The 72,089-nt window shown below is 35.5% G+C and overlaps 2 protein-coding genes and 1 non-coding gene across 3 annotated transcripts; all 3 read right to left on the bottom strand.

Annotated features, from left to right (window-relative positions):
- Positions 1-2,458: 2,458 nt before the first annotated feature.
- LOC130953279 (small nucleolar RNA R71) lies at positions 2,459-2,562 on the bottom strand. Its single transcript, XR_009075449.1, has one exon. It is a non-coding gene; the product is annotated as a small nucleolar RNA R71 (small nucleolar RNA).
- Positions 2,563-37,235: 34,673 nt separating this feature from the next.
- On the bottom strand, positions 37,236-48,647 carry LOC130948211 (putative lysine-specific demethylase JMJ16). Its single transcript, XM_057876924.1, has 13 exons — positions 48,406-48,647; positions 46,989-47,064; positions 46,535-46,900; positions 46,343-46,414; positions 45,900-45,977; positions 45,254-45,766; positions 44,923-45,147; positions 44,269-44,430; positions 43,638-44,006; positions 41,111-42,536; positions 40,923-41,026; positions 38,106-38,303; positions 37,236-37,839 (listed from the first exon to the last, which is right to left on the bottom strand). The coding sequence occupies exons 3-13, from the start codon at positions 46,859-46,861 to the stop codon at positions 37,534-37,536; spliced, it is 3,780 nt and encodes a 1,259-aa protein (XP_057732907.1). The 5' UTR covers positions 46,862-46,900; positions 46,989-47,064; positions 48,406-48,647; the 3' UTR covers positions 37,236-37,533.
- Positions 48,648-52,774: 4,127 nt separating this feature from the next.
- On the bottom strand, positions 52,775-53,404 carry LOC130949772 (uncharacterized). Its single transcript, XM_057878408.1, has one exon. The coding sequence runs from the start codon at positions 53,402-53,404 to the stop codon at positions 52,775-52,777; it is 630 nt and encodes a 209-aa protein (XP_057734391.1).
- Between the last annotated feature and the right edge of the window lie 18,685 nt (positions 53,405-72,089).

The following is a 72,089-nucleotide window of genomic DNA, read 5'->3' as shown; positions in this document are numbered from 1 at the left end:
CCATGGAAAGGAGTAAGAATGATTGGATGAGAGCAATGAGAAAGTAGAGTTTCAAGAGGAGCACAGCATCCCCATACGCCTATCTGAAATTCCCACTATTAATTTACATAAGTATTTCTATCCCTTTTTATTAATTATATTTGATTTTCTAAATTCCATAATTTTAATCTACCTAACTGAGATTTACAAGGTGACCATAGCTTGCTTCATACCAACAATCTCTGTGGGATCGACCCTTACTCACGTAAGGTTTATTACTTGGACGACCCAGTACACTTGCTGGTTAGTTGAACGGAGTTGTGAATTCAAATAGAGCCAATTATTAAATTTCATACAAGTACAAAGACAATAGATCACAATTTCGTCCACCAAGTTTTTGGCGCCGTTGCCGGGGATTGTTCGAGTATGGACAACTGACGGTTCATCTTGTTGCTCAGATTAGGTAATTTTCTTTTCAAAAAATCTTTTTCAAAATTTTTCTTTTTCATTTTTCTAAACTTTGTTTTCGAAAAAAAAAATTAATAAAAATCCAAAAAAATTATAAAATCATAAAAATCAAAAATATTTTGTGTTTCTTGTTTGAGTCTTGAGTCAATTTTTAAGTTTGGTGTCAATTGCATGCTTTAAAAATTTTTCTTACATTTTTCGAAAATCCCATGCATTCATAGTGTTCTTCATGATCTTCAAGTTGTTCTTGATAAGTCCTCTTGTTTGATCTTGATGTTTTCTTGTTTTGTTTTGTTTGTTGTTTTTCATATGCATTTTTTGTTTGTTAGAGTCCATGCATTAAAGAATCTAACATTGGTGTCTTGCATGTTTTTTTTTGCATCAAAAATTTTTTCAAAATCATGTTCTTGATGTTCATCATGATCTTCAAAGTGTTCTTGGTGTTCATCTTGACATTCATAGCATTCTTGCATGCATTCATTGTTTTGATCTAAAAATTCCATGCATTGAGTATTTTTGTTGTTTTTCTCTCTCATAATTAAAAATTCAAAAATCAAAAAATATCTTTTCCTTGTTTCCCTCCAAATTTTCAAAATTTTGGGTTGACTTGGTCAAAAATTTTTAAAAATTAGTTGTTTTTTACAAGTCAAGTCAAAATTTCAATTTTAAAAATCTTATCTTTTCAAAATCTTTTTCAAAAATCATATCTTTTTCATTTTTTTTTCTATTTTTTGAAAATTTCAAAAATCTTTTTCAAAATATTTTCAAAATCTTTTTCTTATCTTTATATCATATTTTCAAAAATATGCTAACAACTAATGTGATTGATTCAAAAATTTGAAGTTTGTTACTTTCTTGTTAAGAAAGGTTCAATCTTTAAATTCTAGAATCTTATCTTGTAGTTTCTTGTTAGTTAAGTCTTTTTAAAAAATTAAATCTTTTTTCAAATTATCTTTTTCTTAAAATTTTTATCTTATCTTTTTATCTTATCTTTTTCAAAAACTTTATCTTTTTCAAAATTTGATTTCAAAATATCTTATCTAAATTTCTTATCTTCTTATCTTTTTTAAAAAATTTGATTTCAAATCTTTTTCAATCAACTAACTAACTTTTTGTTTGTTTCTTATCTTTTTCAAAACCACCTAACTACTTTTCCCTCTCTAATTTTCGAAAATACCTCTCTCTTTTTCAAAAATTTTTTTTAATTAATTAATTGTTTTAATTTTAATTACATTTATCTTTAATTTTTGAAAATTACTAACTTCTTTTTCAAAATTATTTTCGAAAATTCTCCCTCTCTTTTCTTATTCTATTTAATTATTTAATTACTAACACTACTCTCCACCTCTCTTCATCCAAAAATCCGAATCCATTCTTCTTCATTCTTCTACCCCCTTCTTTTTCTACTAACATAAAGGAATCTCTATACTGTGACATAGAGGATTCCTCTTTCTTTTCTTGTTTTCTTCTCTTTCATATGAGCAGGAACAGGGAAAAAGGCACTCTTGTTGAAATAGATCCAGAACCTGAAAGGACTTTGAAGAGGAAATTAAGAGAAGCTAAATTACATTATTCTAAAGGTAACCTTTCAGAAACATTAGAACAAGAGAAGGAGATGGCAGCCAAAAATAATAATAATGCAAGGAGAATGCTTGGTGACTTCACAAAGCCAACATCCAAATTTGATGAAAGAAGCATCTCCATTCCTGCCATTGGAGCCAACAACTTTGAGCTGAAACCTCAGCTAGTTGCTTTAATGCAACAAAACTGCAAGTTTTATGGACTTCCATCTGAAGATCCTTATCAGTTTTTAACTGAGTTCTTGCAGATCTGTGAGACTGTAAAGACGAATGGAGTTGATCCTGAAGTCTACAGACTCATGCTTTTCCCTTTTGCTGTAAGAGACAAAGCTAGAATATGGTTGGATTCACAACCTAAGGATAGCCTGGACTCCTGGAATAAGCTGGTCACAGCCTTCTTGGATAAATTCTTTCCTCCTCAAAAGCTGAGCAAGTTGAGAGTGGATGTTCAAACCTTCAAACAAAAAGATGGTGAATCCCTCTATGAAGCTTGGGAAAGATACAAGCAGCTGACCAAAAGATGTCCATCTGACATGTTTTTAGAATGGACCATATTAGATATATTCTATTATGGTCTATCTGAATTTTCGAAAATGTCATTGGACCATTCTGCAGGTAGATCTATTCACCTGAAGAAAACGCCTGAAGAGGCTCAAGAACTCATTGACATGGTTGCAAACAGCCAATTCATGTACACTTCTGAGAGGAATTCCGTGAATAATGGGATACCTCAGAAGAAAGGAGTTCTTGAAATTGATGCTCTGAATGCCATATTGGCTCAGAACAAAGTGTTGACTCAACAGGTCAACATGATCTCTCAAAATCTGAATGGATGGCAACATGCATCCAACAGTACTAGAGAGGCAGCTTCTGAAGAAGCTTATGATCCTGAGAACCCTGCCATGGCAGAAGTTAATTACATGGGTGAACCTTATGGAAACACCTATAACTCATCATGGAGAAATCATCCAAATTTCTCATGGAAGGATCAACAAAAGCCTCAACAAGGCTTTAACAATGGTGGACGCAATAGGCTGAGCAATAGCAAGCCATATCCATCATCTTCTCAGCAACAGACAGAGAATTCTGAACAAAACACCTCTAATTTAGCCAATGTAGTCTCTGATCTGTCAAAGGCCACATTCAGTTTCATGAGTGAAACAAGATCCTCCATTAGAAATCTGGAGGCACAAGTGGGCCAGCTGAGTAAGAAAGTCATTGAAACTCCTCCCAGTATTCTCCCAAGCAATACAAAAGAGAATCCAAAAGGAGAGTGCAAGGCCATTGATATAATCAATGTGGCCGAATGCACAAGGGAGGAGGAGGACGAAAATCCTAGTGAGAAAGACCTCCTGGGACGTCCCTCAAACAAGAAGGAGTTTCCTATTAAGAATCCAAAGGAATCTGAGGCTCATATAGAGACCATAGAGATTCCATTAAATCTCCTTCTGCCATTCATGAGCTCTGAAGACTATTCTTCCTCTGAAGAGGATGAAGATGTGACTGGAGAGCAAGTTGCTCAATATTTAGGAGCTATCATGAAGCTGAATGCCAAGTTATTTGGTAATGAGACTTGGGAAAGTGAATCTCCCTTGCTCATTAATGAACTGGATACTTGGATTCAGAAAATTCTACCTCAAAAGAAACAAGATCCTGGCAAGTTCTTAATACCTTATACCATAGGCACCATGACCTTTGCAAAAGCTCTGTGTGATCTGGGGTCAGGGATAAATCTTATGCCACTCTCTGTAATGGAGAAGCTGGGGATCATTGAGGTACAACCTGCCTTGTTCTCATTACAATTGGCAGACAAGTCATTGAGACAAGCTTATGGAATAGTAGAGGACGTGTTAGTAAAGGTTGAAGGCCTTTACATCCCTGCTGATTTCATAATCTTAGACACTAGGAAGGAAGAGGATGATTGCATCATCCTTGGAAGACCCTTCCTAGCCACAGCAGGAGCTGTGATAGATGTCAACAGAGGTGAATTAGTCCTTCAATTGAGTGGGGACTACCTTGTGTTTAAGGCACATGGCCATCCCTCTGTGACAGAAGAGAGTAAGCATGAAGAGCTTCTCTCAGTTCAGAGTCAAGAAGAGCCCCCACAGTCAAACTCTAAGTTTGGTGTTGGGAGGCCACAACCAAACTCTAAGTTTGGTGTTAAGACCCCATATCCGAACTCTAAGTTTGGTGTTGGCAACTATACAACATTGACCTGATCACCTTATGGCTCCATGAGAGCCACTGTCAAGCTATTGACATTAAAGAAGCGCTTGTTGGGAGGCAACCCAATTTTATTTATCTAATTTTTATTTTATTCTATATTATTGTTATTTTGTGTTTTATTAGGTACATGATCATGAGGAGTCACGAAAAAAATCATAAAAATTAAAAACAGAGTCAAAAACAGCTGAAAAAAATTCGCACCCTGGAGGAAGCACAGGCTGGCGTTCAACGCCAGTAAGATGCATCTAGCCGGCGTTCAACGCCAGAACAGAGCATCATTCTGGCGCTGAACACCAGAAACAAGCAACATTCTGGCGCTGAACGCCAGGAATGTGCCCAGAGAAGAAAAGCTGGCGCTGAACGCCAGAAACAAGCATGAAACTGGCGTTTAACGCTAGAAACATGCTTTACATGGGCGTTGAACGCCCAGAATGTGCACCACATGGCGTTTAAACGCCAGAATGGTGCACGAAGGCATTTTACATGCCTATTTGGTGCAGGGATGGAATTCCTTGACACCTCAGGACCTGTGGACCCCACAGGAACACCTCAGGATCTGTGGACCCCACAGGATCCCCACCTAACATATTCCCACCTTACCTCCTAATCCTATTTTTGTGATTTCTCTTCCCCATGTCACACTTCCCAACAACTTCAATCTCTGAATCTCTCTTCCCAATAAACACTCTTTCCCAAAACCCTTCACCAATCACCTCAATTCCTCTTCCCAATCAACCCATTCACCACTCACAACCACCCACTCTTCCCCATAAACCCCACCTACGTTCAAAAATTCAAAACCAATTTCCCACCCATTCCCACCCTAAATGGCCGAATACACACTACTCCCTCTCCCTATAAATACCCTTCCATTCTACTTCATTTTCACACAACACAACCCTTTCTTCTTCACCTAGGCCGAACCTACATCTCTTCCACCTACCATATTCTCTTCTTCTTCTTCTTCTTCTTCTTCTTCTTCTTCTTCTTCTTCTTCTCTTCTTTCTTCTCTTGCTCGAGGGCGAGCAATATTTTATGTTTGGTGTGGTAAAAGCATAAGCTTTTTGTTTTTCCATTACCATCAATGGCACCTAAGGCCGGAGTATCCTCTAGAAAAGGAAAAGGGAAGACAAAAGCTTCCACCTCCGAGTCATGGGAGATGGAAAGATTCATCTCCAAGAGCCATCAAGACCACTTCTATGATGTTGTGGCAAAGAAGAAGGTGATCCCTGAGGTCCCTTTCAAGCTCAAGAAAAATGAGTATCCGGAGATCCGACATGAAATCCGAAGAAGAAGTTGGGAAGTCTTAACCAACCCCATGCAACAAGTCAGAATCTTAATGGTTCAAGAGTTCTATGCCAATGCATGGATCACTAGGAACCATGATCAAGGTATGAACCCGAGTCCAAAGAATTATCTCACAATGGTTCGGGGGAAATACTTGGATTTTAGTCCGGAAAATGTGAGGTTGGCATTCCACTTGCCCATGATGCAAGGAGATGAACGCCCTTACACTAGAAGGGTCAACTTTGATCAAAGGTTGGACCAAGTCCTTATGGACATTTGTGTGGAAGGAGCTCAATGGAAGAGAGACTCCAAAGGCAAGCCAGTCCAACTAAGAAGACTGGACCTCAAGCCTATAGCTAGAGGATGGTTGGAGTTCATTCAACGCTCCATCATTCCTACTAGCAACCGATCTGAAGTTACTGTGGATCGGGCCATCATGATTCATGGCATCATGATTGGAGAGGAAGTAGAAGTTCATGAGGTCATCTCCAATGAAATCTACAAAATAGCCGACAAGCTTTCACCCATGGCACGGCTAGCTTTTCCTCACCTTATTTGCCATCTATGCTACTCAGCTGGAGTTATCATAGAAGGAGACATCTCCATTGAAGAGGACAAGCCCATCACCAAGAAGAGGATGGAGCAAGCAAGAGAGACCCTTCACGGTTCTCAAGAGATGCATGAGGAAGCTCATCATCAAGAAATCCCTGAGATGCCTCAAGGGATGCACTTTCCTCCCAACAACTATTGGGAATAACTCAACACTTCCTTAGAAGATTTGAGCCACAATGTTGAACAATTGAGGGTGGAACATCATGAGCACTCCATCATTCTCCAAGAAATAAGAGAAGACCAAAGAGCAATGAGGGAGGAGCAACAAAGGCAAGGAAGGGACATAGAAGAGCTTAAGAACATCATTGGTCCTTCAAGAAGAAGACGCCACTAAAGGTGGATTCATTCCTTGTTCTTTATTTCTTTCTGTTTTCGGTTTTTAATGTTGTGTTTATCTATGTTTTGTGTCTCTACTTCATGATCATTAGTATGTAACCATGCCTTAAAGCTATGAATAAAATCCATTAATCCTTCACCTCTCTTAAATGAAAAATGTTTTAATTCAAAAGAACAAGAAGTACATGAATTTCGAATTTATCCTTGAATTTAATTTAATTATATTGATGTGGTGACAATACTTTTGTTTTCTGAATGAATGCTTGAACAGTGCATATGTCTTTTGATCTTGTTGTTTATGGATGTTAAAATTGTTGGCTCTTGAAAGAATGATGAACAAAGAGAAATGTTATTGAGGATCTAAAAAATCATGAAATTGATTCTTGAAGCAAGAAAAAGTAGTGAACAAGAAGAAGCTTGCGAAAAAAAATGGCGAAAAAAATAGAAAGAAAAAGAAAAAGCAAGCAGAAAAAGCCAATAGCCCTTAAAACCAAAAGGCAAGGGTAAAAAAGGATCCAAGGCTTTGAGCATCAATGGATAGGAGGGCCCAAGGAAATAAAATCCAGGCCTAAGCGGCTAAACCAAGCTGTCCCTAACCATGTGCTTGTGTCATGAAGGTCCAAGTGAAAAGCTTGAGACTGAGTAGTTAAAGTCGTGATCCTAAGCAAAAAGAGTGTGCTTAAGAGCTCTGGACACCACTAACTGGGGACTCTAGCAAAGCTGAGTCACAATCTGAAAAGGTTCACCCAGTTATGTGTCTGTGGCATTTATGTATCCGGTGGTAATACTGGAAAACAAAATGCTTAGGGCCACAGCCAAGACTCATAAGTAGCTGTGTTCAAGAATCAACATGCTTAACTAGGAAAGTCAATAACACCATCCAAAATTCTAAGTTCCTAAAGAAGCCAATCATTCAAAACTTCAAAGGAAAAAGTGAGATGCCAAAACTGTTCAGAAGCAAAAAGCTACAAGTCCTGCTCATCTAATTAGAATTAATATTCATTGATATTTTGGAATTTATAGTATATTCTCTTCTTTTTATCCTATTTGATTTTCAGTTGCTTGGGGACAAGCAACAATTTAAGTTTGGTGTTGTGATGAGCGGATAATTTATACGCTTTTTGGCATTGTTTTTAGGTAGTTTTTAGTAAGTTCAGGCTACTTTTAGGGATGTTTTCATTAGTTTTTATGTTAAATTCACATTTCTGGACTTTACTATGAGTTTGTGTGTTTTTCTATAATTTCAGGTAATTTCTGGCTGAAATTGAGGGACTTGAGCAAAACTCTGAAAAAGGCTGACAAAAGGACTGCTGATGCTGTTGGAATCTGACCTCCCTGCACTCAAAATGGATTTTCTGGAGCTACAAAACTCCAAATGGCGCGCTCTTAACGGCGTTTGAAAGTAGACATCCAGAACTTTCCAGCAATATATAATAGTTCATACTTTATTCGGGAATTGATGACGTAACTTGGCGTTGAACGCCAAGTACATGCTGCTGTTTGGAGTTAAACGCCAGAAACACGTCATGATCCGGAGTTGAACGCCCAAAACACGTCATAACTTGGAGTTCAACTCCAAGAAAAGCCTCAGCTCGTGGATAGATCAAGCTCAACCCAAACATACACCAAGTGGGCCCCGGAAGTGGATTTATGCATCAATTACTTACTCATGTAAACCCTAGGAGCTAGTTTATTATAAATAGAACATTTAACTATTGTATTAGATGTCTTTGATCATTCGGTCTTGTGACCACATGGGGGCTGGCCATTTGGCCATGCCTGAACCTTTCACTTATGTATTTTCAACGGTGGAGTTTCTACACACCATAGATTAAGGGTGTGGAGCTCTGCTGTACCTCAAGTTTCAATACAATTACTATTACTTTCTATTCAATTCTCTTTTATTCTTATTCCAAGATATACGTTGCACAACACTTTGATGAATGTGATGATCCGTGACACTTATCATCATTCTCACATATGAACGCGCGTGATTGACAACCACTTCCGTTCTACTCTAGGCCGGGCGCATATCTCTTAGATTCTCCAACAGAATCTTCGTGGTATAAGCTAGATAGATGGCGGCATTCATGAGGATCCAGAAAGTCTAACCTTGTCTGTGGTATTCCGAGTAGGATCCTGGGAATCCGGAAGGTCTAACCTTGTCTGTGGTATTCCGAGTAGGATTCCGGTATTGAATGACTGTGACGAGCTTCAAACTCCTGAAGGCTGGGCGTTAGTGACAAACGCAAAAGAATCAATGGATTCTATTCCAACCTGATTGAGAATCGACAGATGATTAGCCGTGCTGTGACAGAGCATTTGGACCATTTTCACTAAGAGGATGGGATGTAGCTATCAGCCAAGGGTGATGCCTCCAGACGATTAGCCGTGCAGTGACAGCACATAGGACCATTTTCCCGAGAGGATTAAAAGTAGCCATTGATGATAGTGATGCCCTACATACAGCTTTCCATGGAAAGGAGTAAGAAGGATTGGATGAGAGCAATGAGAAAGTAGAGTTTCAAGAGGAGCACAGCATCCCCATACGCCTATCTGAAATTCCCACTATTAATTTACATAAGTATTTCTATCCCTTTTTATTAATTATATTTGATTTTCTAAATTCCATAATTTTAATCTGCCTAACTGAGATTTACAAGGTGACCATAGCTTGCTTCATACCAACAATCTCTGTGGGATCGACCCTTACTCACGTAAGGTTTATTACTTGGACGACCCAGTACACTTGCTGGTTAGTTGAACGGAGTTGTGAATTCAAATAGAGCCAATTATTAAATTTCATACAAGTACAAAGACAATAGATCACAATTTCGTCCACCAGCGCCATTGATGATCACAATTTTGTGCACCAACCTACTTCTTCTATCTGCCTAACTAAGAACTACAAGATAACCATAGCTTGATTCAAACCATAATCCTCGTGGGATCAACCCTGACTCGCTTAGGTATTACTTGGACAACCTAATACACTTGCTGGTTCAGTTGTACGAAGTGTGGGAATTCATGCCACCATTCACATGTATATACTTAATATATGGTATAAAGTCCCTAAAGTCAATTGAATAGTATTGCCTAGTTGCTAGCCTTGGTCATGACAGGCTTGAAGTTGGGTCGTTATAATTTGGTATCGAAGTAGTTCTTCTTTAGTAGAGCTTGGAGAATGGACTGACTATACTTCATTGCATACTCTACCTTTTTTTTATCATGCCACTAGGATATCTCCGATGATGTAATTGCATGATTGCCTGTGAGCATACATTTCGGTAAAGTTATCATTTAAATTGAATATGTTAAGACTGATCACCTTAATGTTGATTGTTTGGTGTTAATAGGACCTCAATGTTTATAACCAGGCGTAGCCCCCATCAATCGAGTCCGAGTATCGAGCAGGAATTTATCTCGGCCACCTTGCTAGAATCTATAAATGCAATAGCTACACTGTATGCAATTCTGTCACTGTAGCCAACATAGCAGTGGAAAAAATAGAATGACAACAGAGGAACGGTTATGGGAATGGCCATGGAAATGGATACGTATCGAAAAATAGTGCACCCAAAAGGGATAGGATAATGATTTTGGCATTTTTCCTTAAAGTTAATCTACCCAATTTCTTTGGAACCACCAACCCGACCAAGGTAGATGATTGGCTGAGGAATACAAATGGAAGCTGGCAGCGGCCTGAACAAACCGCTTGGATTTTCCCTCTAGGAATTTCAACAGAAATCTAGTGCTGTAGAAAAAGAACTTTAAAAGAAATAGTCAGCCACACTACCAAGATCTACCCAGCAGGAAGTCTAACACATAGTTTAACCCAGGAAACCATAATTAGAGACAGGATTTGAGGAGGCAGCCATAGAGAGCTCAGGTAAGTCCTACCTGTGTTAAGTATGGAAAGGACCATGGGAGCAGACCAAGCTAGCTTATGTTTTCTATAATTGTAGCAAGCCAGGGCATATAGCGAAAGATTGCTGCGTTGAGCAGAATGGACTAGTTCCCCTTGACCTCAACAATAAGGAAAGGCTTTTGCAATGACCACTGAAGAAGCTTCTGTCTTGAGTTCTTTCATCCAAGGTGAGTGCTCTATTAACGGCAAGATCGTAACTGTACTTTATGATTCAAGTGCATTCCATTCTTTTATATCCATAGAATATGCATGCATGCAAGGACTAGGACGCTCTCAACTTGAATATGATCTAACTATCCACACACCGACCGCACAAAATATTGTGACCAACTTGGTTTGTAGATGTGTACCCTTTATCATTAGAGAAAGATCATTTACAGATTTGTTTGCCTTTTCTTGGTATGGATATCATCCTAGGACTAGATTGGCTGTCTGTGCATCATGTTCTTCTTGATTGCTTTAAGAAAACTGCTTTGATTTTATCTGTTAGTATGTCTGTTACTTCCCATAGTTATTATCTAAACTCAGTAATAGTAAACCTTAATGGGAGAAAGTGTAGAGGTTTTATTCATTTAGCGGCTAATTTAGCAGATTCAAAATTCTTCTCTTTTCTTGCACACGAACTCTGCCAGACTGATCCAAACTTCTCCTGAAATAATAAAAACACTAGAGAAACTCAAAGTAGCATCCAAATAGGCTTCGAACACTAGAATCTCAATAAAACTCAATAGATTCATATCTAATATAATAAGAAAATAAAGAAAAGATATCCAAATTTCATATCGAATTTTGAGAAAATTTTTGTAGAATTTAACCTGTTTAGTTTGTTTGGGATAGGATATCTAATCCATTGGAGAGTTTGGTTTAAGGGTTTATAATTAATTACTAATCTTGGAGTACCTCTTTCTAGTTCAACTTTTTTATTTATGTTTGAAGCCGAACACGACCAAGGACTCTTACTAGGTTTGAATAAATTTTTGTTTAAGATATTCGTAATTTCTTTTTGACAATATAGGAGGAGTTTCTCATTTATTTGAATGGGTCTTGCTTTTTTAGGAATATAACTCTCTTAAAATATTTTTCATAAAGAAGGTCCATAATGTGTTATTTTTTATTCTGAAAAGCTTGAAGCAACTCAGAACATAACGTTGTTACAATTTGGTTTAGCAAAGATTTAATCTTTTTCTTGTTATCTGGTTATTGTAAGTGAGTTTTCAGAGTCTTGAAAGTTACTTCTTCTTTGAGAAAATTTATTTGATTAGTTTTATATTCTAGAAGATCTAGAGTTATTTGGCTAGGTTCATCTATAAATTTGAAAGTTGTCGGAATACCTCCTAAGTAAGTGATGACACATTCAAAAGACATCATTAAAGGGAAGAGAGACCTGATAAAGGGTGTTCCGAAAATAACCTTATTTTAAAATCCTTTACCAAAAGAAAAGGGATTTTTGCTCTAAAAAAATATTTTTAATAACAACATTGGATAGTTTGTAATTTATTTTTAATCGGGCACCATTAGTTGTGCTAAAACATTCCGAGGTTTTTTCAAAATATTTTGTTGGAATTAAACCTTTCAAAATACAATTTAAATCGGCTCATGTATCAAAAAAAGCTATTTTTCAAGAAAAAAATCATAAATGATAATATAAAGACTGACATAGAATTTTTGAACGGTTAATAGATTAATTAACCTTGTAATTTTAGCTATTTCATCGTTTTGGTCATCTGTTGAGAGCTGAACAATTTGATTGTTTGTTGGGGTTTGAACAATTTGATTATCCTGAGGTTCTTCCCTTATTATCTTATTTATCTTTCCCTTATTTTCAAATTTCTTTGTTTTAGTTATCTTATTCTTATTTAGTTTCAAATTTTAAGTTTGGTATCCCTTTAGTGATTTTCTTTTTGGTTCACTTAATTTTTTTTTAATTTTCGAACCCTATGTTGTTATCTTCCTTGATTTTTGATCTTTATCTTGTATATATTTTCCTTGATTTTCGAATTTTATTTTAGATATCTTTCATTTAATTTCAAATTTTAAGTTTGGTGCAATAGAATTGTCAGTTTCATGGACTCCTGCAGGAGGACCCCAACAAGTTCATATCTGATTTCCTGCAGATCTGTGATACTGTTAAGACAAATAGAGTGAACCCAGAGGTTTACAAGCTCATACTCTTTCCTTTTGCTGTAAAGGACAGAGCAAAGCTATGGTCGGATTCTCAACCCAAGGAGAGCCTAGACACATGGGACAAGGTGGTCACCGGATTTCTGACCAAGTTCTTTGCACCCCAGAAGCTGAGTAAGCTTATAGTGAAAGTCCAGACCTTCAGACAGAAAGAGGGAGAATCCCTCTATAAGGCCTGGGAGAAGAAACCACCCTATATGGCCTGTTTAAAAAGTGTAATTTCTGAAAATACAGCCCTGAGGTGAGAAGAAACTATGGTGCTGACCAAGGAGTACAGTGCATTGGTGCAAAAGAAGCTACCTCAGAAAATGTCAGATCCCGGAAGCTTTCTGATTCCCTGCACTATAGGGACTATGACATTTAAGAAGGCAACATGCGACCTTTGATCTAGCATAAACCTGATGCCTCTCTCTGTAATAAAGAAGCTAGGGATCTAAGAGGTGCAGCCCACAAGGATCTCATTGGAGATGGCAGACAAGTCCTTGAAAAGGGCTTATGGAATAGTGGAGAACATACTTGTAAAGGTTGAGGACCTTTACTTCCTTGCAGACTTCGTGATACTTGACACTGGAGAGGACAGGAACGACTCCATCGCCTAGGCAGACCCTTCTTAACTACTGGGAAGGCTTTGATTGATGTTGAGAGGTGAGCTAATTCTGAGATTATAGGAGGACCATATTGTTTAAAATGCCCTACCCTCAATCTCTCTCAGACAAAGGAGGAGGTACTATAATAATGCACTTAGTGTTTCAACCTTCTCTCTCAGTGGAAAGTCATATAGAGCCCCTTGACATCAAACCTAAGTTTGGTGTTGGGCATTCTCCACCAACCATTAAGGAAGGAGGAACCAAGAAGAAAGTATCCAGGGGCTGGAGGAATAAGAAAATTCTCGCTAACGACCTCTCACCTGGTATGAGAGTTGTCTTCACAAAAGGTCCAGTCATAGCACACATTGTGAACTGGATCCTATCTCTAGAGCATGTTGAACTGATTTATGAGAGCACATGAAAGAAGTTAACCATGAGGGGTGAAGATCTGATCCCCTATGAACCTCCATAAAAAGAGCTGTCCATCAAGCTAATGACGGTAAAGAAACACTTGTTGGGAGGTAACCCAACCATACGTATCCTATAGTATTTTTATTTTCTTTTATGTTATTTTAGTTTGATTTCATATTTTATTTTCCATTGATTTTCATAGTTTTTTCTTTTTTCTAACGTTTGTGATCATGTGTAGCACCTAGAACAAAACCAGGAATGCATAACAGGAAAACAGAACACCTTGGAGGATGCCCCTTGTTGGTATTGAACGCCAGAAGGGGGATGGAAGCTTGGGCGTTTAACGCCCATACAGGAGTAGTCCAAGACCAAATTTTGGTCCCCCTAGGATGTTGAACGCCCCAAAAAACAAAACATTTTGGCGATCCCTTCTGGCGTTCAACACCCAGTCTGGCACTGAACGCCCAGGGGGGAGGAAGCAAATGTGAATTTCGAAGCTTTTTGGCCAAAGGATACTTCCCAACCACCAACCTCTTTACCATTTACTTACTCTTATCCCTTCTCTCTCCCTTTTTACTAACTTTTTCATCCATATTCATCCATCACATCAACCATCAAATCCCTTGATTCCCCCACCCCACCTTTCCTTCTACCCAACAACCTCTCATTAATCCCATCAATTTCTCTTCCAGCCAACACCATTTAAATTCAAATTCAAATTTTCTCCCCATTTTTCCCTCCCCAATGACCGAACTCAACCCCTTCTCACTCCTATAAATACCCCTCATTTCATCCACCTTCAACACACCTTCAATACTCTTCCCCCATTCCACATTCTTCATCATCCACCTTCCCTTTCTTCCTTTTTCCTTTCCCCCCAAAGGCCGAAGCCTCTATCCCTATCTCCTCTATCTTTTTCTTCTATATTCTATATTTTTCCTTTTCTTTTATTTCTATTTGCTCGGGGACGAGCAAAATTTTTAAGTTTGGTATTGAAAGATCTGCTTTTTGCTTCTTATTTTTCACCTCCATAGCACTAAAACCCAGAGAGTCCTTACAGAAAAGAAAAGGAAAAGCCCCCGCTTCTGCTTTTGAGCCATGGGAGACCACAAGATTCCTCACTAAGGCCTATCAAGACCACAAGCGTGAACCTGGATCCAAAGAACTGGTGCACCATGGTCAGAGGGCACATCATAGACTTCAGTCATACACTCGAAAGGTCAATACTGACTAAAGACTGGAGCAAGTTCTTGCTGATATCTGCGTGCCTGGAGCTCAGTGGAGGAAGAATGCTCAAGGTAAGCTTCACCAACTAGGTAGGCTTGACCTTAAGTCAGTAGCTAGAGGTTAGTTGGAGTTCATCCAATGTTATATCATCTCTACAAGTAACCGCTCTGAGGTTATAGTTGAGAGAGCAATGATGAAACACTGCATTATGCTCGGCAGTGAGGTGGAGGTACATGACGTGATCCCTCAAGAGATTTACAACGTAGCTGACAAGCCCTTCCCTCAAGCACGGCTGGTATTCCCTCATCTCATTCACCACTTATGTGCAGCAGCTGGAGCTTACATAGAGAGAAATACCTTGATTAACAAGGAGAGACCTATCACAAGAAAGGGTATAGAGCACGCTAGGGATCTCGCACAAGGACCACAGCAAGAGCCCATTCCACCATCTTCACAAGATATTCCGAAGATGCCTCAAGGGATGTACTTCCCTCCCTGTGATAATTGGGGTCAGTTGACCACATCTTTAGGGGAGATGACATAATCAGTTGATCAACTGAGGCTGGGGCATTAGGTCCAGTTTGCTATCCTCCATCAGATGATAGAAGATCAAAGGAAATTGATGGAGGAGCAGAGAAGGCAGGGGCATGACATTGAGGAGCTCAAACACTCCAAAGGATTCCCTGGAGGGAGCAGTGGCCGCCATCACTGAGGTGGTATAGTTTCATTCTCCCTATATTTATTTTATCTTTATTTTCATTGTATTTTATTTTATTTTAGTATCCGTTTTACGATTATAGTTTCATGATCACTCTTAGGATTCATTTGCTTTCTAGAACTAGTTTTTTTTCGTTTTATTTAAGGATGTCTTATGTATTCCGCATCTAGCTTAAAAAGAAAAATCTATTTAAAAAGAAGTAGTAAAATGCATAAGGCCTTGAGTTATATTATGAGTTATTCTATTTACTTTGATGTGGTGGCCTGATCTCTATTTTCTTAATAGCTCCATTTAGTAAGTAGAACTGAGCATGAATGCCAACTCTAACATGATGTATTTTTCTCTTCCATTTGGTCCTATTTTGTTTTTGGTTGCTTGAGGACAAGCAACAGTTTAAGTTTGGTGTTGTGATGCGTGAGCATCTTATACCCTTTTTCTAGTTGTTTTTATACTATTTTAGTTAGATTTTATTAAGTTTTATTATATTTTAGTGCAAAATTTACCTTTGGATGCTACTTTGAGTTTTTCTTGTGTTTTTATGGTTTTAGGTGAAACTTGGAGCAGTTTGGAGAAGTCTGGAACAAATAAAAAAGTTGCCAGCTCCCCCTTGGGTGCTAAACACCCAACCTGGCGTTCAACACCAACAAGGGGGCTAAAGTCAGAAGCACACGCTCCCTTCTGGGCATTCAATCCCCAATTATGGCATTGAATGCCAGCTTGCTGTCCAAGCCAATCACCTATTGGGCCTCCAAATAGGGTTTAGCACTTCTTAGGCTTATCTTATTTTATCTTTGTAATTTTTATTTTAAAATAATATCTTTTAGGTTTATCATTTTAGTATTTAAGGAGGAGACCACTTAGGTATTAGATCGAATCTTGACACTTTTTAGAACTCTGTTTTCTCTGTAAAGTTATGAGCAACTAAACCTCCTAGTTAAGGTTAGGAGCTCTGTTTATTTCTATGGATTAAGTTTATTATTCTTCTATTTTAATTAATGTCTGATTCAATTCTAAGGTGTTGTTTTCGCTCTTAATCTTATAAATCTGCGGTGAAATGAGAGTATGACCCCTTATTCTACATGAGTTCTTGTGATTCTCGAGAGAGCTATCTCGCTTTAGCTATAGCTTGAAAACACTCCTCCCAAACTGCAATTTACCTAAGCTAATTAGATATTGATGACAAGTCATTATATACCCATTTCTCAAGCTAATTTCACTTGTTTCATTAGTTTTTATGCACTTTCTTGCACCATAAGTAAGCAATTTAGAGTGGAATTTCATGTTTCATTTGAATCAATCAACCACCACTTAATTGATGCTAAATCATGAGGTTTAAGCTAAATTTAATTGAATTTTAATTGATTTATAAACCTTGTGAATTTAGTGATACTTTGATTGGTTGTTTTGATTATTTAAAGGTGAAGAAAAAGAAGAAAAGAGTGAAGCGTGGCTTAAGAAAGCGTGGCCCAAGGAAGAAAAGAGTGTAGCGCATGGAAGGAAGGAAGCCACATTGCCCTCCTCAAGAGCACACTGCCCTCCAAGAGAGCACAACAATGAACCAAGCACTCAAGACCTCACTGCCCTGCCCTCCTTGAGGGCGGAGCACAATTCTAGGCCAAGAAACAAGGGAAGGAAAAATTCTGCCCTACCCCCCTCAAGAGCAATATCGGGCTCTCACCAAAATAAATCAAAGGAAATTGTCTCCAAGTGCCACCCATGGGTTTCGAACCCAAGAACAAGAAGGAAAGAAGTAGCGCTCAAATACAAGGAAAAAAAGCAAAAATTGGTTTGTTTTCAACCTCCAAGGATCGAACATAGCACCTTGAGGAAGCAAAGAACTAGGCGCTACTTTGGTACCAAGAAAACCAAGAAAAAAAGGCAACAAAAGCCATCCAGCAAGTTTCGAACTTGGGACCTCACCCAAGAACAAGGAAAGCCTGCGCTGCCCTGCCCTTGTGGAGGGCAGGGCAGCATTTCTTGGTGCATGGCGCAGCGTTTTGGCACGGCCAGGAGCTTGGGCGCGCGCACATTGACGCACGGGCAGGGAGGCAAAGCGCACCATGGCAACATTGCCCTGCCCTCCACAAAGGGAGGGCAGCATCCTGATGCCTATCCCACACTTGGCACGTAACATGCTTCATCACACAATTTCCCTGCTCTGCCCTCCACAAGGGCAGGGCAACCTCCTGGGAGCAAGATGGGCTGAATTTCACTAAAAAATCCAATTTAGTTCAATTCTTCACCAAATCAAAAAGCCCACTCAAAATTCTTAGATCCAAAATAGAAAGTGTATAAATAGGTTTTAGTTAGGATTAGAATAGGGAGTTTTTTTTGGGGGAGAAAGCTTACTTTCATTTTAATTTTGATCCTTAGTCAACTTGAGAGCTCACTTTCCATTTTTCTGTTTTCTGCAATTGGAGGAGAGAATTCATTTCTTCTACCTCCGATCTTTTGGTTTTCTTTACTGGGTCTTGTTTGAGTCTTGAATGTGAAGAATTGAGGAATTTCTGTCTCAATCTCCCTTCAAGATCTCTTTGATTTTTCTACTACATAATTGAGTTCAATTCCATTTCCTTTACTGCTGCAATCTTTAATTTCTCTTTAATTGCTTTGTGAACTTGGATATAGGAAGGCAATTGAGATCTAGAATCTGCTATCTAGTCTTTGGAGTCCTGAGATCTGATTTTATCTTTTGGTTCTTCTGCTGAACCACTGCTGTAATTAAATTTTCATTTTCTGTTTGAGATCTAGTCAATTTCAATTCATCTCTTGCTTGGTTAATTATTGCAATTTAATTTCCCTTGCTTAAATTCTGAATTCCCAGTCCTCAAATCCCTTTTCCATTCAAGCAATTTATATTTCTTGCACTCTAAGTTACTGTAATTTACATTTCTTGCACTTTAAGTTTCAGTCATTTAATTTCTTGCTCTTTAAGATTCAGTACCTTTACTTTCAAGTCTCTTTAATTTCTGCAAATTATCCCTTTTACTTTACATTTCCTGGTATTTACTTACTGTTGGATACAAAATCACTCAACCAATACTTGATTCGCTTGACTAAATCAACCACTAAACTAAAATTGCTCAATCCTTCAATCCCTGTGGGATCGACCTCACTCCCGTGAGTTTTATTACTTGATGCGACCCGTACACTTGCCGGTGAGTTTTGTGTTGGATCGTTTTCCACACATCAAATTTTTGGCGCCGTTGCCGGGGATTGAAATAGATTGACAATGATTAAGAGAAGTGGAGATCTAGATTAAGCATTTTTTTTCTTCTTTTGTTCTCAACTAACATATTAACTGTTTGAATTTTTGCTTAAGCTAACTAAAACTTCATTCTAGCAATAGATTGAAGTTTCACTGGATTTCTGGTTCTGTGTGTTTCTTGTAGTGTGTTTGTATGTCAGGTACAGGGAGAGCTTCTCCTATTTTCTCTGAAACTGACCAAAGAACTCTTCGAAGATTAAGAAGAGCTGAAAGAGGGAAGAACATTGTTGGAGAGGAAGAATCTGAGGAGGAATTCCAAGAGATGGAAGGAGATCCATCTAATCTCAATCAGCCAGAAGGAGGGGCCAATAATAACCCACAACAGAGGAGAGTACTGGCCTCCTATACATTTGCAAATGCTAGACATTGTGGGAGTAGCATTCTTACCCCTAATGTCAATGCAAACAACTTTGAACTGAAGCCACAACTCATCACATTGGTCCAAAACAACTGCTCTTTTGGAGGAGGGCCATTGGAGGACCCGAACCAACATCTATCCACTTTCTTGAGGATCTGTGACACAGTTAAAAGCAATGGAGTGCACCCGGACATATACAAGCTGCTGTTGTTCCCATTCTCTCTCAGGGACAAAGCCACTCAATGGCTATAAACATTTCCAAAGGAGAGCATCAACACTTGGGATGATTTGGTGAGCAAGTTTCTTGCCAAATTTTATACCCCTCAAAGGATTATAAGATTAAAGACTGAGGTGCAGACATTCACTCAATTGGATGTTGAAAGTCTATATGAGGCATGGAAAAGATATAAGGCTCTGCTGAGGAAATGTCCACCAGAGATGTTCACTGAGTGGGACAAGCTGCAGAACTTCTATGAAGGACTTACTCTGAAGGCTCAAGAGGCACTTGATCACTCAGCTGGAGGATCATTGCAATTGATGAAAACTGCAGAGGAAGCTCAAAACCTCATTGATATGGTGGCCAACAACCAATATTTCTTTGCTCACCAAAGGCAACGCCAACCATCACAGAAGAAGGGAGTGTTAGAATTGGAAGGAGTGGATACAATTTTGGCTCAATACAAAGTGATGCAGCAGCAAATTCAGCAACAATTTGAGCAAATGGCCAAGAGAATTGATAGCCTTCAGGTTGCATCAGTGAGTGCCACAAGCCAACCATCAACTCCTTAGGGGCAGAATGAAGAGAACCAAGAAGAACAGCAACAAGAGCAAGTGCACTATATGCACAACCAAAATTCTGGATCAAATGAGGTGTATGGTGACACCTACAATCCATCTTGGAAGAACCACCCAAACCTTAGGTGGGGAGATAACCATAACCAAAACCAACAACCATGGCAAAGGAACTCAGCTCAAAACACTTCAAGAAACAACCAAAATCACAACCAGCAGCCAACTAACCAAATTCCTTACAGAAAATCCCAAAACAATTACCCCAATTCCAACCATTATCCATCCAATACCCAACCAACTAACCAAAACACTTACCATCATCCATCAACACCCCAAAACCAACCAATCTCACAAGACTCTCAGAGGATTACTAATTTGGAGATGCTCATGGAGAAGATAATGAAGAACCAAGAATTAACAACAAAGAACCAAGAAGCTTCCATGAAGAGCCTAGAAAGGCAGATTGGACAAATCTCCAAGCAGATTTCTATTGAGAGACCTTCAAGCTCACTACCAAGTGACACCATTCCTAATCCAAAAGAAGAGTGCAAAGCTGTGCAACTAAGGAGTGAAAAGACATTGGTGGATGGCAACCAAGGGGCAACCAAGAAACTTGTGGAGAGTGACAAAGAACTAACAGAGAAGGATGGAGTTAACAACAAAGACATAACAAGCAAGAATGTCCCAGAAAAGATCACAGAAGAGAATAACCAACCACAGAATTTAAAGAAGGGAAAGCAGATCATGGAAGAACCAAATCCAAGACAGTAGCAAGTGGAGAAGAGTCTTACACCTCCACTACCTTATCCACAGAGATTCCACAAAGAAGCAAAGGATCAATATTTCCACAAATTCCTTGAGACTTTCAAGAAGCTAGAGATCAACATACCCTTGGCTGAGGCATTGGAGCAAATGCCTCTATATGCCAAGTTCTTAAAGGAGCTCATCAACAAGAAAAGGAGTTGGAATGAGAAGGAGACTGTAATGCTCACTGAAGAATGCAGTGCACTCATCAGAAAAGGCCTTCCTCCCAAGCTTGAAGATCCTGGAGGTTTCTTCCTACCTTGTACCATTGGAAGTCTATTCATCAACAAGGGGATGTGTGACTTAGGAGCAAGCATAAATTTAATCCCATCTTTTTTAGTGAAAAAGCTTGGCATAGGAGAGGTGAAACCAATACAGATGTCCTTGGAATTGGTGGACCAATCAGTAGTATACCCCAAAGGGGTGATTGAAAACCTTTTAGTTAAGGTTGACAAGTTCATCTTTCCTACAGACTTTGTGATCTTGGATTCAACAGGGAATGAGAATGACTCCATAATACTTGGTCGACCATTTTTGGCCACTGCTAGAGCCATCGTAGATATAGAGCAAGGAGAGCTAACCCTTAGGATGCATGAGGAAAGCATTACCTTGAAAGTGTTTCCAGAATCACAAATTAATGAAGAAACAGGCAAAACAAGTAGTGACTATTCTCCAAGACAAGCAACCAACAACACAGTAGAGCAGAAGAATGAGCAGGTACAAGGAGGAGAAGGAATTCAAAAGGAAGCCGGGACGATAAACAAAAAGGGAGGTATCATAACTCAAGCCACTATCAAGGAAGAAAGATCAACAACAAAAAAAAAGAAAAACAAGAAAAAGGCTTATAAAGGGTGGAAGAATAAAAAATTCCCAACTGAAGGATTTTCCAAAGGTGACAAGGTGCAATTAATATATCAACAGCTGGGAACAGAAGATCATTACACTGTTAACCAAGTACTCTCTCTTGAGCAGCTCGAAATTGAGCATCAAGGCACACAGAGAAAGCTTACAGTGAGAGGGGACAAGTTGAGACATCACAAGCATCAACCACCCTAAAGGGAGTTCAATGTTAAGCTAGTGACAATAAAGAAGCGCTTGTTGAGAGGCAACCCAACCTGAGGTAGTTTTCTTTTCATAGCTCTTTCAATAAAAATGCTGAATAATTGGTATGCATTGCAAGGAGCTAAGTTTGGTGTTGCACACCAAAACAATTTAAGGGAGAATGAAGGATTCTAAGTTTGGTGTTCCACCAAAATCTCATTTAAAAGAACATTCTCACCTCCTGCATAATGCTAGCTCCAAGAAATCAAACAAATTATCCAACTATTTAACTGCTTTCTAGTTTTATTTCCATAACCTTTAGCAAGGACACAAGGTTTCACATATGGTTAAGTTGATGCATGAAAAAGAGTGGCAAGGAACTAAGTTTGGTGTTCACACACCAAAGTAAGTTCAAAAAGCCAAAATCATTTTTAGACTAACCAATTGCACAAAGGCTTGTGAAGCAAGCAACCTTTGAGAATTATGCAGGACATTAGTCAACCATTGAAGATATTGTGCATCTTAACTCAAAGAAAACACAATAGAAGGAAGAATCAAAGGGCTGCAACTTCAAAGGTTGTATCTAAACTTAATCCTTGCTGCTGTAAATTTTTTTGAATCTGGAAACCCTTATATATCTTGCTAAAGTGTTTATCTAGTTGCAAGTGGAATTGTTTGTTAAGTATGCTGATCTGCATAATGCTTGTCATCCATCACCTAGCTTTGAATTTTGTTTTGTTTCCCTTATGCTTGAATAAAAGAGAAAAGTTTGAATTAGAAAGTAAATATCCAATGTTGCATAAGTTAGAATGGAAGTTAATGGTGGTATATGTGTTTGATTAAATGCATAACTCATGAAATAACTGCTGCATGATGTCATTTTCATTGAAGTGTGAGCTAGCTTGCTGTCATAAAGGTTCCTATCAGTAAAGAAAAAAAAATCCCTTGAGAACAAAATAAAACAGAAAGAAAAGGAAAAAGAAAAAGCCAATGTGGCAAGAAAAACAAAGAATAAAGGCTGGGCACCAATAGCTTGGACCCTAGGACACATGCCTGTGGTGTTCTTGTACTAGGATATGCTTGGATAAGTAAATTCTAAGGGGTATTTCAAAACCTGGCCACTTAGATCAACTGATTTGGGATGGCCAAGTGAAAGTCCACAATAAAGAGCAACCTAGATACAAAACATTTAGTTATCCAAAGAGATGCTGGGCATCAATGATCCTAGGAGGAAATAGTGAGCCATGTGTCTGTGGTGGAGAGATGTTGAGTAAAAATAAAGCCAAAGGCTGCTGCAACATTTGACACCAAGCCTTCAAAGAATGATAAGCTTGTTAAGCAAAATGAGAAAAGAAAAGTTAGCAAGGGAGCAAGCAAAAAGTAAACCTTACAGAAACAAGTTTAGTGAGCCTTTGAGGAAAGGTGTATATTATGTAACAGCAAACAATAACTGAGTTATCATTGTCTGCATAAAAACTCCATGAATCAAGTTCTGCTATATGCCTAATAAGGATATGTATGCTTTTCTTTTTTTCATTTCATTTCCTCTTAATTTTGATGCTTGCTTGGGGACAAGCAAGATTTAAGTTTGGTGTTGTGATGACAAGTCATCATATACCCATTTCTCAAGCTAATTTCACTTGTTTCATTAGTTTTTACGCACTTTCTTGCACCATAAGTAAGCAATTTATAGTGGAATTTCATGTTTTATTTGAATCAATCAACCACCACTTAATTGATGCTAAATCATGAGGTTTAAGCTAAATTTAATTGAATTTTAATTGATTTATAAATCTTGTAAATTTAGTGATACTTTGATTGGTTGTTTTGATTATTTGAAGGTGAAGAAAAAGAAGAAAAGAGTGAAGCGTGGCTTAAGAAAGCGTGGCCCAAGGAAGAAAAGAGTGTAGCGCATGGAAGGAAGGAAGCCACATTGCCCTCCTCAAGAGCACACTGCCCTCCAAGGGAGCACAACAATGAACCAAGCACTCAAGGCCTCACTGCCCTGCCCTCCTTGAGGGCGGAGCACAATTCTAGGCCAAGAAACAAGGGAAGGAAAAATTCTGCCCTGCCCCCCTCAAGAGCAATATTGGGCTCTCACCAAAATAAATCAAAGGAAATTGTCTCCAAGTGCCACCCATGGGTTTCGAACCCAAGAACAAGAAGGAAAGAAGTAGCGCTCAAATACAAGGAAAAAAAGCAAAAATTGGTTTGTTTTCAACCTCCAAGGATCGAACATACACCTTGAGGAAGCAAAGAACTAGGCGCTACTTTGGTACCAAGAAAACCAAGAAAAAAAGGCAAAAAAAGCCATCCAGCAAGTTTCGACCTTGGGACCTCACCCAAGAACAAGGAAAGCCTGCGCTGCCCTGCCCTTGTGGAGGGCAGGGCAGCATTTCTTGGTGCATGGCGCAGCATTTTGGCATGGCCAGGAGCTTGGGCGCGCGCACATTGATGCACGGGCAGGGAGGAAAAGCGCACCATGGCAGCATTGTCCTGCCCTCCACAATGGCAGGGCAGCATCCTGATGCCTATCCCACACGTGGCACGCAACATGCTTCATCACACAATTTCCCTGCTCTGCCCTCCACAAGGGCAGGGCAGCCTCCTGGGAGCAAGATGGGCTGAATTTCACTAAAAAATCCAATTTAGTTCAATTCTTCACCAAATCAAAAAGCCCACTCAAAATTCTTAGATCCAAAATAGAAAGTGTATAAATAGGTGTTAGTTAGGATTAGAATAGGGAGTTTTTTTTGGGGGAGAGAGCTTACTTTCATTTTAATTTTGATCCTTAGTCAACTTGAGAGCTCACTTTCCATTTTTCTGTTTTCTGCAATTGGAGGAGAGAATTCATTTCTTCTACCTCTGATCTTTTGGTTTTCTTTACTGGGTCTTGTTTAAGTCTTGTATGTGAAGAACTGAGGAATTTCTGTCTCAATCTCCCTTCAAGATCTCTTTGATTTTTCTACTGCATAATTGAGTTCAATTCCATTTCCTTTACTGCTGCAATCTTTAATTTCTCTTTAATTGCTTTGTGAACTTGGATCTAGGAAGGCAATTGAGATCTAGAATCTACTATCTAGTCTCTGGAGTTCTGAGATCTGATTTTATCTTTTGGTTCTTCTGCTGAACCACTGCTGCAATTAAATTTTCATTTTCTGTTTGAGATCTAGTCAATTTCAATTCATCTCTTGCTTGGTTAATTGTTGCAATTTAATTTCCCTTGCTTAATTTCTGAATTCCCAATCCTCAAATCCCTTTTTCATTCAAGCAATTTATATTTCTTGCACTCTAAGTTACCATAATTTACATTTCTTGCACTTTAAGTTTCAGTCATTTAATTTCTTGCTCTTTAAGATTCAGTACCTTTACTTTCAAGTCTCTTTAATTTCTGCAAATTATCCCTTTCACTTTACATTTCCTGCTATTTACTTACTGTTGGATACAAAATCACTCAACCAATACTTGATTCGCTTGACTAAATCAACCACTAAACTAAAATTGCTCAATCCTTCAATCCCTGTGGGATCGACCTCACTTCCTTGAGTTTTATTACTTGATGCGACCCGGTACACTTGCCGGTGAGTTTTGTGTTGGATCATTTTCCACACATCAGATATGTGATATAAAATCCGGTTAGCTTTGGGTAATTGAGGTTTTTATGGCGTTAAATTGGTTTTCTGAACTTCACCCTCTAATCTGAACCAATTGACCTTGTATGTGGCATTCTCGTAAGATTAGAGGAGATTAATTCGCTAAGAGATTAGGTTTTAATCACTTATGGTTTGCCATAGAATGAATCACTCATTGTTAAAATAGTTGGTAAGAAGTCTTAATCCAGAAGGATAAACATCTCCGAGACCTTAACTATTTTCTCATCATTGTTTTACTCTAATTCTGTTTATTTGCTTTATTTACTTGCTTTTTACTGCTTATGCATTTTACACCAACAACCATCTTTTACTGTTTGCCTGACTAAGCCGAGCAAGATAACTATTGCTTGCTCAATCCAACAATCCTCATGGAATTGACCCTCACTCACCTGAGGTATTACTTGGACGACCTAGTGCACTTGCCAGTGTAGTTGTGCGAGTTTTAATTTCTCGCACCAGGTAGTCCATGTACACGCACCTACTATCTTTCTGACCGTCCTTATCCTCTGAATGTGGTAGAATTGATATCGGAGTTCCCGATCGTTGATATACTCGAGTACCCACCATGGTTCAACCCCGTTAAGGATCAAATGATCCCCGATATACCTAAGCCTGACGCTCCACTAGCATTGATGGAGTATGTGAAATTAATTGGTAGAATAATTGTTTATGGTTTATGGATTGAGAAATTGAAGAATGATGGGCCAAATGCCGTGAATTTTGGGCCGGAGGCTATGAAAGGTAAGTTGAGGTAAGTATTGGTGTACTATATTAAAATTTTTTGGGAATAAAGATTATGATTTGGATGATTGCTTTTAGTTTGATTGTAAATGTATGTAACGATGGATTGATATAAAATATGTATATATTGTGATTTGTAAAGAGTGGTGTATTGATGAGGCTTGGTGTATATTGGCGTCATATTAAGGATGAAAAATTATGAGGTCGATCAGTGATTAGATATGTGTATTTGTGAGATTTATATGAAATAACTTGGTTCCAAAATTTAGGCTTGAAACTTGATTTTGAATGATGAAGGATTTTGGAAATTTGAGGAGTGTTGGTGGTATAGGTAAAATAGAAGTTTGATTTTGTGTAAAATATATTTTTTTAAACAGTTTTAGGTGTGTTGGCTTGAGTTCAAATGGTTTGATTTGGAGAAAGTGCAAATTTGGTAAAAGCCTAAGTTTTGGCAAAAATAAATTTTTAGCCAATTTCGACGGGCCATAGCTAGGCCCTTGGAGTTGGAAATTCAATAAAATTATATTTTTAAGAAAAACTATTCAATGATATTTCTAACAGTTCAAACATGGTTAAAAAACTATTTTTAGTGAAAAAGTTATACGCTTTTAAAGTTTTGGTAAAAAATTGTATTTTTGCAGCATATCAGCTTCTTTTGGATTCTTATATACATGCGTATGCGAACACGGCAAGCATACGCAACTTTGGAAAATTTTGGGTTCACGCGTATGCGAGCCAGTGCTTCTGTCCAGGTACTCGCATAAGGACTGTGGTCCACGTACGCGACACTGCCAAAAGTTGGACTTATGAGTACGCAGAAGGCATGCATATGCATGACCACCCTATTTTGAAAAAGAATGTATTTTTGTGGTTTTAACCGTTCTTCGAGCCTTTTAAACCTTTGTAAACCCTGTTTTGAGTCTAGAGCCAGTGTAATAGAAGGTAGAGGAGTTAAAGATGAGAATATATGAGTTGAGTTAGTGAATTGAAGAAAGATTGATTAAGTAATGGGAAATGAGGATGATTAATTATGATTAAGTATGATGAGGATGGTTATGATAATAAGAAAAGATGATGGTTGATTTTGATTGAGGATCATGAGGATGATTATGATGATGAGAAAAGATGATGATGATTGATTTGATTGAGGAAGATGAGAATGATTATGATAATAAAAGATGGCGATGATTGATTCTGACTATGACTATGAATGAAGTGAAATAAGATAGAGAAAGAGTTTGATAATGAATGATTGGGAGTATGGAGCCTGAGTTTGGTAAATTGATGACGGATTGGGAAAGTTGAGGATTCTCTCCGGATTATACATTATACACGAGAAATGAAGATTATGATGAGATTATGATTGAAGTGTGACTGATGGAGCTATGTAGAATTGTGAGTTAGGATTGTGATTATGATGGAATTAAATTGACTTGAGGCTTAAATCAAAGAGCGAGGGTTTGTGGGAGGCCCAGGATGAAAGTTAAGATTGAGAAGTGTAATGGGCATTATATCCCAAGAGTGTGGCGGGCACTATATCCCGAAATGAATAGGCGAGTTGAGGTTGAGGATTCCCTCTCCTGTTATGGTGGATGAGATTGAGGTTGAGGATTCACTCTCTTGTCACACCAGGGAGTTGGATAGAAGGTTGAAGATTCTCTTTGGTTCAATTTTGTATTATTAGTTCGATTTTTGGGTATGTTTGTTTATGTTTGATTGAAATGAGATTTAGATTGATATGGTGAGGACGGTGACTTTGTCCCGCTCATGTATAGGCGAGTTGAGATTGAGAATTCTCTCTCTTGTTATGATATACAAGCTGAGGTTGAGGATTTCCTCCCTTGTTGCGATGGGCAAGCGGGATTGAGGATTCCCTCTATTATTACATCGGGGAATTGAATGAAAAAGGTTGAGGATTCCCTTCGATTTAATTTTCGGTTGTGGTGTGAACGAGTGAGGTTGAGGATTCCCTATCGTTACATCACAGTCTCTCTCTAAATGGGAGGTTGAGGATTCCCTCTTGAAAGGTTGAGGATTCCTTTCGTGTTGAACGACAATATCCAGGTTAGCTACCATGTATGTCGGGTTCTGGCTATATAACCAACATATGAGCTCATTAGTCATAGGGCAGACATGCATCATTTGCACTTGATTACTTTGTTTGGGTTTGCTATACTTTTGGCTTGTTAATTTGTTCATATTAAATGATATTGTGCTAATTGCTTTACTTAATTATACTTCTATTTGTTTTTCGTGTGTTTGTATAACTAAAAGGTCCCTTATGCTAGTGAGAGTGATGCTGAGGGCTGCTTTTGATGAGATAAATTAATCTCCTTGGGTAGATGCAGTGGAGTTATTCTACTTGCTCCGGGTGAAGATTGGATGTGTTGACATAGAATCACTGAGTTCGAAATATATGAGGGTTGTTCCAGTCAAAGTTGTAGAGTTGTGACAATAAAGAGAAAAGTGAATTAGAGTAGAAACCCTGAGAACGGTTGCCTAATTACGGATTAGTGAGAATCTAAGATGAAAAATAATGATTTGTGGAGTTTAAGATTGCTTAGTGAGTTTCTTGTTAACTTATTGTATTTACTTCTCATTTTTACCATACTGGAAACCCATGAGTCGGGGTTCTCATTCCGTATATATTCCTGATTTTTCAAATGCACATCTTAATGCTTCACAGTGAGTTGGAGTTTGTTTGGAAGACGACAAAGCTTATTCTGAATTATGTTCTGTATTTTGTTTAGACTTCTCCCTTTTATTTTGGAAAACATTGACGATGTATATGTAAATATTTCTTTTGAAACTTGCCTATAGAGGCTTTAATGTACTTTCGGGAGAGATAAGATGGTTATCAACTATTTTTATTACTGTAACCCTAGCTGACCTAAACTTCGCGAGTCGTGACTAGTGGCTGTTATACATAATTATATATATTCTGTCTTTAATCTATTTTACCTTTAAAGTTTTATTTTACCCTACTTTCCAAATGTGTAACTTTTCATCCCATGTGTGTTTCCAATCGTAATTTTCTTTACTCCCTTTTCAAGCTTCTCGATTAATAATTTATTCTAATTATATAGTATTAAAACTTTGCCTTGGGTCGTACCACCTTAGTATTATTGACTTATGACTCGAGCATAAGGATTTTAATATTAGGGTGTTATATTATGGTATCAGAGAAGTTTGTCCTCGTGAGCCTAAGGGATGGACTGTTTATGCTTCAATGCATACTTTGAGTTTGTGCCTGTGCTACTTAGGATATCCAGTTGATATGTTTAGCATGAAGTTCATGAGTATACCTTTTAAAAATTGAAGCACTTGACTTAAGATATTGAGACTGATCACCTTGATATCACTTATTTAGTGTGAACGGGACCTAAATGGCGACTCGTGGATGTGGTTGAACCCGTACGCAGAAAGAAAATGAAGAAGGTGCACTGGTGGACATCCAAACCGCACTCTTGGCTGCATGACCACTCTTGTGAATGCTATGCATGTGAATACTGCGGCTACTAACCAGGCCATGCAGAAAATGAACGTGAATGGTAATGGACTTGGAAACCGTCAAGCTAGCAGAGGTCCGATGACGTTGGCGACTTTTCTGAAGATCAATTCCCGAATATTCAAGGGTTTAATTAATCCGACGGAAGCCGATAATTAGTTCCAAGCAATGGAAAGTTTACTGCAAGCACATCTTATACCCGAAGGTCAGTTGGTTGAATTTACTGCTTATGTGTTGGCTGGAAAAGCGCAATATTAGTGGCAAGGAGCTCACCGGTTACTGCAGTAGAGAAATGGTAATGAGATGATCACCTAGGAGATGTTTAAAAAGGAGTTTTATACGAAACACTTCCCAAACTATGCGAGATAAGCTAAGGAGTTGGAGCTACTACAGTTGAGATAAGAATCCATGACGGTAACTGCTTATACGAGCAAGTTCGAAGAGTTGTTCCGTTTTTCGAGGGTTTGTCAGGGTGCCTCTAAATGGTACAAAGAATGGAAGTGTATGAAGTATCAATATGGTTTGAGTGATGACATTATGTGAACTATGGCACCTCTTGAGATCAAGAGTTTTACAGAGCTAGTTAATAAGAGCCAAGTGGTAGAGGAGTGCTCCAGGAAAACTAACATGGTGAGAAGTGGCCACCGGCAGTCCCATGAAAGGGATTAAGACAAGAGTTTTGCAGTAAGGGGCTTAGACATTAAGAGGAGTGCGTATCCACCTTAGTATTCCCAAGGTCGAAATAATTACCGAAGGAATCACTACCGCTCGCGAAATGGAAAGGGAAAATAGGCAGAGGCTACTTCAAATGATTTGAGGTGCCAGACATGCGAAAGATACCATCCGAAATAGCCATGCCGAACGGAGTTAGGCCTGTGCTATCGTTGTGGTAGACCAGGACATATCTCTCGAGATTGTCCATACAGAAAGAATCAAGGAGAAGGTCGATCTCAGCAACAAGGTTAAGGTAATCGTGAAGTTGACAAGGAGAATTGAATTTAACTTCCTTGCATAATATTGGAGTGTGGCATTCATTTGTAACACTTGATTATATTGTGAGGATCATGATTTTCAAATGAATTATTGCTCCATGACTTTCAGTTATTGAGAGAATGTGATTTTTTTGTTAACATATAGGAATAGTTATGTTTTTATGGCAAACGATCAGAGTGACGTAGCGGAAGCTTGTGGGAGAATTGATACAGGATAGTTGCGATGAGGAGTAGTAAGGGGTGATTAGAAATGCTTTAGGCTATGAATATCTAAAAGGTTAGCGGATTAATGCAAATAATGAATTCCAGGTAATTGAGTTTGATTGTGACTGCGAGATTAGATTGATTCCAAAACGGTTGTAGAAATTATTGTAGGTGTGTAATTGGAATTGGGTGAGAAGTGAGTGCAAAATATTGTGTTTGAAAGGTAAATATTATGATGTTTGATCATGTTGACTATGGTTTTAGATTGAAATTAATAATGATTGGTTTATAATGACGAATTTAAAATATTGAATTGAAATACTGAGTTTATATTAAAGTTGAATTAAGGGAACCTGTGAAGGGTGGTAAACTCCGGTTTTAGAGGAGATTCTGCCAAAATTCTTTTGTAAGGATTTGAAAAGTTTTGGAAGTTTTAGTGTTATTTTCGAGTAAGGGTTAGGAAGTTATATGAAGGGTGAGATGAACTTGATATTTGGTTAGCTAATGAGAGAAACATAGAGGAATCTAAGAGTGAAAACGGATGAATACGGCGTAGGCTTGAATTCGCTTAAGTTTATAACGTTGTGTATGAGAGCGAAGGATGTAAATAGGTATTTGAATTGATGTTGAAGAATGGTAGAATAAATGTTGTGGGAGTAGTTGAAGGTGAGAGAACCTTTAATGATGGTTAAGCCCAAAATTTTAAGAGAATGTTCTTCTAACCATTAGCCTATTAGGATACGAACTGAACTTAGACTGAACCCCGATAGTGAATTAGTTCTGGGAATAAGATATGTTGAGAAGAGAAGAAACACTCTCATATAGTCTCTGTAGTGGACCAAATTTCGAGGGCAAAATTTTTAATTAGGCAGGTAGGATGTAAAGCCCAGTTAAATGATAATTAAAATAACAAATTAATTAAATATGAGCCAAAGGGGTTGGAAAATCTAGATTTCATAATTTATAAATTTAACAGTGATATTTAGATTCAGAGAATTTTTTGAATGGGAAAATGTGATTTTCTACGGGAAAAATGTGTAAAGACGTGTACTGGTTATTTAACTGGTAGTACCGACTTAAATAAATTGAGAAAATAAATTGTTAGTGAATGAAGTTAAGGAATTAAAATTTATAGATTGGGGAATTAAAAATAATTAGATACGCATTAAAACACTGATTTTAAAAGTTTTGGCCTAAAGTTGAGCCAACAGGGTAAATCGAGTGAACATAGCCCAAGTGAGTCCAAGCCCACACTATATAAGCTCCATTTCAGCAAAACACAAACTCATTTTTCCCCTTTGATAGTGTGATCCACGGTTAGAAGAGAGGAAGAGAAACAAAATCCTTGACACTATTTATTATAAACTTCAATCCTCCATAACTTCCTCTCCAGAGTTCTGATTAATAAGCCGTTTGTGGCCATGCATTACTCTTCTCATCTTCTTTGATTTTATATTGGTATTTTGGTGAGTACCTCAAAATTCTCTGCCAAATTTTCTTTTACCCCTTCAATTTGTGTTTTGATTTGGGTTTTAAGAAAATCTTGTGATTTTGGTTGTTTAGGGGTGCTCTAGTATGAACTATCGGTGATTCCATCACCAATCTCAGCAGGTTAAAGTAATAAAGCATTATTCTCTTTCAATTGTCCAATCTTGTAAACCCTAGGTTGAGAAATTGTGGACTTTTGTTGTGAATAGCGAAATTGTTGTGTTGGTCAGTGTGGGGTTGAGTTATGGATCAAGCGTCGAATTTTTGGTGAACATTGGCATTGCCCGTGAAAGACTCAAGGGTTTGGAACATCTTCCATTAAGATACAATTTAAGTTTCGTTTAAATACCATGTAGTGTAACATGAAGTCCTAGGCTAGATGCTCCTAGGATTAGGATTGAATTAAATGACTGGATGAAATTGATATGTTTACTTAATAGGTTGATCAATTTCACTTGGTTTGGTAATTGAAATCATAATATGATGGAGTATGTGAAATTGATTGGTAGAATAATTGTTTATGATTTATGAATTGAGAAATCGATGAATATTGGACCGGAGGCCATGAATTTTAAGCCGGAGGCTATGAAAGGTAAATCGAGATAAGTATTAGTGTACTATGTTGAAATTTGTTCGTAATAAAGATTATGAGTTGGATGATTGGTTTTGGTTTGATTGTAAATGTATGTAATGATGGATTGGTATAAAATATGTATATATTGTGATTTCTGAAGAGTGGTGTATTATTGGGGTTTGGTGTATATTGCCATCACATTGAGGATGAGAATTTATGAGGTTGATGAGTAGTTGGATATGTGTATTTGGGATCGATATGAAATAACTTGATTCTAAATTTAGGCTTGAAACTTTATTTTGGATGATGAAGGATTTTAGGAATTTGAGGAGTGTTGGTGGTATAGGTGGAATAGAAGTTTGATTTTGTGTAAAATATTTTTTTAAAAACTATTTTGGGTATGTTGGCTTGAGTTCAAATGGTTTAATTTTGGAGAAAGTGAAAATTTGGTAAAAGCCTAAGTTTTGGCAAAAACAGATTTTTAGCCAAATTCGGCGGGCCATAGCTCGGCTCTCAGAGTTGAAAATTCAATGAAATTAGATTTTTATGAAAATTTATTCAATGATCTTTCCAAGGCTCAAGAATGGTTGAAAAATAATTTTTAACAAAAAAGTTATATACTTTTAAAGTTTTGGTAGAAAACCGCATTTCTGGAGCATATCAGCTTTTTCTGGATTTTGATATGCATGCGTACACGGACACAACATGTGTACGCGACTTTGAAAATTTTTAAGTTCGCGTGTCCACGGAAGTGGCTCGCATACGCGAGCCAGTGCTTCTTTCCGGGTACTCGCGTAAGCGACTGTGGTCCACGTACGCGACATTGCCAAAAGTTGGACTTATGCATACAAGGAATGCAAGCATATGCATGACCATCCTATTTTGCAGAAAATATATTTTTGTGATTTTAATCATTCTTCGAGCCTTCTAAACCTTTGTAAACTTTTTTATGAGTCTAGAGCCGGTGTGATAGAAGATAGAGGAGTTAAGAATGACAATGTATGAGTTGAGCTAGTGAATTGAAGAAAGATAGATTAAATGTAATGAGAAATGAGGATGATTGATTATGATTAAGTATGATGAGAATGGTTATAATAATGAGAAAATATGATGATTGATTTTGATTGAGGAAGATGAGAATGATCATGATAATAAGAGATGGCGATGATTGATTCCAACTATGATTATAAAGTGAAATAAGATTGAGTACGAGTTTGATAATGAATGATGGGGAGTAGGGAGCCTCTGCTTGGTAAATTGATGACGGATTATGGAGGTTGAGGATTCTCTTTGAATTATACGTTATACACGAGAAATGAAGATTATGATGAGATTATGATGAGATTATGATTGAAGTGTGACAGATGGAGCTACATAGAATTGTGAGTTAGGATTACGATTATGATGGAATTAAATTGACTTGAGGCTTAAATCAAAGAGCGAGGATTTATGGGAGGCCCAAGATGAAAGTTAAGATTGAGAAGTGTGACGGGCACTATATTCCAAGAGTGTGGAGGGCACTATATCCAGGAATAAATAGGTGAGTTGAGGTTGAGGATTTTCTCTCTTGTTACGGTGGACAAGATTGAGGTTGAGGATTCCTTCTCTTGTCGCACTACGGAGTTGGATAGAAAGTTGAGGATTCCCTTCGGTTTTTTCTATATTATTAATTCAATTTTTGGGTATGTTTGATTGAATTGAGATTTGGATTGATATGGTGAAGACGGTGGCTTTGTCTTGCTCATGTATAGGCAAGTTGAGATTGACGATTCTCTCTCTTGCTATGATAGACAAGCTGAAATTGAAGATTCCCTCTTTTGTTGTGATGGGCAAGAAGGATTGAGGATTCCCTCTTTTGTTACATCAGAGAATTGAATAGAGAAGGTTGAGGATTCCCTTCGATTCAATTTCTGGCTGTGGTATGAACGAGTGAGGTTGAGGATTTCCTATCATTACATCACAGTCTCTCTCTAAATGGAAGGTTGAGGATTCCGTTCGTGTTGAGTGACGATATCCAGATTAGCTACTGGCTGTGTCAGGTTCTGGCTGTATAACCAATATATGAGCTCATTAGTCATAGGGCAGACATGCATTATTTGCACTTGATTACTTTGTTTGGGTTTGCTATACTTTTGGCTTGTTAATTTGTGCAAATTAAATGATTTTCTGCTAATTTCTTTAATTGATTATACTTGTATTTTATTTGTCTATTTTGCTTGTGTTTGTATAATTGAGATGTCTCTTATGCTGGCGATGGTGACGCTGAGGGCTGCTTTTGATGAGATGAATTGAGCTCCTTAGGTAGATGCAGTAGAGTAATTCCACTTGCTCTGGGTGGAGATTGGATGTGTTGACATAGGATCACTGAGTTCGAAATATATGAGCGTTGTTCCGGTCAAAGTTGGAGAGTTGTGACAATAAAGAGAAAAGTGAATTAGAGTAGAATCCCCTAAGACAGTTGTCTAATTACAGATTAGTGGGAACCTAGGATGGAAATAATGATGTATGGAGTTTAAGATTGCTTAGTGAGTTTCATGTTGCCTTATATTTTATTTACTTGGTATTTTTACCATACTAGGAACCCATGGGTCGGGGGTTCTCATTCCATATATATTCCTGGATTTTCAAATGAAGGTCTTGATGCTCCGCAATGAACTGGAGTTTATCTGAAAGACGGCGAAGCTTATTCTGAATTATGTTTTGTATTTTGTTTAGACTTCTCCCTTTTATTTTGGAAAATTGATGATGTATATGTAAATATTTCTTTTGAAACGTGCATATAGAGGCTCTGATGTACATTTGGGAGAGATAGGATGGTCATCAATTGTTTTTATTACTGTAACCTTAGCCGACCTAAACTTTACGGGTCGTAACTAGTAGCTATTATACATAATTATATATATTCTGTCTTTAATCTATTCTACCTTAAAGGTTTTATTTTACCCTGCTTTCTAAACACGTTACTTTTTGTCACGTATATGTTTCCGATCGCGATTTTCTTTTACTTCCTTTTCAGACTTCTCAATTAATAATTTATTCTAATTATATACGTATTACAACTCCACCTTGGGTCGTACCATCTTAGTATCATTGACTTATGACTCGAGTATAAGGATTTGAATATTAGAGTGTTACAAGCTTGTATTTATCAAAATTAAAAAATCTAATATAGTTATATATACTAGTGGATTAATAGGCACTAATGTGCCTATTTAGTATTGATTCAATTTTTTATTTATTAAAAATGTTTAAAATAATAAAAAATCAATTTAATTGAGATGTCAAATTGCTTATAACATTAATAAGATTTTGGATTTAAATTTTGAAAATAATAATTTTTTTTATAAATTATATGTAATAAAAGGACATTTTAGGAAGAAAAATTACACACCAATCCTTCTCATATTCTTATTATATAGTATGGATCAATAAATATCTCTTTTATTTTTATTTTTTATTATATGTGTCTATTGAAATTATTATAAAATTAAAAAAATAAGAGAAGGATAGTGTTTCTTCTCCTGCGAAGAAGAAAGGGAAGGAGGAAGGAAAGAAGAAAAAGTTGTCAACGATCCACCTCTGCTTCCGTTTTCCCGTCAAAAATTTAAAAGGGATGATTTTAAAACTAAGTTAAATTTTAGGAACCATTTTGTATGCAAAAAAAGGTTGGGAACGAAAAAAATTTTCGGCCTATACTTTAAGGACCAAAATCATACTTAACTCTTATTATAACTTGTACTTATTAAAACTCACTTTTAGTTTAATTTACCCTAGCATAACTATTACAATTTCTAAAAAATTATCTTTTTAAACATTAACTTTAATAAGCTATTTTAAAAAATAGAAGTGTTACCAAGTTGAATTGTAATTATCAAATTAAAACTAAGAGACCAGCTTGACTATTATCCCAAAAAGAGCACAATAATATAAATTTATCTTTTATATAGAAATAATTTTTTCGCCCCTTATAATGTTAAATTTAGGTTGGACTATTAACATTTTTCTGGGTTTACCTCCTGGATTTTATAATCAAAATGCTAAAAGTAGTCTACAGTATAGCTTAAACGAAAAAGAGTTACCTGACCCCAAAAAAAATGCGAAAACGAGTGTTCTCATAAAGAAAATTTATCGTTGGAGAAAGCAGTTTCAGTTAAAGAACCATTTTTCGAAAATAATCAAATCTAAACGTGCGGCTAATTGTCATATACGAATCAGAATCAGAATGAGAATGAATTATAAACGGCAGTAGCTCCACCTCTCAAATCTAACCGATAAGGCAAACAAATTCCAATAATTTTCAATTCCCGCTGCAATATAAAGTAAGCAAAATTTTTAAGGGAAACAAACAACCTTCCTTTTTTTCTCCCTTTTTCTTTTTCTCATTAATATTATTTTCTTTTTTCTCCTTTTTTTTCTCTCTGTAACCTCCATTCAGGTGGTGGAAAAATAAAACTAAAAACAGATTAAGGTTGCTTGGAAATGGCATGCAACCTGAGATGAGGAGCTACAATTTACATGTGAAAACAGGTTAGACTTATGAACAATTCCGCCCAAATAATGATTCAATCACCTAAGACGGTTGTGATTTGTGAATCTCTTCATTTAGAAGACGCGTGATTAGGTTCCGATCAGCCTCTGGCTTATCACTAAAAAGGCTGTACAGTGAGTTCAATTCTTCAGCATTGGCCTTTCTAAATAAGCTCTGTAATGCTGCAACACCACCATTGGGCAAGTGCTGATTCACAAGAACCCCTTGACCATTTCCACCATTTGAATTGGTTTGGCGAGGTTGTGAAATCTGCCCTTGAGGCCGAGAGTATGGCCGAGAATCCCAGTATTCACTACAGACTCGACTTCTATCCAGTGCCTCAATAGCCTGGTCAAATACAGTTCATACCTTGAGAAAATCAAATGGGGCATTACAATGACCAATAATTTATATGAAACCAGAGTTTACATCAAGAAGAAATACTGTTGAATCAACTTATAAAAAAAATTAAAGCATTTGCTGTTTGTATATACTTTAGGCGTTTGTTCATGAAGGGGGGACAAAACAAGAACTGCAGTATAGAACTTCCTTTCGGCTCAGGACTTATTCATAAGGACCACTTTGAATTATATAAGTCCAGATCAGTTAATTACCTGCACTACGGCTGGTGAAGAAAACCCAAACATTTCAAAGCCATCAAGGCTTCCGGGAGGCTGTAAAGGAGGAAGACCCTTCCTTCCCAGCTTATGTTGTTTTGCAATCTCTTGGTTCACTCTCTCTCTTACTAGTTCCCAGCATCTTGCAGCTGAAATGTGAACGAAGACCTCACTTGGACAATTTTCCAAGGAAACCTGGAAAGAAAAATCAAATTAGTTAATGCTTTCTCCCAGTTTCAAGAGTTTACAGACCAAATTGTCCAAATATATTTTAAATACAAAAGCAACTTAATTTTAGAGAGTTCTAAAATCGCAACCCTCAACATTGATTTGACCAAATCAGGAAATGCATTACTCAACCACTCCTTACAAAAGCTTTACAACAGATCAATAGATCACACATAGTTTGATTACATTTTCTTCACAATGGACTCTGGTCAAACAACACCCAGCTAAGAGGGCTTAGGCAATGAGAAGGAGAGTTGAAGTGCTGCCACCCAACCTTGTACCCTTGCTCTGGACCACATTGATCAAGAGCCTTACTCGTAGTACATGATTAGATTTTCCATTTCTTTTGTTATTATCTGAGCAATACTATCAAAGTTCAAAGATAAACCAAAAATCTCTCTCTAATACTTTTTTCTGCCTTGTAATAAGATAAACCAAAAATCTCTCTCTAATACTTTTTTCTGCCTTGTAATGGGTAAAACTAAAGCACAATTCGTGCAAGAAAGAGACAATTCCAAGTGCAAAAGAAAATTTATATCAAAACAATCTATCTATCTATCTATTCTTAATATATAAAAGTAGATGCATAAATTTACCTACATTACTTTTAAGACATCTTTCTCCTCCTACTAATGCTATGTCAGCAACATCAGTTACTTGCCAAAATTTTAGAATCAACCACTCAATTTTTGTCAAATCAACTATTATTTCCAAATCAGCAAATATATATATATATATATACACACACACACACAAAAAGAACTAGGGTGCAAAATTACCAATGACAATAATTAGAAACTAATAGTGTCTAACCAAATTTGTAACTTACAAAGACATTGAATCCATATCGGGTATTTATTATATCTTACCATTATAAATAATACAATAAATTTATAACTCCAATAATTAATTTATTAATTTCTATAAATAACTCATTAAATATAATAAACATCCATATTACAAATCTATCTATTCTTAATATATAAAAGTAGATGCATAAGTTTACCCACATTACTTTTAAGATATCTTTCTCCTCCTACTAATGTCATATCAGCAACATCGCTTACTTGACAAAATTTTAGAATCAACCACTCAATTTTTGCCAAATCAACTATTATTTCCAAATCAGCAAATATATATATATATATATATATATATATATATATATACAAAAAAAAACTAGGGTGCAAAATTACCACTGACAATAATTAGAAATTAATAGTGCCTAACCAAATTTGTAACCTACAAAGACATTGAATTCATATCGGGTATTTATTATATCTTACCGTTATAAATAATACAATAAATTTATAACTCCAATAATTAATTTATTAATTTCTATAAATAACTTATTAAATATAATAAACATCCATATTACAAATGTCATAATAATATTATTAATCATAATAAATTTTATTCCATACTATTTGAACTCTTTGTATAAGTCTCATCACTATTCCTTCAAATAACATCAAATTTAGCACAAGAAATTTATTTTCGAACTACACAATATCTCAAACTTACTCAATGGAGCATCAATTCATTTTTCATTTAAATATATAATTATTAACAAAATACTAATAATTTTAAGAACAACGTGTTGAAAGTCACATTGTAGAAAAAACTCTCAAGTAAGGTAAATAAAGAAATTACATAAATAAAGAGCCAAAAAATTGTTGCACTCATATCAACATTGGTTAGTGAATACAAAGGTACGATCTTTTTCAAAAAATTTTAAATCTATTGTTTTTCTTAGTTCAAAGAATTATATTTTGTATAATACATTAAATGAGACAAATACAACACAATCTTATTTTCTATAACCTATTATATTATAATATTTTAGATGATTATTCGATTAGCACAACTTCAAGTACAAAAATCTACATCAATCTACAAATGAAAAAAGTTCGCACAGCTGATTAATGGATATTTCATAACTAATAAGTCCATCAAAAATTAATTCATTTATTTAAATATTCAATTTAACAAATATAACAAATCCTAAACAGGACTTATCAACGTGAAGTAATGGAGATACCAATCCAAGACAATGCCAACACAAATCTACAGAGTAGAATGATTAGAAATCGAATAACTATCCAATAGAAAGTGCATACAACTCAACCATTCATAAAAAACATGTCTTCACAAGAATGTACGACAGAAAGAAGAAAGCAACAACTCTAACAACAACCAATAAAGAAAAAGGAGGACGAACGCCACATAAGAAGACTAAGTTCATCAACTAAAACAAATGCAAAAATCAAACTACCAAATAAAAATGTCACTTTGTAGAACTCCAACATCCAAATCTTTTATACTATAAATTATTTTAAATAAAGCACCTTACAAATTTAACTTTAGTTTACACATTTAATTTAATTCTACAAAACATAGCAATTTTTAATATTTATTATATACTATCATTACCGCTCCGCGCATCGCGCGGGTCTCATTCTAGTTGAAGATGATTTCCAGACATGCAGAGAAAAAGAACATATTATTGCAAGCCAAAAAACGCCAATTAAAAAGAAGACAGTCAATTGCCTAAACTAGAGAATATATAAAACAAGGTGAAAGTACCATAAACAGAGGCCTGTCATGTCCAGCATCAAGAATTTCTGAAATGTAATAGCACATATTTGATGGGTCTAAGACATTTATGTATCTAACACGGCTTCTAAATCCTGCACCAAACACAAACTCACTCATTTAATCAAACCCTGCCACAGAAGCTAAAATTCATTACAGACCAAATTATTTTTACATACCCTTTGGAAATATAGCCTGACTGCTGCACCATGCCTTTCCAGAAAGCACAACTCCAAATTCTAAAGGCTCAACGTTGCAGTTGATACGCCGGACAACCTTTGCAATACGAGGACCTTTCTGACGGTAATTGTTTAGACTGCATGTGTTTCCATTAACAGCTCTTACGCTCTCTGCTATACTAGAAGTGCTACACCCGCCAAGCTTTTCTTGAGTATCCTCATTCTTAACCTTGGTGATGACAGAATGTTGTGGATTCGGAGAACTCAGAGAACTTTCCTGAAAACGGTTGCTGACCTCTGCAGTTAAAGAATCAGGAATACTTCTAATTGATTCTGCAGCACTAAGACCAACTTGACAAGAAAGATCTATCAGGGTAGAAGCTATTGCTGGTTCCCTGTTTTCTTCGCATTCCTGTTTAACATGCAAAAGCTGAGTTGAATCAGAACCCTTATCTGCTTGGAGAAATGCAATAGCTTCCTTGTCACCCATAACGGCAGGATCTTTCATCCGGATGATCAACTTAGTATTTTCCATATTATTACATGAACTTGCTTTATCTATTTGAGAAAGCTCCTTCCGTCCATTGGTATCTGACTTCATTTCATCAACTTTATCTTCACTAGGATGTATAATACTACTGTTACGTCTGTGTAGTGAACTTTTCCCTCCTCCATGCTCAGCCTGAGCCACAGGAAGACATAGAACAAATGACAAATCTTCTTGAGATGTTTGGCAACCAAGGCGACTCAGCTTTATTCTGCAATTTGCAGATCCTTCTTTATTGACAAAAGTCTTACGGTTACCCATCTCATTTACAGGTTGTACATTATCAAGTGTCGAGCGTTCCTTCTTCTGACTCAAAGGAGACACAACTTCTACGGATTTCCTTTGTTGAGGGAAGCTCTGATCTTTGCCTTTTTCTGAATTTGATTGATCCACTATTGGGATATCCATTAATTGTGTGTCTTCAACAAATTCATTTGATTGATGCAAAGTCGCCTCTTTATGCACATTGACCTTGGGAGAATGAGACAAGTTTGATGACTGAAATCTCAATTCCTTGAGTACTTTTTCCTTGTCTGCTGAAATATAAGAAGTCAGTGCAAGCCCAAGATCTAATTTTGCCCATCTGTATACAGCACTTAGTTTTCCTTCCAATGCCTCAACAAGAATATTTAATTCACTGATATCATAGCGAAAGAGGAAGAATTTGGAATCCCAAGAGCATGAACAAAACTGCTTTGCATGATCCAAGCAAGCATATCTATCAGGGGAACATCGACAACCAGCTGCAGACAAGTGTAAGTCAAAAAAGCAAATGTTGCATTCCCTTTCACTTGTAGCATCAAAGTTACTCTCCATTTTTAATGCTTGTGACGAATTACATAGAAAATCCCTTCTGACTCGCTCCATCTCAACACGCGTCTAGGGAATAAAATACAAGGAAATCAGAATCAGATATCTCACAATTAATATTGAATAAAAAACAGTAACAGTGATCTGCCTTTATATAATTTAAATTCACAAAGCATAATCAAGACCAAGACTTTGAAACTGCAATTGACAGATAATATTTGCTCAGTCAAGATTTTCGCCGAAAATTGTCATAAACCATTTCTCCTAAAAGCTTAAGTTGTTAAATAAAGGCACATGAATGGTTCTAGATCTAACACGCCTCCTCACATAAAAGCCTCATTTTGGGCTTGAAGGATGGACAATGCCCATTTTTGTTTTGTGCTAAAATTCTATTTTTATTTAGAGGAATGAGGATAATAAGGATATAACTTAGACCTTTTTGTCATGAACCAATTTTCCTAAAAGGTTAAGCAATTAGGTAGAGGCACACATAAATATATGTAACAAAAATGAGAACCACAAATAAACAGAAAAGAGAACAAAAATCCCATTGTTGCAGCTACAATATTAGGAAGTAGTCTGTTAACACAGGCCAATCAACATGGCGGATTCAATTGGAGATGGTGGAATAGAGAAATGACACCGAAATTATATAATAAAATGTCATGATGGTCAATAGAAAGCCATTGGGCATTAACACCTTTATGGTATTGATGTTCATGACGTAGGTAACATTATTCAAACCCTAAATCTCAAATATGGTGCTAGACATAAATTAAAGTCTTCCAGATAATTGCTCTCAAAAATATACACCATTCATAGGTTCCAGCTTAACACCTTGGGCTTTTAAGAGAATGCAGCATTTATGTTCAATTCTCAACGTAGAATTTTAATATTTAGGCTTTAAACTTCTAGTCTCCCTACAGTTAACTAAAATATAATACAGAAGACGGCGATATAAAAACAGAAGGATGGACAGACCAAAAGAAATCCAGAGCACTGTAATCATGAACACTAGAATCATTATGAGGAAAATCCCAATATGCATTGTATGGGAGCTCAGCTCGCATCAAACAATTTACCCTTCCCTTTATTAATAATTGCATCATAAGTTGGCACAAATTCATAAATATCATCTCCTCATACTGCATCATATGAAGATGAACTAACCTTGAGTGCATTTGCTAGAAGACCATCCTTTCCACAGACATCTTTCCATCGTAGGTTATCAGAAGTATTCCTTTTTAGCAAATTAAGCTCCCACTGGGCTCTTACAGCTTCCCTTGCAGCCCCCAGTAATAGCTTATCGTGGGATATAGAAGTCTTGCGCTGCTGCTCCTTATACAGATCTATAGCAATATGCCCATGGGGCAGCCAGTCAACTGGAGCCACATTAACAGCCTCTGCACAGTTGAAGCCACAATTGAAGCCAGAGTGATAGGCTCGAGGAAATGTCAGAACAAATTCTCCCGGGTTTTGAACACACCTATAAACTGGCACTCCCAAAGACTTAAGGATGGAAGGAGAAAGCTGAGTGACCTGAAAGCAAAAGTTAGAAGTTCAGGTATTAAAACATCCAGCATAGCCTAACTGCTCAGGAATAAAAAAATGGACCCAAAGCAAATCGAGGTAACAAATGGAAGATCAAATTTCACCTCCACTTAATGATAATATATGAACCACTATATTCTTGCTGAACAAGGGAAAGGAACAGCATGTGAATCAAGAGACAAATATACAATCCTCATTGACAGACATCCTAACCAAATGACACTTGTGCAGAGGTGGAAAAACTTCTCACCAGCTTATGAAGCAAGTCAGGTTGTTCTTCAAATAGTTCTGGTAAATGCTTCCTCATGGCCTCTTCCAATTTGCAAGCATCTTTGCCAGGGACACCATACCACATTTTTGGAGCACCCCAATGCATATAATTCAAGGAATACAAATGGTGGTCTTCCACATGCTGTACCCAAATTCCCAAAATCAAACAGAAAAGATTAAGCAGGAGAAACAACAGTAGATGCTACTAGTAATATTTTTCAAGATAACATGCGCACACAAACACATACATACATGCACATAGGAGACACAACTTCAACACTGCAAATAGCTATAATGTAGTTATTTACCAAATTGGGGGGAAAGAAGCCCGTTATATGATACCCCATTTCCCCTTATTCTCACATATGCACACACCCGAAAACATCCCTTCTCTGTTCCATCGACAAAGGCATACTAAGAACAGCTTCTAATTAAACACACATGGATATGGACAAGCATAAGCTCGTATAAACAGCCACCAATGCACAACATGCTAACATAAATAAAAAATATAGTATAATAATAAAGAACATGTAATTATGAGTTATAACATTTATAAGCATAAATTGTAAAGTACTCATGTAATACTATCTAATGCAGCAATGCTAGAGAATGAGAAAAATGCTGTCCTTACCCAACAAAAGGAGGAAAAGCACATTCCTATGTACAACCATGGCACTAGAACACCAGATATATCACTGCTTTCATAACAGAGCAAGGATCCAGGTAACCTCGCAAAGTTATTTAAATTCCAGCCAGACTTTATATAATCTTCATGTGACGTGGAACCAACATTACTAGAATTTCTAGGAAAACCACTCCCAAAAACCCCTGTTTCCAGATCAGCTCCATAAAGCACCTACAAGCATATCAAAAGGAAAAGTAAGGAATAGAGCATGTAAAGAACACAATGAATAGGTAACAACTTCATTAGGTAGAAAATTTCTGACAATTAGGAAACTGACCTCAATTTCTTCAGTAGGACTCTCAACCATCCGCCAATATTCACCCTCAATGTTTTCCACAGAAGGCTCAACGGTGCTGTTTAAATTTGTTGTATTGGTTCCCAAATGAGACACATTCTCATTTTCTCTGAAGTATTTATCCTTGAAATCATCGGCATATCTCTGAAATGTTTCCAAGGTAAATTGTGGACCAGGTTCAAACCCAAAACTTTCAGCTTCACAAAGTCCCATGTCCAGTCCTCCAACAGTGCCATTTTCCATTCCCATTCTTGTGACCCTTCTCCTTTTCCTTTTCATATTGCTTTGAAACCTTGAAATCTTTCTCACTGATTCACGATTCTGAAGTTTATCAATCCTCTGAACACGGGTAGCAAATTTAGAACCCTCCCATATACTTTTTTCCTTGAGAGGACAAGGGGGTTTCCAAGAAGAAGGGGGAACAATGCGACAAATTCCATATGGTTCAGCACTGGAGCGAATGCTCGATATATATTTTAAAGTATCTTGAAACTCCTGTAAAAAGGTTACAAACAGCTCAGCAATCTAATTTAGTAATTTTACAATAAAGCTAAGTTTTAGGAAACAAATCAATAACAGGAAACAGGGACAGAAGTGAATTCAACTGTGCCACAGAACAGACTCAGACCTCTTCTGTGGGGTAGAAAACAGGAGCATCCTCAAGCTTTGGCCAACGAGCATCTTCTGGTCGCCATCTTGCAACAACCTGTTAGAAGTTTGAATTACCAATTACTCGTGCAAAAATATATTTTAGGATGAGCTTCTTCTGCTATGTTACAATTAGGTTACCAAAAAGTTTTCAGGTTAGCTCCTTTGGTTGTAATTACAATTATCACTTGTGATCATGGTAAACTACGCCAATTTTTTATTGACATATTCAATAAGAGAATATCCAATTCATAAAACATGGTAATACACATATCAGTAATAATAATAATAACACTGATATAAAAGAGAAGAGAAGAGAGAATAGGTTAGGGTATATTTATATTTCTTAATTTATTAATTAATGAACAAAATAATAAGTAACGCCAAGAGCAGCATAGCATGTATCTGTCTTGCAAATACAACCTTCTGGCAATTACTGCAATCTGGACATCCACGGATAACTCCCCGGGGAAGACAAGGTCTTGAGGAGAAATTCTGCAATAACATTAATACATGAGATGCAAACCAGAAGTACAATTGAAATTTAGGATCTGATATATAGTATATTAATAACGAGCAGACCCAAAAATAAAAATGAACCAACAAAAGACTAACTTGATCAAGCCGCTCACAATCAGAGTCTTCCTCATAACTATTCTCATATTGTCCATAATTAATCCAAGGTCTGCGTCTCAGCGTCCTAGGAACTTTTGCAGTATCACTAACATGAATATTGGTAACCACCTGTGTCGAATGTGATTCAGACACACTTGTGGATACTGAAGAACTGGTAATATTTTTATCATTTTGTTTCTCATTGTCTTCTACCCTTTTCAGCGAGAAAGATGTATATGACTCAAAACCAGGTGGTACTGAAGGAAACTCATCATTATCTTCTTTAACACATATTCTCATGAGTTCAGTCCCCATCAGTAACCTCATGCAAAAGACAACAGAAATAATGCCTCTGATTTGTCAACCCTGTTTGAATTAACAAGTCAGATATAGTCGTAATTTTCAATTGGAAAAACAATAAAATGATCTTCTATATTGATTTTCTGAAACTTACTTTGATAATAAAGAGTTCTTAAGACCACAAAAATGCAGAATCTGTTGGTTTGCCGCACTTCCACCACATACTACAGCTAGAGATCAAATCAACAAAAGCTAATTCAATGCCTTACACTCCAGTAACTTAAGAAATTGTAGGAACGGACCAATCATTAGATATCACAGTAAAGAATCAAAGAATAAGCTCAGATAAGGGAACACATCTACATGCAACACAGTATCTCAATTTCTTAGTTTTTCTATTTAGTCCATAAACCATAAAAATGTTTAGGACTTAAATCATAGTTATTTTCAATTACATTTGCCTTCATCAAGCAGTATGGCAGATCAGAGAGTAAAGGTAACTTCAAAGAGTTCTTGTAATCCTGCAGTCTCCTAGTCCTATTTTAAGCATAATTCTTCAATTGTAAATAAATCTGTCTAAATAAACAACAATATCAGAAAGAAGGATTACAATAACTTGTTGAAGTTACCTTTACTCTCGGATCTGCCATTTTGTTGGATGAAAGCAAATTGTGCCTTCTTGATGATAACTATGATTTAAGTGTTCTTGTTATCCTGCTTTCTGATATTGTTGTTTAGTTAAATAAATTAATTCACAATTGAAGAACCTAATAGGACTAGGAGATTGCGCCATCCAATGTATGTGAGAACCGACCCATTAAGTAGATTCATACTATCAATCAGATAAAAAAAATATATGCTCAAGTTAGGTTGTGATCTTAATCTTTCTTTTAAGTTAATGAAATATCCAAGGTTGTGAAAGTTCATATACTAAGGCAGCAAAATACTTCATTCTGCCCATACTTCATCTCAAACATAAAAGTTCGATAATGAATGATCACATCAGAACCATACAACAAGCAGGTCATGTTTCACAGCTTATTTTCAGCTGCTAATTAGATATAAAAGGTGTCATTATCATGTGAAACAAATTTAGAAATAAAATTTCTCAATGACAAAACCTAGCAAGTAAATAGATGTCTTGACGGTTTGAGTTTGACCACACTAAGTTCATCAATATCCACTAATAAATAGTTTCAGAAAACAATGATGGCTTCAACACTCATAAATCCCAGGTTCATCACATTTCTCAGCCAGATCAATACATAATAATTTTAAATAACTCAGAAAATCACTGATAGGATCTCAACGATAACCTAAAAGATAGATTTCCAGAAGCTTAGCTATCATTCTCCACAATAATGTAAATGTACCAAGCAAAGTCAAAAAAATAATCACAGAGAATCACTACATCTGCATGATTAGGAATTGTTCAGTGCACACAACCAACAAGATTATCATAACAATCAATAATTAACCATGATCAAAATAAATCTTAGCCAATTTTACCATAATCACGCAAAATTTACAGTTACTAGCTGAAAACCTAGCAAGGAACAAAAAGTCCATACCCTAATCGGGAAATCTCTGATGAATTGAGATGTTCTAGTTGCAAACAAAAGGCAAATACAAGTTGATTTAATTGGAGATTAGGTTAACAAGTTCACAGAAAAATATTTGAGGTGTTCTATAGATGGAAGCTGTTGGAAGCGATTGTGTTAGAAAATTGAAGAGAAAACCGAATAAAATAGAAACCCTAAGGGGATGAAAAGGGGGAAAAAGACGAGAGAGGAAGCAACAATACTTGGACAAATCTGTATCCTTTTCAGATTATTATTAATTTACTTGATGTTTATTTATGTATAGACCGTTTTCTTTTTTTAACAGAATGTTATAATATACTACTATATAAGAATAAGAATGTGGATAAATTAAATTTTAAATTTTATTTCAGAAAATAATGTATAATTTTTTATTATTTATTTTATAAATAGGATAAAAAAATATGAAAAAAAAATTATTGAAAGATAAAAGATCACATTTTACATAAAATTCAAAATTTTTAAGATTCAAATTCACTATATAAATCACGGACACTTTCTTAATTTGTCGTGTCTTCATGTAGGATACATTTCGGACACGACACACATTCATACTCATCCAATACACAAATCTTCTGTATCCAATCGTATTTTAATAAAAAATAAAATAATTTTTTTCGAACACACTTAAATACACCTAAATATAATCATGTGTTAGTATATCTAATCTTATTCTTGACATATATTTTTAAAATAAATTTAGAAATAATATATATTATTAATTATTAAAGCAAAATATATTTTAAATACTTTATATAATTAAAAAAATATTAAAAAAATTAAAAAATTAATTTATATATTAATATTAATAAAATTCGAAAATATTATTATAATTTATCTAAAAAATATTTTATATTTTATATATATGTCATATCTGGTGTCTTGAAAGAATTTTAAATTTCGTATTCGTTTCAATGTCCATATATTATAGATACTACTGTTTATATATATAGACTATTTTTATATATTTTTATTTTTGTAATAAAAATAATTGATAAAATGTTTATACCATAAAAAGTGTGAGAGACAATGCAAAGAGTAATTAATACATTCATAGTATCTTGGAAATAAAAATAATTAGATAAATATATAAAAATTTATTTAGCTACCAAGAGAAATATAAAATTTTCTTTCATTTTGAAGACAAAAAATAGAAAATATTCATTTTTATTTTATATCTTTATTTTTCTATTTCTGAAACAAAACCTAACAACATTCAAAAATATCACTTGTACTTCCTCTTATCTTTTATATATATATATATATATATATATATATATATATATATACTTTTCTTTTTTGAAAGTATTAAAATATAGAATAAGTTTAACATCTCGTCTAATCCCAATATAAGAAAAAGATAAAAAGGTTAATTCAATGTAAAAAGTTAAAAATATATATTATTTACACCTCAAGATCACAAACTAACTAACATTACTTTATTTTTAAAATTTATAAATAACATATAACAACCATAATATATAATATATAAATATAATATATAAATACTAAAACTTAGTCACTAATTAACTACCATTAAAGATATAAATTTGGTGTATACAAAAAGTTCTTATTATATTACTTTAAAAATAAATTATTCTACCACGGTAAATTGATTATTAGACTATAAACTATTTAATTATTCTGATAATTAATTATTTTATTGAAAAATATATAAAATATAAATTTATAAATATAAATATATTACTAATTTTTTTGTAAAATATAAATATTTGTAGTGGAACATTAGGAGCACATAGGTTTGCCGTTATCGGTTTTATACAATGCTTTACATGGTTTCTCAATCGAGCTTTCGGCTTAGCCATTATAAAATAGTACAGTTCTATGTCACACCCAAAGAAAGTTTTTTAAAAGAACACAATTGAAATGGTATGAGAAGACCAATGATCTCGAATTTTTATCATGTAATGGGCCAAGGAAAAAAAAACACATTACGGACGAAACCGAGCAGAAAAGCTTGCTGTTATCAATATTGGTATATTGGACAATTTTATATTAATTTATCAAGATAAATAATATAAAATGTCAAAGTAATTATTATCTATTATAGATAACCCAAAACTATATCATTGTTTTGATATTTTTTTTTTAAGTTTTAACTCATTATGAAGAAACTAAGGGCTTCTCAAATTTCCTAATTTTTAAAAGAAAAGTTATTGATTATAGATGAAGTGATTTTTTTCATTTTTCAGTATTTTTAAGCTGATATATTTCGAATTAATTTGTGACATAATAAATTTTTATTTAAAAATTTTATTAATAAATTGTTATATATATATTAGAATTTTTGTTCTAATTTTTTTTTAAATTAAAAGTGAAATTTGAATTTACAGTCTCTAAATAAACATAAGAAAACTATACTATTTGAATTATAAATATATGCGAATAAGATTCGATTAGCTCAACTTAATAAAAGTGATGTTTTTTTTTTCTCGGTGTTTAAGTGATTTTTTTTTTTGGGTATTTAAGTTATTTACTTATTTTTAATCCAGACAGGCAAATGCAATTATGCACCTGACCCAAGACCCAAAGAGAGTTGCATTCGCAAATAGAATAACGCCCAAAACAATGATGTAACAATTAGCCAATATGCAAACTAAATGCTGGATTGATTTTTTTAATTAACAAAAATATTTAAAAAATATAAAATATTTTTATTTAATTTAAATTTTATTTAAATACGTTTTTTAGAAAATTATTTTATTAAAAAAAAGTAAATTATTTTTTTAGTTAATAATATTTTATTTTTAAAAAGTCAAAACAAAAAATGTTTTTAATATTTACAAATTTTTTAAAAATTTATTCAAAAATAAAATAATTTTTGTTTACTAAAAAATATTTTTTTAAAATATAAAAAATAAATATTTTTTTCAAAACTAATTTAAACTGACCCTAAAATTTTACATTGACCAAAACACTATCATAGGAAATAAGAATTCCTAAATAAAACAATCTGTGCCTTAGTTGTAAGATTAAAAAATTGATAACATATATGCATATAACATTCTCCAAAGAAATAAAAACAAAAGATAAAATATGTTGTTTATTCTTGATCTTTGTCTTCTTAAAAAATATTTTTATTATTTAATTTTGTTTAAATTTTTTATTTATTAAAATTATCTCTGATACAGATAAAATTAAAAATATTTAGAATTAGTTTTGATACAAATAAAAAATATTAGGAATAAAATTGAATAAATTAAAAATATTAAAACATAATTAAAGGAAATTAAATGCTAAGACTATTTTTTTAAAAAGAATCTTAAACGTCAAAGACAAAAAAAAACATATTTAAAAAAAAAAGAAAAGAGGATTCAGAATCAAGAGAAGAAAACACAAATTGGTGAATCAATTCAAATTCAAATTTAAAGACAATCATATATATTCCAACAAGCAAATCACAGCTTGTCATAACTCATAACTTAACTACGTACGGGAAAATAAATCATTCTTCCTCCATAATATATTAAAAAAAGAACAGCGAAAATGGTGAAATAAGCCACTAATTTTTAAAAGTAAAAATATTATCTATAGATTAAAATTAATCACTAAAAGTCCACTATCTTATATTTATATATAAATTTATATAAATATATGTATTATTTAATTTTTTTAATATATATTTTATATTTTAATATATATTTTTATACTAATAATTAATTTTTATATTTAATTTTAATATGCACCTAACATAATTGTTTTAAAATATATTTAAAAAAGATTAAAGAAATAAGAAACAAATGCCCGACTTTGGATTAAAATAAAACGTACCTAAGAGTAAGACAATCAATCACCAGGTGAGAATCTTCCTTCAGGATTATAAGAAGTAGTGTATCAACAGGGGAGCTTTCTAAGATGGTGAAACTGTAATGAAATTGGTGATAAAGTTGGGGATCCTTTGTTAAATACAGGTTTTCAAACTTTTTATCATATAAACCCAATTTTTATTGAAGTTTGGTGACGTAGACTTACAATTTTAGCTTCTAATATTTTTTTTTTTGAATTAAGAACCGCTCGACACCACAGGTGGAGTAAACAGACATCTATAACCATATAGAGGACTGAAAATAAAGACGATACTAATAACTCAAAAAGTGATAACAACCCCTAGTCATCTTCGGTATTGCCATCAATAACCAAAAGGAGCACCACCAATCCATTCATCTTAGAGCATAAAGGACCTCTTGATGATATCGACTACACCTGAACCATGATTGTTGAAGACTCTATCATTCCTTTCTAGTCAGATTGCCCAGAGTACAGCAATGAAACCCACTAACCACCTCTTCCTGTCACTCTTTCGTTGTGCTGCCTGCGTCTATCTCTCAAAGTGTTGTTTCAGTGTACCTGGTATGGTCCAGACCCTACCAAGGGCGAAGAGCCACGCACCCCACACCTGCCAAATGAATTCGCACCCAACAAATAGATGAAAAACAGATTCAATAGACTTACAGCATAAAGTACACATATTATCAAGCTGGCCAAGTACACCTAATTTGCATAGTCTTTCTTTAGTATTCACTCTTTCGATCAACACAAACCATGAAAACAGCTCAATCCTTGGCGGGACGAAACCCCTCCAAATAGCGCTAGTGAAATTATAGCTCGTTATTTCCCTCGGAGGGGCTGCTTCCTGCATCACTTGCACAAAGGAGTTTATGGAGAAAATACCAGTTTTATCAAATTTCCAGACCACCCTATCCTCCCTCTCAGTGGTGAGCTTAACTGGACGTAAGATCTCATGTAGTTGGTTCAAAAGTTCCAGCTCCCATTGAAATAACGCTCTCCTCCACTGGAAGCTCCATATCCATTCTAGCCCATCCCAAAATCCGCAGTCACCTATAAGGCTTGAAACCGAGAAAAGTCTAGGGAACAACTCTTTCAAGACACCACCAGCTAGCCAGCCATCCTCCCAGAACCGAGTTGTTCTGCCGTTCCCTACATCCATTGACAATCTTGTGACCATCTTCTCTCTGATCTGTGGCTCTCTGATGCGAAGTTGACAAATATCCTTTCAAGGACCCCCTCTTGGAGGAACCGGTTGACCAAGCAACATCTCAGAAGGATTCATGCTATTACAAGAGCATACTATTTTCCATAAGGGGCAATCCTCTTTCGAAAACCGCCACCACCACTTAAACAGAAGAGCTGTGTTTCATATTACTGCATCTCCTACGCCCAAGCTACCTGCCTTTTTAGGAGCCATCACTACCTCCCATCTTACTAGGGGCATCCCGGTCCTCCCATCCTCTTTACTCCACAAGAACCGTCTTTGTAAGGATATCAACTTCTCCGCTACCGCCTTCGGCAACTGGTACAAACTGAGGTAGTATATGGGCAAGCTATTGAGGACAGATTTAATGAGGACCAACTTACTTGCTTTATTAAGGGTCTTTGCTTTTCACTGACTCAGCTTCTCTTCCACCTTATCAATCACTGGTTTCCATGTCTTGACAAGCTTTGGATTCGCACCCAAAGAAATTCCGAGATACCATACAGGGAGGGAAGCCTCCTTACAACCCAGCAACAGACACATCTTGTGTGCCCAACGCTTTTCACAATTTACCGAAATGAAACTTGTCTTCTCAAAATTAATACTCAATCCAGATATCAACTCAAAGCATCGCAGGAGATGCTTGTAATTCCTTATGGTCTCTTCCCCTGGAGGACAGAAGAAAATCGTATCATCCGCAAACTGTAAGTGTGACAGCTCAATGATATCCCGTCCAACTAAAAGCGGAGATATGCGTCCATTCCTCACAGCTTGTATGATATTCATGTAAGTTGTTATGGATAAGTCATAAGTGGGTCAAAAATTTAATGGTTTATCTTAAACTAATTGTGATTTGATAATGTTTTGGATATGACTCCAAATCTTAACAATCTTTTTTTTAAATCTTATTATAGTTTAAAAATTAAGTATAAAGGTATTGTCGTCTTTTTAATATTAGATTAAATTTTTTAATTTCTAATGTAATCAAATAGTTTTAATTAATCCTATAAGAATAATTTAATTTTTTTCATATAAATGATTAAAGGTATTTTAGTATTCAATATATGAACTACAAGAATATTTTTGTTTTTTTTAAATCATATTTAAATTTTTAACTTCTAATACAATCAAATAATGTGAATTAATTAGTCCTATGAAAGTATTTAAGCTTCTTTTTGAATTAACTTTCAGAGGTCGTTTTGTTCTGTTGAACATTAACTACAAAATATTTTAATCTTTTTAAAAGTTGATATTTATAATTTTTAATATAATTAAACAATTTTAATTATAAAAGAATGTTTTCGTCAGTTAAGATTAATCCTAAAATGTTATTCTAGCCTTTTAAAATTAAGTATAAAGATATTTTAGTCTTTTTAATATGTTAAATTTCCAATTTTTAATACAATCATGCAATTTTAATTAATCTTGTATAAGTAATTTAGTCTTTTTGAAATTAATTACTATAAGGTATGTTAGTACATTGCAGTGTTTGTTTTGTCATACATGTCCATCAAGAGATGGACACGGTGGTACATGTCCACCGTTTGGTTCATTAGACATAAATTTTCGATGGACACGGTGACACACAGAAGCACATAAAATACATGTCTTTAGTGTCTTTCCTTTAACCTAAGACATTAAGACACAAATTATAAGACACAAACTTTTCTAATCCTATCCTTTCTTTTTTTCTTTAATTCCAATTTTATCCTTTTTCCCTTATCCTCTCATCTTCTCCTTTCTCTTTTTCTGATTCACCTCCTTCTATCACATACTCTCATCTTCTTCTCCTACTCTTTCTTCATTCAACCACAGTCTCTCTCCATTCCACTTCTTCGACGCCATCATCGTCGCCACTACTGTCATCTCTTCCTTTATACGTTGTCGCAACCACTGTCGCGTTCCTTTGTCACGCCGCCTCCGCCATGGTTGTCTTCTCCGTTCTCTGCCTCAGTGTCATTGTCGAGGCTTCCTCCCATGTTTGATATTGAGGCATTTCCAAATTAAACTCGCACCTCTCTTTCCAGATCTGCCTCCGTCTCTCTTTCACGCCGTTGCTTCTCTTCCACCATATGGTCATCTATTTTGCTATTTTTTTCTTTCCAGTTCTTTGAGAATTTTTTTTTTGTGATGAGAATAATTGTCTGTTTTTAATTTCAATTCCAATTTTTTGTTTGTGACTGTAATTAGATCGTGCTTTTTGCATGCAAGATGAGAAGAAGATAATTGGGGGGAGAGTTCTCTGTTCTTTTTATTTATTTTTTATTTAAATTTTGATTAATCTTGTTGTTAGAGTGATTTTGTGTTAGTTTGTTGATTTGTTGAATTGAATTTGTAATTGCATTAAAAGTTATTAATGGTGATAATCTGAGTTAACATAACAATGGTGATGGTGATAGAGATAGAGATGTGATAATGATGATAGGGTTATTAGTGTCATTTTATTAAAATTGTAATTTGAATGCAGGGTCCTATACTTAAATACCAAACAAGTTTAAGATTTTTATGTCCTACTGTGTCTATGTCATTTTATGTCTTTATGTCTATGTCTTATGTATTCCCACCCACTAACCAAATGGAGCCTAAATGTGAACTACGAGGGTATGTTAGTCTTTTTATAATGAAATACAAATATTAATTTCTAATACAATTAAGCATTCTTAAATGTGAAGGATATTTTAGTTTCAAAATTAATACTAAAAATTTATTTTCGTTTGGGCTTTAAAGAGGGTACCTTAGTTATTTAAAAATAACTAAAAAAAATATTTTAATCTTGTTAAAATCAAATGATCAAACAATATGAATTAATTCTATAATAATATTTTAATTTTTTAAAATTAACTTTAAAATGTTATTTTGTTACTTTAAAAATTAATTATATTAGTATTTTAGCTGTTTCTTAAATTTAAAATTATAAAATTTCCATTTCTAATACAATTAAGTAACTTTTATTGTAAAAAAATATTTTAGTCTTTTAAGATTAATGCTAACAAGTTGTTTTAGTATTTTAAAATTTAACTATAAGATATTTTAACCTTTTAATACTGAACTAAAATTCATTATTGCTAATAAATCAAATAATATTAATTATTCCTATTATTAATGATAATTAGTACAGTTGGTTAGTTAGTTAGTTAGTGTTCTGGTCAATTTTGGTGTTTAGATCAAAATCTATTAGTTTCTGTTAGTGGATCTTATTTTCTTTTCTGTTTTTATAGTGTCGCTATATATAATTATATATAGTGCTGGGTAGTGTGTAGGATGATATTATCTTCACTTTTCAGTAATATAGAATTATCATTTATTCTTTAAGCTTTTTTTGCCATTCTCTATTCTATTTTTGTGTTATTTAATTTAAAGAAACTAGTGCTTCAGTAATTTCTTCATGGTATCAAGAGCCTTGTTCTTGTACACGATCTATGACTTTTAGTGCTGCTAATTCACATTCCTCAATCATCTCATCCTCATCTTTATCTTCTAATTCAACATCCATTCCACGATCCTTTGATCATTTCATAGGTGACAAGCTCAATAAAAACAATCATAAGACTTTACAACAATAGGTTTTAACTGTAATTTTTGGGCAAGTTCTTGAAGATCATTTACATCCTGATAAAATGCCCTCATAATATGCTTCTAAAGATGATCGTACTGCTGGTATTCTTTCATTGGATTACAAGAAATGGAGGCAAGAAAATTACAATATTATTTCTTGGCTTCTTGCTTTCATGGATGAAACCTTCAAGAACAAAATAATAGGTTGTATTTTTGCTTTTGATATCTGGAATAGAATTGAGGATTATTTCTTTAAATCTATTTGAAACAAAGGCAAGCAGTTGAAATCCCAGATGAAGCTTACAAAGAAGCAAGGTTTTACTGCCACTAATTATGTCTCATGAATAAAGAGAATTGTTGATTCTTTAGCTTCTCTGGATTTTTCCTTAACTAGTGATGAACATATTGATGCTCTCTTGAAAGGTCTCAATAAAGATTACCAAAATCTCATTATTACTGTTTCTACTAAACCAGGGTTGTATTCTCTCCAAGAGGTTGAGACTTCTATTTTGTCTCATGATGATATGCTTGAAAAATTTCGTAAATCATAGTCTTTTCTTCCTCAAGCACATCTCAACCAATCTACATTCTCTTCATCATTCTCTGTTGATAAAGGTGTTGGGGGTAAAAAGGGGCATGGTGAAAGATTCTTCAGAGGTGGTCGTTCCTTCTTTCCTAATAATCGCCCTCCAATGTCAAGTTTGTAGCCGTTTTAGTCATATCACTTGGTATTGTTTCCAGAGATTCAATCAAAAACAACTTCCACCTTCTCAGATCTCACGATTTCCACAATCCAGTGCCTCCTCCTATTTTTCTTCATCTTCTTCGAATTTAGCAAGTCCACCCCACCACCATCATCTTTTCATAATCCCTCTACCTATATGGCGGTTCCATCATCCGTTTCTGATCCAGCATGGTTTCCTGATATTGGGGCCTCCCATCACATCCCTCATCATGAGTCTAACTTATTCTTGTGTTCTGAGTATTCGAGTCCTGAATAGATTTATGTAGGTAATAGAGTAGGCTAGGTATGCATATTAAGTATATTAGTGATTCTTATTTGCATGTCCTTGATTCTAAAAGATGGTTTGATTTGCAATTCGGCCAATTCCTAATTCATGCACCTGATATTACTAAGAATCTTGTGAGTATCTCTAAATTTGCAAAAGATAATGTAGTATTTTTTTAGTTTCATGATGATGTTTGCTTTGCAAAATGCAAACACACCAAGAAGATTTTTTTGCAAGGTTTTAACACTGGAGGTCTCTATCAATTTTACAATGTTGTTGTTCTAAGACTCACATCATCTTCTTCACCTGCTTTATTTTCTATTTCTTCTTTCAAATTTCAATTGTGGCATAAGCGACGTAGACATGCCACAACTAACACTATTAAATGTTCTTCACCAGTGTAATTCTTTACAATTTTCTAATAAAAATGATGATTTTATACCTGTGTTGTGTAATGACTGTGCCTGTGCTAAAATGCACAAATTACCTTTTCCTGATTCACTTACTTCCTATAATTCTCCTTTACAACTTGTTTTATTCTGATGTTTGAGGGCCTAGCCCTATAATTTCTCATTTAGGATATCAATATTATGTTATCTTTATTGATGCATTCTCAAGATATACATCTCTTTAATTGTTGGTAAATAAATCTCAAGTTTTTTATAATTTTCTTTAATATAAAGCTTACATTAAATTAATTGGTCACAATATTAAATGTTTACCATTTGATAACGGCAAGGAGTTTGTCTCCAATTCCTTTTTTTCTTTTTTATAGCAGTATGGGATTGTTCATAGGTTCTCTTGTCCTTACATTCATGAGTAGAATGGAATGGTATAGAGAAAACATTGCCATCTTACTGAGATAGATTTGGCCATGCTTTCCACTACTCATATGCCTTTAACATACTGGGATAAAGCAGTTTTGGCTGCTGCTTTTCTCATTAATAGACTGCCAACCTTTGTCTTAGACAGTAAGTCACTGTTTAAAGTTTTTCTTGGCTATAAACCTGATTATACTCTCTTAAAGGTCTTTGGCAGTTCATGCTATCCTAATCTGAGGTCGTATAATAAAAACAAATTTAGCTATAGGTCTCATCAATGTGTGTTTTTAGGCCATGCTTAGAACTATAAAGAGTATACGTGCTTATCCCCAATTGGTAAAGTGTATATTTCAAGAAATATGCTATTTGATGAAAATATATTTCCATACCCTTTGTTATTTTCTGGAAGTTCTGAGTCTCTATTGCATACTAGCACTACTTCAACTGATGAATTTGTTCCTAGACCAGTAGCTTTAAGGCCTCTTTATCCTGTATTGCAACATGACTCTACTAATTCCTTGTAATCTGAAGATGCTGTTACCAATGTCTCCTGTACTATTTCCAATTAGATTCCTACCAATACTACTACATTTGTAAATCTCGGGTAATTAGTAAATAATTAATCAATAAATTAATTATTATTTAAAAAAATTAAAAACTTAAATTTTATAATTTAAAGAAGTAAAAATAATTAAAATATGAATTTTGACACTAATTTTAAATGTTTTACCTCAAAATTGGGCCAAACAGATCAAACCGGTTGAACCGGACCCAAACCTGACCTAAGACCCAACCAATTCACTTAACTCTTTTTAGACTTCAGCTCTTCTTACCTAAAGTGAAAAGGGAATCATGTTGAATGAAGGAGGAGGGCCAAGAAACGCCAAACCCTCACCCAAACCTTTAATCTCACGTAATTTTTAATCCGGAGCTCCGATTGACAAGCCTTCAACGGCCACACATTCAGAAGATTATCATGTTTTCTCACCCAGTTCTCACCATTTCAGTTCGTGATTTGGATTTTGGTAATTGAGAGATTTTGTGATTTTGATAGTTTAGGGGTACTCTAGAGTACTCTAGTAGTGGATAATCACTGGATTTTCTCTATTTGACTCGTGGGTAATGGTAAGAAAATTCTAACCCTTGTGAATTGGTGATTTAGTGAGCTCAATGCTGATTATTGTGATATTGTATGAATTAGATTGTGTATCTTGTTGAATTGGAGTTAAATTGGTAGATTAAAAGCTTGGAATTGAATCTTGAGAGCTGAAAATTCAATTGGTAAGGAGTTGGAGCTTTAGAGCTTGAGGAACAGTGGATAATTAAGGTTGTTCTAGGCTTAGGGAGGAATCAACCAAGGTATAATTTTGGTTTCTTATAGTTAATATTTAATATCACGTGAAAACTTAGGCTAAAAGATCTTAAGATAGGAATGAACTGAATGAATTATTAATGGATTGTGTATATGTTATATGATGTGTGTATAAAGAATGAATGAATTTGTATGTGTTGGATTATGACTCTTATGGGTATAAGATAATGATGATTGTTGATGTGTTGAGGGTTGATGTTGGGTCTGTGAAATTGAATTAAATGGATTGGTTGTGAGAAGTCTGATTCGATTTTGTAAGCAATTTGCTATTAAAGTTGGTTGATTTTTGAAAAAGACTTAATATTGAAATTGATTTGATTTTGTTGAATGACTGAGAGATGTTTGGAACCCTTGAAGGGTGGCAGAAGTTTGTGTTTTAAAAGAGATGCTGTCAAAATTTTTATGAAAATAGGAGACTTCATTTGAAGTGGTTATTTAGAAATATTTGGATTTTTAAGGGTTTTATAATTTAATTTTGAGTTATTAAGGAAATGATTACATTTTGAGTTTGCGTTATTTAGAAAAGAATGAATTGTGTTTTGAGTATGAATTATTGATGGACAAAATGGGAGGTGTGATAATAAGGAATAAATGTTGATGAGAATTGATTTTTAAGTCTAATTATTGAATGAATATGAATGAATTATAATGATAATGAGATATGTGTGACCGGGTAAGAGGCGGTGGCATTGTCCACTTGCTTTGTGTATATGTCGAAAAAGCCGGGTAAGAGATAGTGGTGTTGGTCACTTGCTCCGGATAAGAGTTCGAGACTCCGGGTAAGATGCAAGGGTTGAGTTCTGTCGCCACTTGCTCTAAATTAAGAATTGTAACACCACCTGGGTAAGAGGCAAGGGTGAAGTTGTCCCCTGCTCTAGGTATGCGGGTAAAATGCAAGGGTTGCAGTGTTATCCCACTTGCTCCGTGTTTGGTGTTCTGTCCAATGGTTAACTACCAAGATATGTCGGGTTGGCTATATAACCGACAGATGAGACTCATCAGTCATAGGGCAGGCATACATCATATGCATAAGTGTGTTTTGTTTGATTATGCATTAATTGGGCATGCTTATGTAATTATTATGCTTACCTGCTATATTTGATATCTGTTGTATCTGTATCCTACTTGTGTTTGCTTTGTCTGTATTGCTTCTTTGTGCACTAGAGTTTTGGAGGAATGGAGAAAATGAAAAGTGAAGGATTGAACACAATTAGATTGGAAGAGATAGAGAGTGAATTGTAGGATTAGAGTTTAATGAGACAGAAAGTGAATTGTAGAATTAGAGGTAGATTGAGACTTAGATATCTAAGAGAGTTTTACCAAATTTATGGTTTAGTTTATTCCTTTAAGTTTATATTTGAGGATTGGCTTTGGCTTTTCCGGGACTTTTTATATTAACTATGTGGGCACCTTTATTATGCTGAGAACTTCCGGTTCTCATTCCATACATATGTTGTTGTTTTCAGATGCAGGATGCGAGACACCATATTGAGCATTCTGCAGACTCTTGGGAGCGAAGAACTATCTTAGGACTTGGTGTTTGTATTTGGTTTATGTTTATATATATGTATAGATTCTCCACCTTGTATATATTATGTTTTGACCATCTTAGAGATTGGCTTGGAGAAACATGATTTATATTTATTTGTTGGTTTATTTTTGGGGTTGTATATATATATATATATATATATATATATATATATATATATATATATATATATATATATATATATATATAATGCTTTGATTTTTCTATTGAGCATATTAAAAGAGAATCAAATGAATTACCTAATTTTCTAACAAGAGAATTTTTGCAACGTAAAAATGAGTAAGAAACAAGCAAGCAGTGAAGATTATGGTCAACCTCTTGACCAATCAGCAACTTCAATACAAGCTAAACAATTATCTATTAAACCCCTGACGATGTCACAGGCTGTTAAAAGTGAAAAATCATTAGCATCAACTAAAAGCTTATATTAGGTTCCTACAGTTAATAGATATACATTATTACAGCCATCAAATTTGTTTAAAACTAAACCATTATCTGAAGAACATCCTTATCATAAAAAGCCAATACCTCTAAAAATAATGGCTTTAGAAAAAGAGTAGTTTAAGATGGATAGAAGAACCTTTTATAAAACAGTTTTTCCAAATACTTTTCATTACCCTCTAACAAACATCTAAAAAATCCGAACCTTTTATGAATTTATCTTAGTGGACACAGGATCTATTGAATTAACTCATAATAAAGACCCAACCACAAAAGATACAATATTCACAAAAATTTAGATTATGAAAATAATAACATTATCAAAATGGGAAAAACCTCCCTTTCATTGTAAAAGTTTTACTAGAAAATTTGAACCACAACACTACTCCTATTATGATTATATAGATGCCTGGTGGAATGCACTGTATCTTTCTCCAAATCCCACTCTTGGTTCATATGGTACCGCAAAGGGTGATAAACCCCAATTTTGTGGTTTATCTTGTGCTTATTTTGGGAGATTTTATCACATTTTCTCACATTTATTCAATGAAATGGCATGGTTTCATGATTTTCTCCTAATTTGTGCTTAAGTGTGAAAACATGCTTTTTAGGCCTTAATTTGCAAATTTTAATCCACCTTTGATTCCACTAGATGCCTTGATGTGTTTATTAGTGAATTCATGCTGAAAAGGCTAGGAATGGATCAAAGGAATGAAGAAAAACATACAAACTCATAGCAAAGTCCAGAAATGTGAATTTTGCATAAAAACTAATAAAAACATCCCTAAAAGTAGCTAGATCCTACTAAAAACTACCTAAAAACAATGCCAAAAAGCCTATAAATTATCCGCTCATCACAACACCAAACTTAAATTGTTGCTTATCCCCAAGCAACTGAAAATCAAATAGGATAAAAAGAAGAGAATATACTATAAATCCCAAAATATCAATGAATATTAGTTCTAATTAGATGAGCGGGACTTGTAGCTTTTTTGCTTTTGAACAGTTTTGGCATCTCACTTTATCCTTTGAAGTTTAGAATGATTGGCATCTCTAGGAACTCAGAATTCAGATAGTGTTATTGATTTTCCTAGTTTAGTATGTTGATTCTTGAACACAGCTATTTTATGAGTCTTGGTCGTGGTCCTAAGCACTTTGTTTTCCAGTATTACCACCGGATACATAAATGCTACAGACACATGATTGGGTGAACCTTTTCAGATTGTGATTCAGCTTTGCTAAAGTCTCCAGTTAGAGGTGTCCAAATCTCTTAAGCACACTCTTTTTGCTTTGGATCACGACTTTAACCACTCAGTCTCAAGCTTTTCACTTGGACCTGCATGCCACAAGCACATGGTTAGGGACAGCTTGATTTAGCTGCTTAGACCTGGATTTTATTTCCTTGGACCCTCCTATCCATTGATGCTCAAAGCCTTGGATCCTTTTTACCCTTGCCTTTTGGTTTTAAGGGCTATTGGCTTTTTCTGCTTGCTTTTTCTTTTTCTTTCTCCTTTTTTTTGCCATAAATTTTTTTTCCGCAAGCTTTGTTCTTCACTGCTTTTTCTTGCTTCAAGAATCAATTTTATAATTTTTCAGATCATCAATAACATTTCTCTTTTTCATCATTCTTTCAAGAGTCAACAATTTTAACATTCATAAACAACATGATAAAAAATATGCACTGTTTAAACATTCATCAGAAAATAAAAAGTATTGTCACCAAATTAATATAATTAAACCAATTTCAAGGATGAATTCGAAACTCATGTACTTCTTGTTCTTTTGTATTAGAAACATTTTTCATTTAAGAAAGGTGAAGGATTCATGGAATTATTCATAGCCTTAAGACATAGTTACTAAATACTAATGATCATGTAGTAAAGACTCAAAACATAGACAAACATATAGCATAAAACTAAAAAACAGAGAGATAAGAACAAGGAAGTTAAGTAATCAGTCCACCTTAGTGAGGGTGGCGCCTTCTTCTTGAAGGACCAATGGTGTTCTTGAGCTTCTCTATGTCTCTTCCTTGCCTTTGTTACTTCTCCCTCATAGCTCTTTGATCTTCTCTAATCTTATTGAGAATGATGGAGCGTTCTTGGTGTTCCACCCTTAATTAGTTCATGTCATGACTCAATCCTTCTAGAGAAGTATTGAATTGTTCCCAATAGTTGTTTGGAGGAAAATGCATCCCTTGAGGCATCTCAGGGATTTCTTGATGATGAGCTTCCTCATGCGTCTCTTGAGATCCATGAATGGGCTCTCTTGTTTGCTCCATCCTCTTCTTAGTGATGGACTTGTCCTCTTCAATGAGGATGTCTCCTTTTATGACAACTCCAACTAAGTTGCATAGATGGCAAATGAGATGAGGAAAAGCTAGCCTTGCCAAGGTGGAGGGCTTTTCGGCTACTTTGTAGAGTTTTAGAGAGATGACTTCATGAACTTCTACTTCCTCTCCAATCATGATGCTCTGGATCATGATGGCCCGATTTACAGTTACTTCGGATCGGTTGCTAGTGGGGATGATGGAGTGTTGGATGAACTCCAACCATCCTCTAGCTACAGGCTTAAGGTCCAGTCTTCTCAATTGAACGGGCTTGCCTTTTGAGTCTCTTTTCCATTGAGCTCCTTCCACACATATGTCCATGAAGACTTGGTCCAACGTTTGATCAAAGTTGACCCTTCTAGTGTAGGGGCATGCGTCTTCTTGCATCATAGGCAAGTTGAACGCCAACCTTACGTTCTCTGGACTGAAATCTAAGCATTTCCCTCGAACCATTGTAAGCCAATTCTTTGGGTTTGGGTTCATGCTTTGATCATGGTTCCTAGTGATCCATGCGTTTGCATAGAACTCTTGAACCGTTAAGATTCTGACTTGTTGAATGGGATTGGAGAGAACTTCCCATCCTCTTCTTCTAATCTTTTGTCGGATCTCCGGATATTCGCCCTTTTTGAGCTTAAAAGAGACCTTAGGGATTACCTTTTTCTTGGCCACAACTTCATAGAAGTGGTCTTGATGGGCTTTTGAGATGAATCTTTCCATCTTCCATGACTTAGAGGTGGAAGCAATTGCCTTCCCTTTCCTCTTTCTTGAGGTTTCTCTGGCTTTAGGTGTCATCAATGGTTATGGAAAAATAAAAAAATGCTATGCTTTTACCACACCAAACTTAGAATGTTGCTCGCCCTCGAGCAAAAGAAGAAAGAATAGAAGAAGAAGAAGAAGAATATATGGAGGAGAGTGAGAGAGGTGTGGGTTTTGGCCAAGCGGGAGAAGAGAGGGTAGTGGAGGGAGAGGGGTTTGGGTTCGGTCATTTAGGGTGGGTTTGGGTAGGAAAGAGATTTTGAATTTGAAGGTAGGTGGGGTTTATAGGGAAGAGTGGATGGATGTGATTGGTGAAGGGGTAATGGGGAAGAGAGATTGAGGTGATTGGTGAAGGGTATAGTGTTATTGGATTGTGTGAAGAAGAGAGAAGTAGGGTAGGTGGGAATCCTGTGGTATCCACAGATCTTGAGGTGTCAAGGATTTCTCATTCCTGCACCTTTTAGGCGTGTAAAATGCCCTTTATATGCAATCCTGGTGTTTAACGCCAGACTACAGCTTGTTTTTGGCATTAAACGCCCAGATGTAGCCTGTTTCTGGCATTTAACGCCAGCTTGATGCTTGTTTCTGGCATTAAACGCCAGCTTGGTGCTTGTTTCTAGCGTTAAACCCCAGACAGATGCTTGTTTCTGGCGTTTAAATGCTAGACAGCTCTTCCTCCACGGTGTGCTTTTTCTTATGCTGTTTTTGATTCTATTTTTAATTTTTGCAATTGTTTTATGACTCCACATGATCATAAACCTAATAAAACATAAAAGAATAATAGAAATATAGATAAATAAAAATTGGGTTGCCTCCCAATAAGCGCTTCTTTAATGTCAATAGCTTGACAGTGAGCTCTTATGGAGCTTCACAGATGTTCAGAGCATTGTTGGGACCTCCCAACACCAAAATTAGAGTTTGAATGTGGGGGTTCAACACCAAACTTAGAGTTTGGTTGTGGCCTCCCAATACCAAACTTAGAGTTTGATTGTGGGGGCTTTGTTTGACTCTGTATTGAGAGAAGCTTTTCATGCTTCCTCTCCATGGTTGCAAAGGAATATCCTTGAGCTTTAAACACAAGGTAGTCCCCGTACAACTGAAGGACTAGCTCTCCTCTGTCAACATCAATCACAGCTCCTGCTGTGGCTAGGAAGGGTCTTCCAAGGATGATGCATTTATTCTCATCCTTCCTAGTGTCTAGGATTATGAAATCAGCAGTGATGTAAAGGCCTTTAACCTTCACTAACACGTCCTCTAACAATCTATAAGCTTGTTTTATTGACTTGTCTGCCATCTCTAATGAGATTCTTGCAGCTTGTACCTCAAAGATCCCCAATTTCTCCATTACAGAGAGTGTCATAATATTTATACCTGACCCCAGGTCACACAGAGCCTTCTCAAAGGTCATGGTGCCTATGGTACAGGGTATTAAGAATTTACCAGGATCTTGTTTCTTTTGAGGTAAAGTTTGCTAAACCCATGTATTTAGTTCACTAATGAGCAAGGGAGGTTCATCTTCCCAAGTCTCATTACCAAATAACTTGGCATTCAGCTTCATGATGGCTCCTAGATATTGAGCAACTTGCTCTTCAGTTACATCTTCATCCTCTTCAGAGGAAGAATAGTTCTCAGAGCTCATGAATGGCAGAAGGAAGTTTAATGGAATCTCTATGGTCTCTATATGAGCCTCAGATTCCTTTAGGTACTCAATAGGAAACTCCTTTCTGTCTGGAGGACGTCCCATGAGGTCTTTCTCATTGGGATTCACGTCCTCCCCTTCCTCTTTGGATTCGACCATTTTGATTATATCAATGGCCTTGCACTCTCTTTTTAGATTCTCTTCTGTATTGCTTGGGAGAGTACTAGGAGGAGTTTCAATGATTTTCTTACTCAGCTGACCCACTTGTGCCTCCAAGTTTCTAATGGAGGACCTTATTTCATTCATGAAACTTAAAGTGGCCTTAGATAGATCAGAGACTATGTTTGTTAAACTAGAGGGGCTCTGCTCAGAATTCTCTATCTGTTGCCGAGAAGATGATGGAAAAGGCTTGCTATTGCTAAACCTGTTTCTTTTACCATTATTAAAGCCTTGTTAGGGCTTTTGTTGATCCTTTCATGAGAAATTTGGATTATTTCTCCATGAGGGATTATAGGTGTTTCCATAGGCTTCACCCATGTAATTCACCTCTGCCATTACAGGGTTCTTAGGATCATAAGCTTCTTTTTCAGAAGATGCTTCTTTAGTACTGTTGGATGCATTTGTAATCCATTCAGACTCTGAGAAATCATGTTAACTTGCTGAGTCAACATTTTGTTCTGAGCCAATATGGCATTCATAGCATCAATTTCAAGAACTCCCTTCCTCTGAGACGTTCCATTACTCACATGATTCCTCTCAGAGGTGTACAGGAATTGGTTATTTGCAACCATGTCAATGAGTTGTTGAGCTTCTACAGGCATTTTCTTTAGGTGAATGGATCCACTTGCAGAATGGTCCAGTGACATCTTGGAGAACTCAGGTAGACCATCATAGAATATATCCAAAATGGTCCACTGATGAGCGGATAATTTATACGCTTTTTGGCATTGTTTTTAAGTAGTTTTTAGGATGATTGAGCTACTTTTAGGGATGTTTTCCTTAGTTTTTATGTTAAATTCACATTTCTGGACTTTACTATGAGTTTGTGTGTTTTTCTGTGATTTCAGGTAAATTCTGACTGAAATTGAGGGATTTGAGCAAAACTCTGAAAAAGGCTGACAAAAGGACTGCTGATGCTGTTGGATTCTGACCTCCCTGCACTCGAAATGGATTTTCTGGAGCTACAGAACTCCAAATGGCGCGCTCTTAACGGCGTTGGAAAGTAGACATCCAGGGCTTTCCAGCAATATATAATAGTCCATACTTTATTCGAAGAATGACGACGTAACTTGGCGTTAAACGCCAAGTTCATGCTGCTGTCTGGAGTTAAACGCCAGAAAAACGTCATGATCCGGAGTTGAACGCCCAAAGCACATCATAACTCGAAATTCAACTTCAAGAGAAGCCTCTACACGTGGATTGATCAAGCTCAGCCCAAACATACACCAAGTGGGCCCCGGAAGTGGATTTATGCATCAATTACTTACTCATGTAAACCCTAGGAGCTAGTTTATTATAAATAGGATGATTTACTAATGTATCAATCATCTTTGGTCTCATCTTTGGTCTCAGTTTTGTTTTATTCTTCATCCTAGGAGATCATTGATCACGTTTAGGGGGGCTGGCCATTCGGCCATGCCTGAACCCTTTTCTTATGTATTTTTAACGGTGGAGTTTCTGCACACCATAGATTAAGGGTGTGGAGCTCTGCTGTACCTCAAAGATTAATGAAGTTCTATTTTCTTTTATTCAATTCCTCTTTTATTCTTATTCCAAGATATTCATTCGCACTCAAGAACATGATGAATGTGATGAGTTAATAACCCTCATTATTATTCTCACTTATGAACGCGCGTGATTGACAACCACTTCCGTTCTACATGCAAAGAAGCTTGAATGTGTATCTCTTAGATTCCCCAACAGAATCTTCGTGGTATAAGCTAGATAGATGGCGGCATTCATCTGGATCCGGAAAGTCCAACCTTGTCTGTGGTGTTCCGAGTAGGATCCTGGGAATCCGGAAAGTCTCACCTTGTCTGTGGTATTCCGAGTAGGATTCCGTTCATGAATGACTGTGACGTGCTTCAAACCTGTAACCTGCTGGGCGTTGGTGACAGACGCAAAAGAGGGATTCTATTCCAGTAGGGGAGGGAACCAACCGGTGATTGGCCGTACTGTGACAGAGTGCGTGAGCATTAGCTTTCACTGCGAGGATGGGATGTAGCTATCAACCATGGGTGATGCCTCCAGACTGGTTAGCTGTGCGAGTGACAGCCGCACAGGTTATTTCCCCGTGAGGAAGAAAGTAGCCACAATTGATGGTGAACCCCTATACAAAGCTTGCCATGGAAAGGAGAAAGAAGGATTGAGTAGAAGCAGTAGAAAGGCAGGCGTCCGAGAGCTCTACAGCATCTCCACTCCGCTTATCTGAAATTCCCACCAATGAATCTGCATAAGTATTTCTATCCCTTTTTCTTTAACTTCTTTCTATTTTATTTAAACCCATACACTATTTTAATCTGCCTAACTGAGATTTGCAAGGTGACCATGGCTTGCTTCATACCAACAATCTCTGTGGATTCGACCCTTACTCACGTAAGGTATTACTTGGACGACCCAGTACACTTGCTGGTTAGTTGAACGGAGTTGTGAAGGAAGGCCAATTTCTAAAAGGAATAATCTCTACTCAGTGCCAATTCCTATAATCCAAATTACAATGAATCAGATCTAAAAAAAGAGGAATCACAATTTCGTCCACCAAGTTTTTGGCGCCGTTGCCGGGGATTGTTCGAGTATGGACAACTGACGGTTCATCTTGTTGCTCAGATTAGGTAATTTTCTTTTCAAAATTCTTTTTCAAAATTTTTCTTTTAATTTTCGTTTTTCTTCACTTTATTTTCGCAAATAATTAATAAAAATCCAAAAAAATTAGAAAATCATAAAAATAAAAAATATTTTGTGTTTCTTGTTTGAGTATTGAGTCAATTTTTAAGTTTGGTGTCAATTGCATGCTTCAAAAATTTTTTCTTGCATTTTTCGAAAATCCATGCATTCATAGTGTTCTTCATGATCTTCAAGTTGTTCTTGACAAGTCTTCTTGTTTGATCTTGATAATTTCTTGTTTTGTGTTGTTTCTTGTTTTCCATGTGCATTTTTGCATTCATATTTTTCATGCATTAAAAATTTCTAAGTTTGGTGTCTTGCATGTTTTCTTTGCATCAAAAATTTTTTCAAAATCATGTTCTTGATGTTCATCATGATCTTCAAAGTGTTCTTGGTGTTCATCTTGACATTCATAGCATTCTTGCATGCATCTTGTGTCTTGATCCAAAATTTTCATATTTTGGGTCATTTTTGTGTTTTTCTTTAAAAATTTAAAAATCAAAAATATCTTTTCCTAATTTCCCTCCAAATTTCGAAATTTTGGGTTGACTTGGTCAAAAATTTTCAAAATTAGTTGTTTCTTACAAGTCAAGTCAAAATTTCAAATTTTAAAAATCTTTTCTTTTCAAAATCTTTTTCAAAAATCATATCTTTTTCATTTTTTTTCTATTTTTCGAAAATTTCAAAAATCTTTTTCAAATTATTTTTCAAAAATCTTTTTCTTATCTTTATATGTAATTTTCGAAAATTAGCTAACAATTAATGTGATTGGTTCAAAAATTTGAAGTTTGTTACTTTCTTGTTAAGAAAGGTTCAATCTTTAAGTTCTAGAATCTTATCTTGTAGTTTCTTGTTAGCTAAGTAATTTTAAAAATTAAATCTTTTTCAAAATATCTTTTTCTTACCAATCTTTTTATCTTTTTATCTTATCTTTTTCAAAAATTTTATCTTTTTCAAAATTTGATTTCAAAATATCTTACCTAACTCTCTATCTTCTTATCTTTTTCAATTTTGATTTCAAATCTTTTTCAATCAACTAACTAACTTTTTGTTTGTTTCTTATCTTTTTTCAAAACCATCTAACTACTTCTCTCTCTTCTACTTTTGAAAATCTCTCTCTCTTTTTCAAAAGTTCTTTTTTTTATTAATTGTTTCATGTTTTAATTTTAATTATAATTTATTTCTAATTTTCGAAAATCACTAACTCTTTTTCAAAATTATTTTCGAAAATTCCTTTTTCTTTTCTTCTTCTATTTAATTATTTAATTACAAACACTTCTCTTCACCTTTCTTCATCCATAAAACCGAACCCATTCTTCATTCTTCTACCCCCTTTCTTTTTCTACTAACATAAAGGAATCTCTATACTGTGACATAGAGGATTCCTTTTCTTTTTGTGTTCCCTTTTCTTTCATATGAGCAGGAACAGGGATAAAGGCACTCTTGTTGAAATCGATCTAGAACCTGAAAGGACTCTGAAGAGAAAATTAAGAGAAGCTAAAATACAACAATCCAGAAGCAACCTTTTAGAAAATTTCGAACAAGAGAAAGAGATGGCAGAAGAAAATAATAACAATAATGCAAGGAGAATGCTTGGTGACTTCACAAAGCCAACATCCAAGTTTGATGGAAGAAGCATCTCCATTCCTGCCATTGGAGCCAATAACTTTGAGCTTAAGCCTCAACTAGTTGCTCTAATGCAACAAAACTGCAAGTTTTATGGACTTCCATCTGAAGATCCTTATCAGTTTTTAACTGAATTCTTGCAGATCTGTGACACTGTAAAGACAAATGGAGTTAATCCTGAAGTCTACAGACTCTTGCTTTTCCCTTTTGCTGTAAGAGACAGAGCTAGAGTATGGTTGGATTCACAACCCAAAGACAGCCTGGACTCATGGGATAAGCTTGTCACTGCATTCTTGGATAAATTCTTTCCTCCTCAAAAGCTGAGCAAGCTGAGAGTGGATGTTCAAACCTTCAAACAAAAAGATGGTGAATCCCTCTATGAAGCTTGGGAAAGATACAAGCAGCTGACCAAAAGATGTCCATCTGACATGTTTTCAGAATGGACCATATTAGATATATTCTATTATGGTCTCTCTGAATTTTCGAAAATGTCACTGGATCATTCTGCAGGTGGATCTATTCACCTGAAGAAAACGCCTGAAGAGGCTCAAGAACTCATTGACATGGTTGCAAACAACCAGTTCATGTATACCTCTGAGAGGAATTCCGTGAATAATGGGGTACCTCAGAAAAAAGGAGTTCTTGAAATTGATGCTCTGAAT

Source organism: Arachis stenosperma, chromosome 9 (genome assembly GCF_014773155.1).
Source record: "Arachis stenosperma cultivar V10309 chromosome 9, arast.V10309.gnm1.PFL2, whole genome shotgun sequence".
Classification (NCBI taxonomy): domain Eukaryota; kingdom Viridiplantae; phylum Streptophyta; class Magnoliopsida; order Fabales; family Fabaceae; genus Arachis; species Arachis stenosperma.
Note: the sequence above shows the minus strand (reverse complement) of the source record. Positions and strands in the feature narration are given on the sequence as shown.

Coding starts and splice junctions, on each gene's coding strand:
- LOC130948211 (XM_057876924.1), bottom strand. CDS start 46,861: ATGAGGTTACTGATGGGGACTGAACTCATGAGAATATGTGTTAAAGAA. Junction 45,148..45,253: donor GTCCTACTGAAGAAATTGAG/GTCAGTTTCCTA, acceptor ATATGCTTGTAG/GTGCTTTATGGAGCTGATCT. Junction 42,537..43,637: donor TTCTAGCAAATGCACTCAAG/GTTAGTTCATCT, acceptor TTTATTCCCTAG/ACGCGTGTTGAGATGGAGCG.
- LOC130949772 (XM_057878408.1), bottom strand. CDS start 53,404: ATGGATGTAGGGAACGGCAGAACAACTCGGTTCTGGGAGGATGGCTGG.